The following is a 72,089-nucleotide window of genomic DNA, read 5'->3' as shown; positions in this document are numbered from 1 at the left end:
TGACAAGGTAAACCACATCAAAACACTACTGAAATATTCCAACTCTTGCATTTCAACAAAATAAAACCAAAATGAACTTTGAAAAATTAAAAGAATGTAAGTCTGACAAGGTAAACCATGACAAAACTCTATTGAAATATTCCAACTCTTTCATTTCATCGAAAGAAATTCAAAATGAACTTTGAAAAATTAGGAGAATGTAGCTGTGACAAGGTAAACCACGACAAAACACTACTGAAATATTCCAACTCTTGCATTTCAATGAAAGAAATTCAAAATTAACTTTAAAAAATCAAGAGAATGTAACTGTGACAAGGTAAACCACAACAAAACACTACTGAAATATACCAACTCTTGCATTTCAACGAAAGAAATTGAAAACGAACTTTGAAAAATAACGAGAATGTAACTGTGACATGGTAAACCATTACAAAACACTATTGAAATTTTACAACTCTTGCATTTCAATGAAAGAAATTCAAAATGGACTTTGAAAAATCAAGAAAATGTAACTGTTACAAGATAAACCACAACAAAACACTACTGAAATATTCCAGCTCTTACATTTCAATTATAGAAATTCAAAATGAACTTTTAAAAATTAAGAGAATGTAACTGTGACAGGGTAAATCATTTAAAAAAACTTCTGAAATACTCCAACCCTGGCATTTCAATTAAAGAAATCGACACTGAACTTTGAAAAATCAAGAGAATGTAACTGTGACAAGGTAAACCACGACAAAACACAACTGAAATAATCCAACTCTTGCATTTCAATGAACGAAATTCAAAATGAACTTTGAAAAATCAAGAGAATGTAACTGCGACAAGGTAAACTACAACAAAACACTATTGAAATATTCCAACTCTTGCATTTCAATGAAAAAAATCAAAATGAACTTTGAAAAATTAAGAGAATGTAACTGTGACAAGGTAAACCACAACAAAACACTATTGAAATATTCCAACTCTTTTATTTCAACGAGAGAAATTCAAAATGAACTTTGAAAAATTAAGAGAATGTAAGTCTGACAACGTAAACCATGACAAAACACTATTGAAATATTCCAACTCTTTCATTTCAATGAAAAAAATCAAAATGAACTTTGAAAAATCAAGAGAATGTAGCTGTGACACGATAAACCACGATAAAACACTACTGAAATAATCCAACTCTTGCATTTCAATGAAAAAATCATAATTAACTTTTAAAAATCAAGAGAATGTAACTTTGACACGATAAGCCACAACAAAACGCTATTGAAATATTCTAACTCTTGCATTTCAATGAAAAAATCAGAATGAACTTTGAAAAATAAATAAAATGTAACTGTGACAAGTTAAACCACAACAAAACACTACTGAAATATTTCAACTCATGAATTTCAACGAAAGAAATTCAAAATGAACTTTGAAAAATTAAGAGAATGTAACTGTGACAAGGTAAACCACTAAAAAACAATACTGAAATATTCCAACTCTTGCATTTCAATGAAAAAAATCAAAATGAACTTTGAAAAATTAAGAGAATGTAACTGTGACAAGGTAAACCACGACAAAACACAACTGAAAAATTCCAACTCTTGCATTTCAACGAATAAAATTCAAAATGAACTTTGAAAAATCAAGAAAATGTAACTGCGACAGGGTAAACTACAACAAAACACTACTGAAATATTCCAACTCTTGCATTTCAACGAAAGAAATCGGCAATGAACGTTGAAAATCAAAAGAATGTAACTGTGACATGGTAAACCATGACAAAACACTACTTAAATAATCCAACTCTTGCAGTTAAATGAAAGAAATCCACAGTGAACTTTTAAAATCAAGATAATTTAACTTTGACAAGGTAAAGCGTGACAAAACACCAAAGTTGTGAAGGAGAGTCAAAAGTTGAGGGGGGGGGACCCTTTTGTGTCCAAAAATGCAAAAATTAAAAAAAAAAAAATGGGGACGGTTTGGTCCTTTGGGGTGCCGGGGGCTTCCTTCGGGTTTGGGGTAGGGGATCGGAGCCCTTTGGGGTTGGGCTAGGGGATCGGAGCCCTTTGGGATTGACGACACTGTTCAAATGGAACTTGTGTATTATAACGACCACACTCAAAACCTCTTCTAAAACTTCTTCTAAAATCATCTTTTAAAATGTCTCTACCTGTTTCGCCGAAATAATTCCCTAAAATGTTTAAAACGGTTTCGCCCAAATAATCCCCTAAACGTAATTTCTGCGAGTTCCTATTGTTTTGGCATCCCTGCGCTGTCACATTTGAAATTTCTAGGAAAGCCTTTCCCACGTTAATCTCTTCATCTCATAAATGTTCCTAGCTACACTATTAAGATTTCGTTAGAATATCAATTTATCTCTCCGACTTAAAGATCAGTGAAGCCGTATTTAAAAATAGAATTTTTTATCTCTTTAGACTCCCGCATAATTCCAAGATAACAAGTGATGTCATTTCTAATTCCTGACACTAAAGATCAATGAAGCCCTATTTAAAAATAGAATATTAATTTTTCTCTCTGACCTAAAGGGCGTTTATCCCTCAGATCTAAGATCAAAGAAGCCATACTTGTTTCTTTATTCCCCCTTTTTCGTAAATCAATTATTCCCCTAGCGATTACGTAAATCAAGTTCTCAGGTTAAGTTAGCCTAAAGATCAAAGAAGCCATGTTTGTTTCTTAATTCCCCTTTCGTGAATCAATAAGTCCCGCCGATTATGTGAATCAATTTCTCAGGTTAGGTTAGCCAAACAACGAAGAAGCCATGTTTGTTTCTTAATTAGCCTTTGGTGAATCAATAATTCCCCCACCTATTATGTAAATCAAATTCTCAGGTTAGGTTAGCCAAACAACAAAGAAGCAATGTTTGTTTCTTAATTCCCCTTTCGTGAATCAATACATTCCCCTAGCGATTATGTAAATCAATTTCTCAGGTTAGGTTAGCCTAAAGATCAAAGAAGCCATGTTTGTTTCTTAATTCCCCTTTCGTGAATCAATAATTCCCCTCGATTATGTAATTCACCCCATTGTCATTACACCTGGACAAACAACAACAAATAAATCGACCTTGAAACATCCATAAAAGTGAGAAAATTCATGTTTTTTCATTCCCACTGACAAAAACCATAAAACATACATAAATTTATTTTGACATCCATCAATGTGAGAAAAATCCTGTTTTTTCATTCTCACTAACAAAAACCATAAAAAATCCATAAAGTGCTGTACTCGTCGCTGTTTTTTCCATTCTCACTAACAAAAAACATAAAAAAGTCATAAATTGATTTTGAAATACATTAAAAACATCAAATAAATTGACCAACACTCATAACCGTCCAAAAAAACATCCATCATAATGAAAAAAATTCCTGTTTTTTCATTCTCACTGACAAAAACCATAAAACATCCATAAATTGATGTTGACATCCATGAAAAACATCGAATAAATTGATCAACACACATAACCGTCCAAAAAAACATCCATCAAAGTGAGAAAAATCCTGTTTTTTCATTCTCACTGACAACGAACAGACATAAAAACATGCATAAATTATGTAAAAAAGTTGTAGGTGGCAGCAGGGATGAGTGTTCGGAGTAGCACCTCCCTCTCTACTAACATTGGGTAAAGTTCATAACTTTCAGCCCTCCCCCTGGGGGCTTCGAGGGATTAAGTCATCCTAAAAGACATAGTTATAATATTTTCGACCCTGCTGAACAAAATGGCTATCTCAAAATTTTGATCGGGTTACTTTGGGAAAAAAATGAGCGTGGGAGGGGGCCTAGTTGCCCTCCATTTTTTTTGGTCACTTAAAAAGGGCACTAAAACTTTTAATTTCCGTTCCATTGAGCCCTCGCAAGATATTCTAGGATCACTGGGTCGATACGATCACCCCTGGGAAAAAGAAAAAAAAATAAATAAATAAACACGGATCCGTGATCTTTCTTCTGGCAAACAATGGAAAATTCCAGATTTTTGTATATAGGAGCTTGAAACCACTACAGGAGGGTTCTCTGATACGCTGAATATGATGGTGTAATTTTCATTAAGGTTCTATAACTTTTAGGGGGTCTTTCCCCATTTTTTCAAAAATCAGCCAAATTTTCCCAGGCGCGTAACTTTTGATAGATAAGATTAAACTTGATGAAACTTATATATTTGAAATCAAAATTAAAATCTGATTCTTTTGATGTATCTATTGGTATCAAAATTCTGTTTTTTAGAGTTTTGGTTGCCATTGAGAGTAGAGAGGGGTCAGGAGGTCCCACGAGAACACCATATAAGGGCATAGAGTCATTAGGGAGAAAGATTACGTAATGGGGTCAATGACCTCTTTTTTCCAAGGTCAATTTATTTGATGTTTCTATGTGTAATAGCTCCGGGGCGAAGGTTGCACATGCGCATTGAATTCTAACGGGGAACAATGTTATTGATCTAGGACTCGAGGGGGAAGTGCATTTCCGAGAAATTGATTGCGTAATCAAAGTGTGTCAACAACAACAACATCGACCTTGACATTCACCGAGAGCGTGCACTTACAACACTGGTACGAACCACGTGGTTTATGGTCCATATATGGGCATAGAATACTGACGGGGCTCCAAATAAGGGCATGGACTCATTAGGGAGAATACGTGGTTAATGGGGTCAATGACCTAAATTTCACAACAACAACATCGACATTGACATTCGCTGAGAGCGTGCACTTACAACAACAAAAACCCGGAATTTGGAACACCTGTGCTGTCGACCTCAATTCACCTATCGTGAATCAATAATTCCCCTTAGAAACAACAAATTAATTTCCCTTTCTTGACAGATCAATCAATCAATGACATCATCTATCAGACTTTAAAAATTTTCGCCTAGAAACGATTCTCCAGGAATAGATCCAAGTCATTAATGTCTTTGCCTCGGAAACAACTCTTTTGGTCGAACTCCAAAGGATATTAATAACCAAAGGCCATGGAAACAATTAGGCAAGAAGCATCTTAGCGATGAATTGTTTTAGCGCGCGAAAAGGTTTCATATTAATTTGAAATGCGTTAGCGCAGAGATGCCAATAACAAAGGAACACGCTGAATTTACGTTTAGGGATTATTTGGGTGAAACCGTTTTAGACAGGTTATGGAACTATTTCGGCGAAACGGTTAGACATTTAAAAGATGATTTTAGGAAAGATTTTAGAAGAGAATTTAATGGTGAAACTCTGTGGTCGTTATAATACACAAGTTTCATTTGAACAGTGTTGTGAGGTCCTCTAACCCAACCCCAAAGGGTTCCAATCCTCCTACCCCAACCCCGAAGGAAGCCCCCGGTCCTCAAAAGCCCCACAAGCTCCCAAAGGCCCACCACCGGTCCCCAAATGTCCCCCAGGCCCCCAACTGTCCCCCCGGACCCTCAAAGGCCCCCCAAGCTCCCAAAGGGCCACCGGCGCTCCCAAAGGCCCACCCAGCCCCCCAAAGACCATCCCCGGGCCCCCCAAAGGCCCATCGAGCTCCCAAAGGACCAACGGGGTCCCAAAGGCCCTCCACCGGCCCCCAACTGCCCTCCCATGGTCCTCAAAGGTCCCCCGAGCTCCCAAAGGGCCACCGGCGCCCCAAAGGTCCTCCACTGGTCCCCAAATGTCCCCCAGGCACCCAAATGCCCACCCAGACCCCCAAAGGCCATCCCCGGACCCCAAAGCCCATCCCCCGGTCCCCAAAGGTCCCCCCGAGCTCCCAAAGGCCCTCCACCGGTCCCCAATTGCCCCCCAGGCCCCCAACTGTCCCCCCGGACCCTCAAAGGCCCCCCCAAGCTCCCAAAGGGCCACCGGCGCCCCCAAAGGCCCACCCAGACCCCCAAAGGCCATCCCCGGGCCCCCCAAAGGCCCATCGAGCTCCCAAAGGACCAACGGGGTCCCAAAGGCCCTCCACCGGCCCCCAACTGCCCCAAATGCCCCCCCAAGCTCCCAAAGGGCCACCGGCGCCCCCAAAGGCCCACCCAGACCCCCAAAGGCCATCCCCGGGACCCCCAAAGGCCCATCGAGCTCCCAAAGGACCAACGGGGTCCCAATAATTTCTTAGACCACACTGCTTTTCCATTAAAAACAAAAAAAATTTTTTAAACACGAAAAACGGGTTTTAATTTTCTAAAAAGCAGTGAACTACAAAACAATTAATTATGCACAAAAGCTCCGAATATTTCGGCCCCACATCCGGGAGCCTTTCTCAACGGAAAAAAAAATAAATAAATAAAGCAAAAAAAAAAAACAACTTAAATAAAAATAAAATAAAAAAAAATAAAAAAAAAAATATAAAAAAAATACAAAAACAAATAAAAAAATAAAAAAATAATAACAAAACTCACATATTAATTAAAAAATTCCATGCACTGAATGTCTTTCAACTGGCCTCCTCTCAGTATATAAATGGAAATATATTAAATAAACACTTCCATGTACTGAATGTCTATATTGATTCTACTCGCCTCCTCCCAGTATATAAATTGAAATATATTAATTAAACACTTCCATGCACTGAATGTCTTTCAACTGGCCTCCTCTCAGTATATAAATGGAAATATATTAAATAAACACTTCCATGTACTACAGTGCATGGAAGTTTTTAATTAATTTGTGTGTTTTGTTCTTTTTTATTTTTATTTTTCTTTCTTTTTTCCTTTTTGTTCTATTTATGTGTTTTGTTTGTTTTATTTTAATGTAATTTAAGTTTTTTTTTTTTTTGCTTTATTTTTTTATTTTTTTTTTTACGTTGATAAATGAAACCGGTTTTTGGTGCGAAATATTATGTTCTTTTGTTAATAATTAATTTTTTTTTATTTAAATGCTTGTTATAAAAATAAAAACCGTTTTTCGTGTTTAAAAATTTTTTTTTGTTTTTAACGGGGTCCCAAAGGCCCTCCACCGGCCCCCAACTGCCCCAAATGCCCTCCCATGGTCCTCAAAGGTCCCCCGGGCTCCCAAAGGGCCACCGGTGCCCCAAAGGCCCTCCACCGGCCCCCTCCTCCTCCTCCTCCCACCTCCTCCCCCTCCTCCTCCTCCTCCTCCTCCTCCTCCTCCCTCTTCCCACCTCCTCCTCCTCCCACCTCCTCCTCCCCTCCCCTCCCCCTCCCATTCCCTCCCCATTTTTTATACTTTTTTTGTGCATTGAGACACAGAACGACCCCCTCCCCCCGGCCCCTCCCCCCTCCAAAGGTCTGATTTTTTCAAAGTTCATTTTGAATTTCTTTCATTGAAATGCAAGAGTTGGAATATTTCAGTAGTGTTTTGTTGTAGTTTACCTTGTCGCAGTTACATTCTCTTGATTTTCAAAGTTCATTGTGAATTTCTTTCATTGAAATGCAAGAGTTGGAATATTTCAGTAGTTTTTTTTTTGTTTACCCTGTCGCAGTTACATTTTCTTGATTTTTCAAAGTTCATTTTGAATTTTATTTGTTGAAATGCAGGAGTTGGAATATTTCAGTTGTGTTTTGTCGGGGTTTACCTTGTCACAGTGACATTCTCTTTTTTTTTCAAAGTTCATTTTGATTTTTTTTATTGAAATGAAAGAGTTGGAATAATTCAATAGTGTTTTGTTGTAGTTTACCTTGTCGCAGTTACATTATCTTGATTTTTCAAAGTTCATTTTGAATTTCTTTCATTGAAATGCAAGAGTTGGATTATTTCAGTTGTGTTTTGTCAGTTGGATTATTTCAGGTTAGGTTAGATTAAGTTAGGTTAGGTTAAGTTAGGTTAGGATAGGTTAGATTAAGTTAGGTTAGGCTAAGTTAGGTTAGGCTAGGTTAGCCTACGTACGCGCGCGTACGTAGGCTAACCTAGCCTAACCTAACTTAGCCTAACCTAACTTAATCTAACCTATCCTAACCTAACTTAACCTAACCTAACTTAATCTAACCTAACCTAACTTAACCTAGCCTAACTTAATCCAACCTAATCTAACCTAACCTATATGCGCGCGTACGTAGGCTAGCCTAACCTAATCTAACTTAACCTAACCTAACAATATTTTTTTCTGATTTTGTGTGTTTTCGCAAGAAAATAGCTTGTCTTTAGCAAACTTAGCCATAGCTAGTTGAAACTCTGCATAAATATCTTCATTTCAGCCTAATTGTGAGGGTACTAAAGGAACATTGAACATTTTTTTTCTGATTTTGTGTGTTTTCGCAGGAAATGTAACTGTGACAAGGTAAACCACAACCAAGCACTACTGAAATATTCCAACTCTTGCATTTCAACGAAAGAAATTCAAAATGAACTTTGAAAAACCAAGAAAATGTAACTGTGACACGGTAAACCACAACCAAACACTACTGAAATATTCCAACTCTTGCATTTCAACGAAATAAATTCAAAATCAACTTTTAAAAATCAAGAAAATGTAACTGTGACAAGTTAAACCACTAAATAACACTACTGAAATATTCCAACTCCTTCATTAATAGGAAATAAATTCTAATTTTAAATTTAAAAATAAAGAAATTGTAAATTTGACAATGTATACCACAACCAAACACTACTGAAATATTCCAACTCTTGCATTTCAACGAAAGAAATTCAAAATGAACTTTGAAAAATCAGGAAAATGTAACTGTGATAAGGTAAACCAGAACCAAACACTACTGAAATATTCCAACTCTTGCATTTCAACGAAAGAAATTCAGAATGAACTTTGAAAAATCAGGAAAATGTAACTGTGATAAGGTAAACCACAACCAAACACTACTGAAATATTCCAACTCTTGCATTTCAACGAGAGAAATTCTAAATGAACTTTGAAAAATCAATAAAATGTAACTGTGACAAGGTAAACCACACCCAAACACTGCTGAAATATTCCAACTCTTGCATTTCAACGAAAGAAATTCAAAATGAACTTTGAAAAATCAAGAAAATGTAACTGTGACAAGTTAAACCACAACCAAACAATACTGAAATTTTCCAACTCTTGCATTTCAACGAAAGAAATTCAAAATGAACTTTGAAAAATCAGGAAACTGTAACTGTGATGAGGTAAACCACAATCAAACACTGCTGAAATATTCCAACTCTTGCATTTCAGCAAAAGAAATTCAAAATGAACTTTGAAAAATCAAGAAAATGTAACTGTGACTAGGTAAACCACAACCAAACACTACTGAAATATTCCAACTCTTGCATTTCAACGAAAGAAATTCTAAATGAACTTTGAAAAATCAAGAAAATGTAACTCTGACAAGGTAAATCACAACCAAACACTACTGAAATATTCCAACTCATGCATTTCAACGAAAGAAATTCAAGATGAACTTTGAAAAATCAAGAAAATGTAACTGTGACAAGGTAAACCACAACCAAACACTACTGAAATATTCCAACTCTTGCATTTCAACGAAAGAAATTCAAAATGAACTTTGAAAAATCAAGAAAATGTAACTGTGAGAAGGTAAACCACAACCAAACACTACTGAAATATTCCAACTCTTGCATTTCAGCGAAAGAAATTCAAAATGAACTTTGAAAAATCAAGAAAATGTATCTGTGACAAGGTAAACCACAATCAGACACTACTTAAAGATTCCAACTATAGGAAATCAACGAACTAAATTCAAAATTACCTTTGAAAAATCAACAAAACGTATCTTTTACACGGTAAACCACATCCAAACACTACTGAAATATTCCAACTCTTGAATTGCAATGAAGGAAATTCAAAATTAACTCTGAAAAATCAAGAAAATGTAACTGTGACAGGGTAAATCATAACCAAACACTACTGAAATATTCCAACTCTTGCATTTCAACAAAAGAAATTCAAAATGAACTTTGAAAAATCAAGAAAATGTAACTGTGACAAGGTAAACCACAACCAAACTCTGCTGAAATATTCAAACTCTTGCATTTCAACGAAAGAAATTCAAAATGAACTTTGAAAAATCAAGAAAATGTAACTGTGACAAGGTAAACCACAACCAAACACTACTGAAATATTCCAACTCTTGCATTTCAACGAAAGAAATTCAAAATGAACTTTGAAAAATCAAGAAAATGTAACTGTGACACGGTAAACCACAAACAAACACTTCTGAAATATTCCAACTCTTGCATTTCAACGAAAGGAATTTAAAATGAACTTTGAAGAATCATGAAAATGTAACTGAGACAAGGTAAACCACAACCAAACACTACTGAAATAATCCAACTCTTGCATTTCATCGAAAGAAATTCAAAATGAACTTTGAAAAATCATGAGAATGTAACTGTGATAAGGTAAACCACAACAAAACACTACTGAAATATTCCAACTCTTGCATTTCAATGAAAAAAATTCAAAATGAACTTTGAAAAATCAAGAAAATGTAACTGTGACAAGGTAAACCACAACCAAACACTACTGAAATATTCCAACTCTTGCATTTCAGCGAAAGAAATCCAAAATGAACTTTTAAAAATCAAGAAAATGTAACTGTGACAAGGTAAACCACAACCAAACACTACTGAAATATTCCAACTCTTACATTTCAACGAAAGAATTTCTAAATGAACTTTGAAAAATCAAGAAAATGTAACTGCGACAAGGTAAACCATAACCAAACACTACTGAAATATTCCAACTAATGCATTTCAACGTAAGAAATTCAAAAAATGAACTTTGAAAAATCAAGAAAATGTAATTGAGACAAGGTAAACTACAACCAAACACTACTGAAATATTCCAGCTCTTGCATTTCAACGAAAGAAATTCAAAATGAACTTTGAAAAATCAAGAAAATGTAACTGTGACAAGGTAAACCACAACCAAACACTACTGAAATACTCCAACTCTTGCATTTCAACCAAAGAAATTCAAAATGAACTTTGAAAAATCAAGAAAATGTAACTGTGACAAGGTAAACCACAACCAAACACTACTGAAATATTCCAACTCTTGCATTTCAACGAAAGAAATTCAAAATGAACTTTGAAAAATCAACAAAATGTAACCGTGACAAGGTAAACCACATCCAAACACTACTGAAATATTCCAACTCTTGCATTTCAACTAAAGAAATTCAAAATGAACTTTGAAAAATCAAGAAAATGGATCTGTGAAAAGTTACACCACAACCAAACACTACTGAAATATTCCAACTCTTGCATTTCAACGAAAGAAATTCAAAATGAACTTTGAAAAATCAAGAAAATGTAACTGTGACAAGGTAAACCACAACCAAACACTACTGAAATATTCCAACTCTTGCATTTCAACGAAAGAAATTCAAAATGAACTTTGAAAAATCAAGAAAATGTAACTGTGACAAGGTAAACCACAACCAAACACTACTGAAATATTCCAACTCTTGCATTTCAACGAAAGAAATTCAAAATGAACTTTGAAAAATCAAGAAAATGTAACTGTGACAAGGTAAACCACAACCAAACACTACTGAAATATTCCAACTCTTGCATTTCAACGAAAGAAATTCAAAATGAACTTTGAAAAATCAAGAAAATGTAACTGTGACAAGGTAAACCACAACCAAACACTACTGAAATATTCCAACTCTTGCATTTCAACGAAAGAAATTCAAAATGAACTTTGAAAAATCAAGAAAATGTAACTGTGACAAGGTAAACCACAACCAAACACTACTGAAATATTCCAACTCTTGCATTTCAACGAAAGAAATTCAAAATGAACTTTGAAAAATCAAGAAAATGTAACTGTGACAAGGTAAACCACAACCAAACACTACTGAAATATTCCAACTCTTGCATTTCAACGAAAGAAATTCAAAATGAACTTTGAAAAATCAAGAAAATGTAACTGTGACAAGGTAAACCACAACCAAACACTACTGAAATATTCCAACTCTTGCATTTCAACGAAAGAAATTCAAAATGAACTTTGAAAAATCAAGAAAATGTAACTGTGACAAGGTAAACCACAACCAAACACTACTGAAATATTCCAACTCTTGCATTTCAACGAAAGAAATTCAAAATGAACTTTGAAAAATCAAGAAAATGTAACTGTGACAAGGTAAACCACAACCAAACACTACTGAAATATTCCAACTCTTGCATTTCAACGAAAGAAATTCAAAATGAACTTTGAAAAATCAAGAAAATGTAACTGTGACAAGGTAAACCAAGACCAAACACTACTGAAATATTCCAACTCTTGCATTTCAACGAAAGAAATTCAAAATGAACTTTGAAAAATCAAGAAAATGTAACTGTGACAAGGTAAACCACAACCAAACACTACTGAAATATTCCAACTCTTGCATTTCAACGAAAGAAATTCAAAATGAACTTTGAAAAATCAAGAAAATGTAACTGTGACAAGGTAAACCACAACCAAACACTACTGAAATATTCCAACTCTTGCATTTCAACGAAAGAAATTCAAAATGAACTTTGAAAAATCAAGAAAATGTAACTGTGACAAGGTAAACCACAACCAAACACTACTGAAATATTCCAACTCTTGCATTTCAACGAAAGAAATTCAAAATGAACTTTGAAAAATCAAGAAAATGTAACTGTGACAAGGTAAACCACAACCATACACTACTGAAATATTCCAACTCTTGCATTTCAATGAAATAAATTCAAATGAAGTTTGTAAAATCAAGAAGATGCAGTTTTGGCAAGGTAAACAACAACCAAACACTAGTGACATATTCCATCTCTTACATTTCAAGAAAATACATTAAAAATTAAATTTGAAAAATCAAGAAATGTAAGTGTGACCAGGTAAACCACAACCAAACACTACTGAAATATTCCAACTCTTGCATTTCAACGAAAGAAATTCAAAATGAACTTTGAAAAATCAAGAAAATGTAACTGTGACAAGGTAAACCACGAACCAAACACTACTGAAATATTCCAACTCTTGCATTTCAACGAAAGAAATTCAAAATGAACTTTGAAAAATCAAGAAAATGTAACTGTGACAAGGTAAACCACAACCAAACACTACTGAAATATTCCAACTCTTGCATTTCAACGAAAGAAATTCAAAATGAACTTTGAAAAATCAAGAAAATGTAACTGTGACAAGGTAAACCACAACCAAACACTACTGAAATATTCCAACTCTTGCATTTCAACGAAAGAAATTCAAAATGAACTTTAAAAAATCAAGTAGTTGTAACTGTGATAATGTAAACCACAACCAAACACTAGTGTAATATTCCAACTCTTGCATTTCAACGAAAGAAATTCAAATGAACTTTGAAAAACCATGAGAATGTATCTCTGACATGGTAAACCGCGATAAAACGCGACTGAAATATACCAAATTTTGCATATCAAAGAAAGAAATTCACAATGAACTTTGAAAAATCAAGAAAATATAACTGTGACAAGGTAAACCATAACCAAACACTACTGAAATACTCCAACTCTTACATTTCAACCAAAGAAATTCAAAATCAACTTTGAAAAATCAAGAAAATATAGCTGTGACAAGGTAAATCGCAATTAAACACTACTGAAATTTTCCAACTCTTGCATTTCAACGAAAGAAATTCAAAATGAAGTTTGAAAAATCAGGAAAATGTAACTGTGACATGGTAAACGACAACCAAACACTACTGAAATATTCCAACTATTGCTTTTCAACGAAAGAAATTCAAAATGAACTTTTAAAAATCAAGAAAATGTAACTGTGACAAGGTAAACGACAACCAAACACTACTGAAATATTCCAACTCTTGCATTTCAACGAACGAAATTCAAAATGAACTTTGAAAAATAATTAGAATGTAACTGTGACAAGGTAAACCAGGACCAAACATTACTGAATTATTCCAACTTTTGCGTTTCAACGAAAGAAATTCAAAATTAACTTTGAAAAATCAAGGAAATGTAACTGTGACAAGTTAAACCACAACTAAACGCTCCTGAAATATTCCAACTCTTCCATTTCAACGAAAGAAATTCAAAATGAACTTTGAAAAATCAAGAAAATGTAACTGTGACAAGGTAAACCACGACCAAACAATACTTAAATTTTACAAATAATTAATTTATTATAAATAAATTAAAATTTAACTTTGAAATATTAAGAAAATTAAACTGTGACAAGGTAAACAACAACAAAACACTGCTGATATATTTCAACTCTTGCATTTAAAAGAAAGAAATTCAAAATTAACTTTTGAAAATCATGAAAATGTAGCTGTGACAAGGTAAACCACACCCATACACTTGGGAAATATTACAAATCTTGCATTTCAACAAATGAAATTCAAAATGAACTTTGAAAAATCAAGATAATGTAACTGTGACAAGGTAAACCACAACCAAACACTACTGAAATATTCCAACTCTTGCATTTCAACGAAAGAAAATCAAAATGAACTTTGAAAAATCAAGAAAATGTAACTGTGACAAGGTAAACCACAACCAAACACTACTGAAATATTCCAACTCTTGCATTTCAACGAAAGAAATTCAAAATGAACATTGAAAAATCAAGAAAATGTAACTGTGACAAGGTATACCATAACCATACACTATTGAAATATTCCAACTCTTGCATTTCAATGAAAGAAATTCAAAATGAACATTGAAAAATCAAGAAAATGTAATTGCGACATGGTATACCACAACCAAACACTACTGAAATATTCCAACTCTTGCATTTCAATGAAAGAAATTCAGAATGAACTTTGAAAAATCAAGAAAATGTAACTGTGACAAGGTAAACCACAACCAAACACTTCTGAAATATTCCAACTCTTGCACTACACCGACAGAAATTCAAAATGAACTTTGAAAAATCATGAAAATGTAACTGTGACAAGGTAAACCACAACCAAACACTACTGAAATATTCCAACTATTGCATTTCAACTAAAGAAATTAAAATCAACATTTAAAAATCAAGAAAATGTAACTGTGACAAGGTAAACCAAGATCAAACACTACTGAAATATTCCAACTCTTGCTTTTCAACGAAAGAAATTCAAAATGAGATTTGAAAAATCAAGAAAATGTAACTGTGATAAGGTAAACCACAACCAAACACTACTGAAATAGTCCAACTCTTGCATTTCAATGAAAAAAATTCAAAATTAACTTTGAAAAATCACGAAAAATGTAACTGTGACAAGGTAAACTATGACCAAACACTACTGAAATATTCCAACTCTTGCATTTCAACGAAAGAAATTCAAAATTAACTTTGAAAAATAAATAAAATTGAACTGTGATAAGGTAAACCACAACCAACCACTTCTGAAATATTCCAACTCCTGCATTTCAACTAATGAAATTCAAAATGAACTTTGAACAATCAAGAAAATGTAACTGTGACAAGGTAAACCACAGCCAAACACTACTGAAATATTCCAACTCTTGCATTTCAACAAAAGAAATTCAAAATGAACTTTGAAAAATCATGAAAATGTAACTGTGACAATGTAAACCACAACCAAACTTTACTGAAATATTACAACTCTTGCATTTCAACGAAAGAAATTCAAAATGAACATTGAAAAATCAAGAAAATGTAACTGTGACAAGGTATACCATAACCATACACTACTGAAATATTCCAACTCTTGCATTTCAACGAAAGAAATTCAATATGAACTTTGAAAAATCAAGAAAATGTAACTGTGACAAGGTAAACCACAACCACACACTAGTGAAATATTCCAACTTTTGCTTTTCAACGAAAGAAATTCAAAATGAACTTTGAAAAATCAAGAAAATGTAACTGTGACAAGGTAAACCACAACCAAACACTACTGATATATTCCAACACTTGCATTTCAACGAAAGAAATTCAAAATTAACATTGAAACAACAAGAAAATGTAACTTTGACAAGGTAAACCAGAAACATACACTACTGAAATATTCCAACTCTTGCATTTCAACGAAAGAAATTCAAAATAAACTTTGAAAAATCAAGAAAATGTAACTGTGACAAGTTAAACCACAACCGAACGCTACTGAAATATTCCAACTCTTGCATTTCAACGAAAGAAATTCAAAATGAACTTTGAAAAATCATGAAAATGTAACTGTGACAAGCTAAACCACGACCAAACACTACTGAAATATTCAAACTCTTGCATTTCAACGAAAGAAATTCAAAATGAACTGTGAAAAATCAAGAAAATGTAACTGTGAAAAGGTAAACCACAACCAAACACTGGTGAAATATTCCAACTCTTGCATTTCAATGAAAGAAATTCAAAATGAACTTTAAAAATCATGAAAATGTAACTGTGACAAGGTAAACCACAACCAAACACTACTGATATATTCCAACTCTTGCATTTCAACGACTGAAATTCAAAATGAACTTTGAAAAATCAAGAAAATGTAACTGTGACAAGGTAAACCATAACCAAACACTACTGAAATATTCCAACTCTTGCATTTCAACCAAAGAAATTTAAAATGAACTTTGAAAAATCAAGAAAATGTAACTGTGACAAGGTAAACCACAATTAAACACTACTGAAATATTCCAACTCTTGCACTTCAACGAAAGAAATTCAAAATGAACTTTGAAAAATCAGGAAAATGTAACTGTGACAAGGTAAACGACAACCAAACACTACTGAAATATTTCAACTTTTGCATTTCAACGATAGAAATTCAAAATGAATTTGAAAAATCAATAAAATTTAACTGTGATAAGATAAACCATAACCAAACACTACTGAAATATTCCAACTCTTGCATTTCAACGAAAGAAATTCAAAATGAACTTTGAAAAATCAAGAAAATGTAACAGTGACAAGGTAAACATCAATCAAACCCTGCTGAAATATTCAAACTCTTGCATTTCAACGAAAGAAATTCAAATTAAAATTTTAAAATACTTAACAAGCACCTGTTTAAAGGTAAGAAAAAAGCAAACAAAAAATAAATATTCCAACTCTTGCATTTCAACGAAAGAAATTCAAAATGAGATTTGAAAAATCATGAAAATGTAACTGTGACAATGTAAACCACAACCAAACACTACTGAAATAGTCCAACTCTTGCATTTCAACGAATGAAATTCAAAATGAACTTTGAAAAATCAAGAAAATGTAACTGTGACAAGGTAAACCACGACCAAACACTACTGAAATATTCCAACTATTGCATTTCAACGAAAGAAATTCAAAATGAACTTTGAAAAATCAAGAAAATGTAACTGTGACAATGTAAACCACAACCAAACACTTATAAAATATTCCAACTCTTGCATTTCAACGAAAAAAATTCAAAATGAACTTTGAAAAATCAAGAAAATTTAAATGTTACAATTTAAACAAAAACAAGAAAATAATTATATATTCAAAATATTACATTAAAACTAATTATTTAAAAATTATATATTAAAAAACCATAAAATGTAAATTTGACAATGTAAACCACAACCAAACGCTACTGAAATATTCTAACTCTTGAATTTCAACGAAAGAAATTCAAAATAAACTCTGAAAAATCAATAAAATGTAACTTTGACAAGGTAAACCACAACCAAACACTATTGAAATGTTCCAACTCTAGCATATCAAAGAAAGAAATTCAAAATGAACTTTGAAAAATCAATATAATGTAACTTAGACAAGGTAAACCACAACCAAACGCTACTGAAATATTCCAACTCTTGCATTTCAACGAAAGAAATTCAAAATAAACTTTGAAAAATAAAGAAAATGTAACTGTGACAAGTTAAACCACAACCGGACGCTACTGAAATATTCCAACTCTTGCATTTCAACGAAAGAAATTCAAAATGAACTTTGAAAAATCAAGAAAATGTAACTGTGACAAGGTAAACCACGACCAAACACTACTGAAATATTCCAACTCTTGCATTTCAACGAAAGAAATTCAAAATGAACTTTGAAAAATCAAGAAAATGTAACTGTGACAAGGTAAACCACAACCAAACACTACTGAAATATTCCAACTCTTGCATTTCAGCGAAAGAAATTCAAAATGAACTTTGAAAAATCAAGTAAATGTAACTGTGACACGGTAAACCACAACCAAACACTACTGAAATATTGCAACTCTTGCATTTCAACGAAAGAAATTCAAAATGAACTTTGAAAAATCAAGAAAATGTAACTGTGACAAGTTAGGTGAGAGACATGCGAAAAGTTAGGTGTATGATTAGGTTAGGTTAGGTTAGATTAGGTTAGGTTACGTTAGGTTAGGCTAGGTTAGCCTACGTATGCGCGCGTACGTAGGCTAACCTAGCCTAACCTAACTTAACCTAACCTAACTTAATCTAACCTAACCTAACCTAGTCATACACCTAACTTTTCGCATGTCTCTCACCTAACCTAAGCTAACCTAAGTGAAGCGTACGTAGGCTAACCTAACCTAACCTGATCTAACCTCACTTAATCTAGTCTAACATAACCATACTCACTGGAAAAGGTTAGGTTAACTTATCATGAGCACTCATGATAAGCATATGTGTGTACATGTGTATACATGTGTGTAAATGTGACAAGGTAAACCACAACCAAACACTACTGAAATATTCCAACTCTTGCATTTCAACGAAAGAAATTCAAAATGAACTTTGAAAAATCAAAAAAATGTAACTGTGACAAGGTAAACCACAACCAAACACTACTGAAATATTCCAACTCTTGCATTTCAACGAAAGAAATTCAAAATGAAGTTTGAAAAATCAGGAAAATGTAATTGTGACATGGTAAACGACAACCAAACACTACTGAAATATTTCAACTTTTGCATTTCAATGATAGAAATTCAAAATGAATTTGAAAAATCAATAAAATTTAACTGTGATAAGGTAAACCATAACCAAACACTACTGAAATATTCCAACTCTTGCATTTCAACAAAAGAAATCCAAAATGAACTTTGAAAAATCATGAAAATTTAACTTTGAGAAGGTAAACCACAAGCAAACACTGCTGAAATGTTCCAACTCTTGCATTTCAACGAAAGAAATTCAATTGAACTTTGAAAAATCATGAAAATTTAACTGTGACAAGGTAAAACATAAGCAAACACTACAGTAATATTAACACTCTTGAATTTCAACTAAATAAATTAAAAATTATCTTTTAACAATCAAGGTAATTTAACTATGACAAGGTAAAACACAAACAAATACTACTGAAATAGTCCAACTCTTGCATTTCAACGAATGAAATTCAAAATGAACTTTGAAAAATCAAGAAAATGTAACTGTGACAAGGCAAACCACAACCAAGCACTACTGAAATATTCCAACTATTGCATTTCAACGAAAGAAATTCAAAATGAACTTTGAAAAATCAAGAAAATGTAACTGTGACAAGGTAAACCACAACCAAACACTTCTGAAATATTCCAACTCTTGCATTTCAACGAAAAAAATTCAAAATGAACTTTGAAAAATCAAGACAATGTAACTGTGACAATGTAAACCATAACCAGACTCTACTGAAATATTCAAACTCTTACATTTCAACTAAATAAACTCAAATGAACTTTTAAAAATCAAGAAAATGTAACTGTGACAAGGTAAACCACAAGTAAACACTACTGAAATATTCCAACTCTTGCTTTTCAACGAAAGAAATTCAAAATGAACTTTGAAAAATCAAGAAAATGTAACTTTGACAAGGTAAACCACAACCAAACACTACTGAAATATTCCAACTCTTGCATTTCAATGAACCAAATTCAAAATGAACTTTGAAAAATCAAGAAAATGTAACTTTGACAAGGTAAACCACAGCCAAACACTACTGAATTATTGCAACTCTTGCATTTCAACGAAAGAAATTCAAAATAAACTTTGATAAATCAAGAAAATGTAACTGTGACAAGTTAAACCACAACCGAACGCTACTGAAATATTCCAACTCTTGCATTTCAATGAAAGAAATTCAAAATGAACTTTTAAAAATCACGAAAATGTAACTGTGACAATGGAAACCACTACCAAACACTCCTGAAATATTCCAACTCTTGCATTTCAACGAAAGAAATTCAAATGAACCTTGAAAAAAATCAAGAAAATGTAACTGTGACAATGTAAACCACACCCAAACACTACTGAAATAGTCCAACTCTTGCATTTCAACGAAAGAAATTCAAAGTGAACATTGAAAAATCAAGAAAATGTAACTGTGACAAGGTATACCATAACCATACACTACTGAAATATTCCAACTCTTGCATATCAACGAAAGAAATTCAAAATGAACTTTGAAAAATCAAGAAAATGTGATTGCGACAAGGTAAACCACAACCAAACACTACTGAAATATACCAACTCTTGCATTTCAATGAAAGAAATTCAGAATGAACTTTGAAAAATCAAGAAAATGTAACTGTGACAAGGTAAACAACAACCAAACACTTCTGAAATAGTCCAACTCTTGCATTTCAAAGAAAGAAATTCAAAATGAACTTTGAAAAATCATGATAATGTAACTGTGACACGGTAAACCACAACCAAACACTACTTAAATATTCAAACTCTTGCATTTAAACGAAATAAATTCAAATCAACTTTGAAAAATCAAGAAAATGTAAATGTGACAAGTTAAACCATAAGCAAACACTACTGAAATATTCCAACTCTAGCTTTTCAACAAAAGAAATTCAAAATGAGCTTTGAAAAATCAAGAAAATGTAACTGTGACAAGGTAAACCACAACCAAACACTACTGAAATAGTCCAACTCTTGCATTTCAACGAAAGAAATTCAAAATGAACTTTGAAAAATCACGAAAAATGTAACTGTGACAAGGTAAACCACGACCAAACACTACTGAAATATTCCAACTCTTGCATTTCAACGAAAGAAATTCAAAATGAATTTGAAAAATCAAGAAAATGTAACTGTGATAAGGTAAACCATAACCAAACACTACTGAAATATTCCAACTGTTGCACTTCAACGAATGAAATTCAAAATGAAATTTGAAAAATAAAGAAAATGTAACTTTGATAAGGTAAACTATAACCAAACAATACTGAAATATTCGAACTCTTGCATTTCAACGAAAGAAATTCAATAGAACTTTTGAAAAATCATGAAAATGTAACTGTGACAAGTTAAACCAAAACCAAAAACAACTGAAATATTCCAACTCATGCTTTTCAACGACAGAAATTCAAAATGATCTTTGAAAAATAAAGAAAATGTAAGTGTGACAAGGTAAACCACTATCAAACACTACTGAAATAGTCCAACTCTTTCATTTCAAAGAAATAAATTCAAAATTAAATTTTAAAATTCAAGAAAATGTAACTTTGACAAGGTCAACAACTACCAAACACTACTGAAATATTCCAACTATTGCATTTCAACGAAAGAAATTCAAAATTAACTTTAAAAAATCAAGAAAATGTAACTGTGACAAGGTAAACCACAACCAAACACTTCTGAAATATTCCAACTCGTGCATTTCAACTACAGAAATTCAAAATGATCTTTGAAAAATCAAGAGAATGTAACTGTGACAAGGTAAACCATAACCAGACTCTACTGAAATATTCCAACTCTTATATTTCAACGAAAGAAATTCAAATGAAATTTGAAAAATCAAGAAAATGTAACTGTGACAAGTTAAACCACAAGCAAACACTAATGAAATATTACAACTCTTGCTTTTCAACGAAAGAAATTCAAAATGAACTTTGAAAAATCAAAAGAATATAACTGTGACAAGTTAAACCACAACCAGAAAATACTGAAATATTCCAACTCGTGTATTTAAACGAAAGAAATTAAAAATGAAATTTGAAAAATAAAGAAAATTTAACTGTGACAAGTTAAAACAAAACCAAACACTACTGAAATATTACAACTCTTGCATTTCAATTATATAAATTCAAAATAAACTTTTAAAAATCAAGAAAATGTAACTGTGACAAGTTAAACCACAACTGAACTCTACTGAAATATTCCAACTCTTGCATTTCAACGAAAGAAATTCAAAATGAACTTTGAAAAATCAAGAAAATTTAACTGTGACAAGGTAAACCACAACCCAACACTACTGAAATAGTCCAACTCTTTCATTTCAACGAAAGAAATTCAAATTTAACTTTGAAAAATCAAGAAAATGTAACTGTGACAAGGTAAACCACAACCAAACACTGCTGAAATAGTTCAACTCTTGCTTTTCAACGACAGAAATTCAAAATGAACTTTGAAAAATCATGAAAATGTACCTGTGACAAGGTAAACCACAACCAAACACAAATGGAATATTCCAACTCTTGCATTTCAACGAATGAAATTCAAAATGAACTTTGAAAAATCAAGAAAATGTAACTCTGACAAGGTAAACCACAACCAAATACTACTGAAATATTCCAACTCTTGCATTTCAACGAAAGAAATTCAAAATGAACTTTGAAAAATCATGAAAATGTATCTGTGACAATGTAAATCATAGCCAAACAATACTGAAATATTCCAACTCTTGCATTTCAAAGAAATAAATTCAAAATGAACTTTGAAAAATCAAGAAAATGTAACTGTGACAAGGTAAACCATGATCAAACACTACTGAAATATTCCAACTCTTTCTTTTCAACGAATTAAATTCAAAATGAACTTTGAAAAATCAAGAAAATGTAACTATGACAAGGTAAACCACCACCAAACTCTACTGAAATAGTCCAACTCTTGCATTTCAATGAAAGAAATTCAAAATTAACTTTGAAAAATCACTAAAAATGTAACTGTGACAAGGTAAACCACGACCAAACACTACTGAAATATTCCAACTCTTGCTTTTCAACGAAAGAAATTCAAAATGAACTTTGAAAAATAAAGAAAATTTAACTGTTACAATGTAAACAATAACCAAACAATACTTAAATATTCCAAATCTATCATTTCAACGAAATAAATCCAATATTAAATTTGAAAAATCATGAAACTATAACTGTGATGAGGTAAATTTTAAGAAACCACTAGTGAAATATTCCATCTCTTGCATTTCAATGAACGAAATTCAAAAGAACTTTTGAAAAATAATGAAAATGGAATTGTGACAAGGTAAACCATAACCAAACACCACTGAAATATTACAACTCTTTCTTTTCAACGAAATAAATTCAAAATGATCTTTGAAAAATCATGAAAATGTAACTGTGACAAGGTAAACCACAACCAAACACTACTGAAATAGTCCAACTCTTGCATTTCAACGAAAGAAATTCAAAATGAACTTTTAAAAATCAAGAAAATGTAAATGTGAAAATGAAAAAAAAGACCAAACACTAATGAAATATAACAACTCTTGAATTTCAATGAAAGAAATTCAAAATGAAATTTGAAAAATCAAGAAAATGTAACTGTGACAAGGTAAACCACAACCAAACACTTATGAAATATTCCAACTCTTGCATTTCAACGAAAAAAATTCAAAATGAACTTTGAAAAATCAAGATAATGTAACTGTGACAAGGTAAACCATAACCAGACACTACTGAAATATTCAAACTCTTATATTTCAACGAAAGAAATTACAATGAACTTTGAAAAATCAAGAAAATGTAACTGTGACAAGGTAAACCACAATCAAACACTACTGAAATATTCCAACTCTTGCTTTTCAACGAAAGAAATTCAAAATGAACTTTGAAAAATCAAGAAAATGTAACTGTGACAAGTTAAACCACAACCAAACACTACTGAAATATTCCAACTCTTGCTTTTCAACGAAAGAAATTCAAAATGAACTTTGAAAAATCAAGAAAATGTAACTTTGACAAGGTAAACCACAACCAAACACTACTGAATTATTCCAACTCTGGCATTTCAACGAAAGAAATTCAAAATTAACTTTGAAAAATCAAGAAAATGTAACTGTGACAAGTTAAACCACAACTGAACGCTACTGAAATATTCCAACTCTTGCATTTCAACGAAAGAAATTCAAAATGAACTTTGTAAAATCAAGAAAATGTAACTGTGACAAGGTAAACCACGACCAAACACTACTGAAATATTCCAACTCTTGCATTTCAACGAAAGAAACTCAAAATGAACTTTGAAAAATCAAAAAAATGTAACTGTGACAAGGTAAACCACAACCAAACACTACTGAAATATTCCAACTCTTGCATTTCAACGAAAGAAATTCAAAATGAACTTTGAAAAATCCTGAAAATGTAACTGTGACAAGGTCTACCACAACCAAACACTACTGAAATATTCCAACTCTTGCATTTCAAAGAATGAAATTCAAAATGAACTTTGAAAAATCAAGAAAATGTAACTGTGACAAGGTAAACCACAACCAAACACTACTGAAATATTCCAACTCTTGCATTTCAACGAAAGAAATTCAAAATGAACTTTGAAAAATCAAGAAAATGTAACTGTGACAAGGTAAACCACAACCAGACACTACTGAAATATTCCAACTCTTGCTTTTCAATGAAAGAAATTCAATATGAACTTTGAAAAATCATGAAAATGTAACTGTGACAAGGTATACCAGACCCAAACACTAATGAACTATTCCAACTCTTGCATTTCAAAGAAAGAAATTAAAAATGAACTTTGAAAAATCAAGAAAATGTAAATGTGACATGGTAAACCACAACCAAACACTACTGAAATATACCAACTCTTGCATTTCAATGAAAGAAATTCAGAATGAACTTTGAAAAATCTATAAAATGTAACTATGCCAAGGTAAACAACAATAAAACACTCCTTAAATATACCAACTCTTGTATTTAAACTAAATAAATTCAAATGAACTTTTAAAAATCAAGAAAATGTAACTGTGACAAGGTAAACCACAATCAAACACTACTGAAATATTCAAACTTTTGAATTTCAACTAAAGAAATTCAAATCAACTTTGAAAAATCAAGAACATGTAACTGTGACAAGGTAAACCAAAAGCAAACACTACTGAAATATTCCAACTCTTGCTTTTCAACGATATAAATTCAAAATGAGCTTTGAAAAATCAAGAAAATGTAACTGAGACAAGGTAAACCACAACCAAACACTACTGAAATAGTCCAACTCTTGCATTTCAACGAAAGAAATTCAAAATGAACTTTGAAAAATCACGAAAAATGTAACTGTGACAACGTAAACCACGACCAAACACTACTGAAATATTCCAACTCTTGCATTTCAACGAAAGAAATTCAAAATGAACTTTGAAAAATCACGAAAATGTAACTGTGACAAGGTAAACCACAACCAAACACTTCTTAAATATTCCAACTCTTGCATTTCAACGAATGAAATTCAAAATGAACTTTGAAAAATCAAGAAAATGTAACTGTGACAAGGTAAACCACAACCAAACACTACTGAAATATTCCAACTCTTGCATTTCAACGAAAGAAATTCAAAATTAACTTTGAAAAATCAAGAAAATGTAACTGTGACAAGGTAAACCACAACCAACCACTATTGAAATATTCCAACTCTTGCATTTCAACGAAAGAAATTCAAAATGAACATTGAAAAATCAAGAAAATGTAACTGTGACAAGGTATACAATAACCATACACTAATGAAATATTCCAACTCTTGCATTTCAACGAAAGAAATTCAATATGAACTTTGAAAAATCAAGAAAATTTAACTGTGAAAAGGTAAACCACAACGAAACACTACTGAAATATTCCAACTCTTGCATTTCAACGAAAGAAATTCAAAATGAACTTTGAAAAATAAAGAAAATGTAACTTTGACAAGGTAAACCACAACCAAACACTACTGAAATATTCCAACTCTTGCATTTCAATGAAAGAAATTCAAAATAAACTTTGAAAAATCAGGAAAATGTAACTGTGACAAGGTAAACCACAACCAAACACTACTGAAATATACCAACTCTTGCATTTCAACGAAAGAAATTCAAAATGAACTTTGAAAAATCAAGAAAATGTAACTGTGACATGGTTTAAGAAAATGTAACTGTGACAAGTTAAACCACAACCAAACAATACTGAAATATTCCAACTCTTGCATTTCAACGAAAGAAATTTAAAATGAACTTTGAAAAATCAAGAAAATGTAACTGTGACATGGTTTAAGAAAATGTAACTGTGACAATGTAAACCACAACCAAACACTACTGAAATATTCCAACTCTTGCATTTCAAGTAAAGAAATTCAAAATGAACTTTGAAAAATCAAGAAAATGTAACTATGACAAGGTAAACCACACCCAAACACTACAGAAATATTCCAACTCTCGCATTTTAACGAAAGAAATTCAAAATGAACATTGAAAAATCAAGAAAATGTAACTGTGACAAGGTATACCATAACCATACACTACTGAAATATTCCAACTCTTGCATTTCAACAAAAGAAATTCAAAATGAACTTTGAAAAATCAAGAAAATGTAACTGTGACAAGGTAAACCACAACCAAACACTACTGAAATATTCAAACTCTTGAATTTAAATGAAAGAAATTCAAAATGAACTTTGAAAAATCAAGAAAATGTAACTGTGACAAGGTAAACCACAACCAAACACTACTGAAATAATCCAACTCTTGCATTTCAGTGAAAGAAATTCAAAATAAACTTTGAAAAATCAGAAAAATGTAACTGTGACAAGGTAAACCACAACCAAACACTACTGTAATATTCCATCTCTTGCATTTCAACGAAAGAAATTCAAAATGAACTTTGAAAAATCAAGAAAATGTAACTGTGACATGGTAAACCACAACCAAACACTACTGAAATATTCCAACTCTTGCATTTCAACGATAGAAATTCAAAATGAATTTTGAAAAATCAAGAAAATTTAACTGTGACAAGGTAAAACACAAGCAAACAATACTGAAATATTACAACTATAGAATATAAACTAAAGAAATTCAAAATGAACTTTGAAAAATCAAGAAAATGTAACTGTGACAAGGTAAACCACAACCAAACACTACTGAAAGATTCCAACTCTTGCATTTCAACGAAAGAAATTCAAAATGAACTTTGAAAAATCAAGGAAATGTAACATTGACAAGGAGAACCACAACAGATCGCTACTGAAATATTCCAACTCGTCCTTTTCAGCGAAAGAAATTCAAAATGGACTATGAAAAAATCAATAAAATGTAACTGTGAAAAGATTATCCATGACCAAACACTACAGAAATATTTAAACTCTGTAATATAAATGAATGAAATTAAAAATGAACTTTGAAAAATCTAGAAAATGAAACTCTGACAAGGTAAACCACAACCACACACTGCTGAAATATTCCAACTATTGCATTTCAGCGAAAGAAATTCAAAATGAACTTTGAAAAATCACGAAAATGTATCTGTGACAAGGAAAACCACAACCAAACACTACTGAAATATTCCAACTCTTGCATTTCAACGAATGAAATTCAAAATGAACTTTGAAAAATCAAGAAAATGTAACTGTGACAAGGTAAACCACAACCAAACACTACTGAAATATTCCAACTCTTGCATTTCAACGAAAGAAATTCAAAATGAACTTTGAAAAATCAAGAAAATGTAACTGTGACAAGGTAAACCACAACCAAACACTACTGAAATATTCCAACTCTTGCATTTCAACGAAAGAAATTCACAATGAACATTGAAAAATCAAGAAAATGTAACTGTGACAAGGTATACCATAACCATACACTACTGAAATATTCCAACTCTTGCATTTCAACGAAAGAAATTCAAAATTAACTGTTAAAAATCAAGAAAATGTAACTGTGAAAATTTAAAACAAAAAAAAAATGTTATCAAATATTCCAACTCTTTCATTTAAAATAAATAAATTCAGACTTAACTTTTAAAAATCAAGAAAATGTAACTGTGACAAGGTAAACCACAGCCAAACACTACTGAAATATTCCAACTCTTGCACTTCAACGACAGAAATTCAAAAGGAAATTTGAAAAATCAAGAAAATGTAACTGTGACAAGGTAAACCACAACCAAACACTACTGAAATATTCCAACTCTTGCATTTCAACGAAAGAAATTCAAATCAACTTTGAAAAATCAAGAAAATGTAACTGTGAAAAGGTAAACCAAAATCAAACACTACTGATATATTAAAACTATTTAATTTAAAATAATTAAATTCAAAATGATCTTTGAAAAATAAAGAAAATTTAACTGTGACAAGGTAAACCACAACCAAACACTACTGAAATAGTCCAACTCTTTCATTTCAACGAAAGAAATTCAAAATTAACTTTGAAAAATCACTAAAAATGTAACTGTGACAAGGTAAACTATGACCAAACACTACTGAAATATTCCAACTCTTGCATTTCAACGAAATAAATTCAAAATGAACTTTGAAAAATCAAGAAAATGTAACTGTGACAAGTTAAACCACAACCACACACAACTGAAATATTCCAACTCTTGCTTTTCAAGGAATTAAATTCAAAATGAACTTTGAAAAATCAAGAAAATGTAACTGTGACAAGGTAAACCACAGCCAAACGCTACTGAACTATTCCAACTCTTTAATTTCAACGAAAGAAATTCAAAATGAACTTTGAAAAATCAAGAAAATGTAACTTTGACACGGTAAACCACAACCAAACACTAATGAAATATTCCAACTATTGCATTTCAAAGAAAGAAATTCAAAATAAAATTTTAAAAAAAAATAAAATTAAAAATTTAAAAGTACTAAAATACCAAAAAAATAAAGAAATATTCAAAATATTGAATTTAAACTAAAGAAATTCAATATTAACTTTGAAAAATCAAGAAAATGTAACTGTGACAAGGTAAACCACAACTAAACACTAGTGAAATATTCCAACTGTTGCATTTCAATGAAAGAAATTCAAAATGAACTTTGAAAAATCATGAATATGTAACTTTAACATGGTAAACAACACCCAAACACTACTTAAATATACCAACTCTTGCATTTCAATGAAAAAAATTAAAAATTAACTTTAAAAAATCAAGAAAATGTAACTGTGATATGGATTAAGAAAATGTAGCTTTAAAATTATGAACCAAAATCAAACACTCATGAAATAGACCAACTCTTGCATTTCAACGAAAGAAATTCAAAATGAACTTTAAAAAATCCAGAAAAAATAAATGTGACAAGGTATATCAAAATGTAACTTTAACATGGTAAACCACAACCAAACACTACTGAAATATTCAAAATCTTGCATCTTAACGAAAGAAATTCAAAATGAACTTTTAAAAATCAAGAAAATGTAACTGTGACAAGGTAAACCACACCCAAACACTATAGAAATATTCCAACTCTTGCATTTCAACGAAAGAAATTCGAAATGAACTTTGAAAAATAAAGAAAATGTAACTGTGACATGGTATACCATAACCAAACACTACTGAAATATTCCAACTCTTGCATTTCAACGAAAGAAATTCAAAATGAACTTTGAAAAATCAAGAAAATGTAACTGTGACAAGGTAAACCACAACCAAACACTACTGAAATATTCCAACTCTTGCATTTCAATGAAAGAAATTCGAAATGAACTTTGAAAAATCAAGAAAATGTAACTGTGACAAGGTAAACCACAACCAAACACTACTGAAATATTCCAACTCTTGCATTTCAATTAAATAAATACAAAATAAAATTTTAAAAATCCGAAATATGTAAATGTGACAAATTAATCAAAATCAAAACACTTATCGAATATTCCAACTCTTGAATTTCAACGAATGAAAATAGACCTTTACTTTTAAAAAAATATAGAATGTAAATATTACAAGGTAAACCAAAACCAAACACTAGTGAAATATTCAAACTCTTGCATTTCAACGATAGAAATTCAAAATGAATTTTGAAAAATCAAGAAAATTTAACTGTGACAAGGTAAACCACAACCAAACACTACTGAAATATTCCAACTCTTGCATTTCAACGAAAAAAATTCAAAATGAACTTTGAAAAATCAAGAAAATGTAACTGTGACAAGGTAAACCACAACCGAACACTACTGAAATATTCCAACTCTTGCATTTCAAAGAAAGAAATTCAACATGAAGTTTGAAAAATCAAGAAAATGTAACTGTGCCATGGTAAACGACAACCAAACACTACTGAAATATTCCAACTCTTGTATTTCAACGATAGAAATTCAAAATGAAATTGTAAAATCAAGAAAATATAACTGTTACAAGGTAAACCACAACCAAACACTACTGAAATAGTCCAACTCTTGCATTTCAACGAAAAAAATTCAAAATGAACTATGAAAAATAAAGAAAATTTAAATGTGAAAAGTTAAAAAAAAACCAAACAAGAAATAAAAATAAAAAATATTTCAATTCAACTAAAGAAATTCAAATTGAAGTTTGAAAAATCAAGAAAATGTAACTGTGATATGGTAAACCACAACCAAACACTACTGAAATATTCCAACTCTTGCATTTCAACGAAATAAATTAAAAATGAACTTTGAAATATCATGAAAATGTAACTGTGACAAGTAAATCAAACAACAAACAATACAGAAATATAACAAGTAATGTAATTAAAATTATTAAATTCAAATTGAAATTTGAAAAATCAAGAAAATGTAACTGTGACAAGGTAAACCACAACCAAACGCTACTGAAATATTCCAACTCTTGCATTTCAACGAAAGAAATTCAAAATGAGCATTGAAAAATCAAGAAAATGTAACTGTGACAATGGAAACCACAACCAAACACTAGTGAAATATTCCAACTCTTGCATTTCAACGAAAGAAATTCAAATGAACTTTGAAAAATAAAGAAAATGTAACTGTGACACGGTAACCCACACCCAAACACTACTTACATATTCCAAATCGTGTATTTCAATTAAAGAAATTCTATATGAACTTTGAAAAATCAAGAAAGTGTAACTGTGACAAGGTAATCCACAACCAAACACTGCTGAAATATTCCAACTCTTGCATTTCAACGAAAGAAATTCAAAATGAACTTTGAAAAATAAAGAAAATGTAACTATGACAAGGTAAACCACACCCAAACACTACAGAAATATTCCAACTCTCGCATTTTAACGAAAGAAATTCAAAATGAACATTGAAAAATCAAGAAAATGTAACTGTGACAAGGTATACCATAACCATACACTACTTAAATATTCCAATTCTTGCTTTTCAACAAAAGAAATTCAAAATGAACTTTGAAAAATCAAGAAAATGTAACTGTGACAAGGTAAACCACAACCAAACCCTACTGAAATATTCCAACACTTGCATTTCAATGAAAGAAATACAAAATGAACTTTGAAAAATCAAGAAAATGTAACTGTGACAAGGTAAACCACAACCAAACACTACTGAAATAATCCAACTCTTGCATTTCAGTGAAAGAAATTCAAAATAAACTTTGAAAAATCAGAAAAATTTAACTTTGACAAGGTAAACCACATCCAAACACTCCTGTAATATTCCAACTCTTGCATTTCAACTAAAGAAATTCAAAATGAACTTTGAAAAATCAAAAAAATCTAACTGTGACATGTTAAACCACAACCAAACACTAGTGAAATATTCAAACTCTTGCATTTCAACGATAGAAATTCAAAATGAATTTTGAAAAATCAAGAAAATTTAACTGTGACAATGTAACCCACAACCAAACACTACTGAAATCTTCCAACTATTGCTTTTCAAAGAAAGAAATTCAAATTTAACTTTGAAAAATCAAGAAAATGTAACTTTGACAAGGTAAACCACAACCAAACACTACTGAAATATTCCAACTCTTACTTTTCGACGAAAGAAATTCAAAATAAACTTTGAAAAATCAAGAAAATGTAACTGTGACAAGGTAAACCACAACCGAACGCTACTGAAATATTCCAACTCTTGCATTTCAACGAAAGAAATTCAAAATTAACTTTGAAAAATCATGAAAATTTAACTGTTAAATTTTAAAAAACAACAAAAAAATAATGAAATTATAATTATAGATAAAAAATACTTTTGAATAACAAATTTTAATTTGAAAAATCAATTTATTTTATAAGTGACTGTTTTAAACACATAAAAACACAACTGAAACAGCCCATCACGTGCATTTCCGTGAAAGAAATTCAAAATGAAAATTGAAAAATCAAGAGAATCTATCTATGAAATGGGAAACCGTAGTCAAGCGCATCTGAAATTGTACAACTCCTGCATTTCAACGAATGAAATTCAAAATGAACTTTGAAAAATCAAGAAAATGTAACTATGACAAGGTCAACCACAACCAAACACTACTGAAATATTCCAACTCTTGCATTTCAACGAAAGAAATTCAAAATGAACTTTGAAAAATCAAGAAAATGTAACTGTGACAAGGTAAACCACAACCAAACACTACTGAAATATTCCAACTCTTTCATTTCAACGAAAGAAATTCAAAATGAACATTGAAAAATCAAGAAAATGTAACTGTGACAAGGTATACCATAACCATACACTACTGAAATATTCCAACTCTTGCATTTCAATGAAAGAAATTCACAATGAACTTTGAAAAATCAAGAAAATGTAACTGTGACAAGGTAAAACAAAAACAAACACTACTTAAATATTACAACTCTTTATTTTAAATGAAATAAATTCAAAATGAACTTTTAAAAATCAAGAAAATTTAAATGTGACAAGGTAAACCACAACCAAACACTACTTAAATATTCCAACTCTTGCATTTCAACGACAGAAATTAAAAATGAGCTTTGAAAAATCATGAAAATGTAACTGTGACAAGGTAAACCACAACCAAACACTACTGAAATAGTCAAACTTTTGCATTTCAATGAAAGAAATTCAAATGAACTTTGAAAAATCAAGAAAATGTAAATGTGACAAGGTAAACCAAGAGCAAACACTACTGAAATATTCCAACTATTTAATTTAAACGAAATAAATTCAAAATGATCTTTGAAAAATCAAGAAAATGTAACTGTGACAAGGTAAACCACAACCAAACACTACTGAAATAGTCCAACTCTTGCATTTCAACGAAAGAAATTCAAAATTAACTTTGAAAAATCACGAAAAATGTAACTGTGACAAGGTAAACTATGACCAAACACTACTGAAATATTCCAACTCTTGCATTTCAACGAAAGAAATTCAAAATTAACTTTGAAAAATAAAGAAAATAGAACTGTGACAATGTAAACCACAACCAAACACTACTGAAATATTCCAACTCTTGAATTTCAACGAAAGATATTAAAAATGAACTTTGAAAAATCATTAAAATGTAACTGTGACAAGGTAAACCACAACCAAACACTACAGAAATATTCCAACTCTTGCATTTAAACGAAAGAAATTCAAAATGAAATTTGAAAAATAAATAAAATGTAAATGTGAAAAGGTAAACCACAACAAAACACTACTGAAATATTCCAACTCTTGCATTTCAAAGAAATAAATTCAAAATGATCTATGAAATAAAAATAAAATTAAAATTTGAAAATTTCTACAATACAAATACAAAACTTAAATATACAAACTCTTTCATTTAAATGAAATAAATTCAAAATGAACTTTGAAAAATCAAGAAAATGTAACTGTGACAAGGTAAACCACAACCAAACACTAATGAAATATTCCAACTGTTGCATTTCAATGAAATAAAATCTACATTAAATTTGAATATTCATTAATATGTAACTGTGACAATGTAAACCACAACCAAACACTAGTGAAATATTCCAACTCTTTCATTTCAAAGAAAGAAATTCGAAATGAACTTTGAAAAATCAAGAAAATGTAACTGTGACATGGTTTAAGAAAATGTAACTGTGCCAAGGTAAACCACAACCAAACACTACTGAAATATTCCAACTCTTGCATTTCAACGAAAGAAATTTAAAATGAACTTTGAAAAATCAAGAAAATGTAACTGTGACATGGTTTAAGAAAATGTAACTGTGACAAGGTAAACCACAACCAAACACTACTGAAATATTCCAACTCTTGCATCTCAACGAAAGAAATTCAAAATGAACTTTTAAAAATCAAGAAAATGTAACTGTGACAAGGTAAACCACACCCAAACACTACAGAAATATTCCAACTCTTGCATTTCAAAGAAAGAAATTAGAAATTAACATTGAAAAATCAATAAAATGTAACTGTGACATGGTATACCATAAACATACACTACTGAAATATTCCAACTCTTGCATTTCAACGAGAGAAATTCAAAATGAACTTTGAAAAATCAATAGAATGTAACTGTGACAATGTATACAAAAAACATACACTACTTAAATATTCCAACTCTTGCATTTAAATGAATGAAATTCAAAATGAACTTTGAAAAATCAAGAAAATGTAACTGTGACAAGGTAAACCACAACCAAACACTACTGAAATAATCCAACTCTTGCATTTCAGTGAAAGAAATTCAAAATAAACTTTGAAAAATCAGGAAAATGTAACTGTGACAAGGTAAACCACAACCAAACACTACTGTAATATTCCAACTCTTGCATTTCAACGAAAGAAATTCAAAATGAACTTTGAAAAATCAAGAAAATGTAACTGTGACACGGTAAACCACAACCAAACACTACTGAAATATTCCAACTCTTGCATTTCAACGAAGGAAATTCAAAATGATTTTTGAAAAATCAAGAAAATTTAACTGTGACAAGGTAAACCACAACCAAACACTACTGAAATATTCCAACTCTTGCATTTCAACGAAAAAAATTCAAAGAGAACATAGAAAAATCAAGAAAATGTAACTGTGACAAGGTAAACCACAACCGAACACTACTGAAATATTCCAACTCTTGCATTTCAACTATAGAAATTCAAAAGTAACTTTGAAAAATCAATAAAATGTAACAGTGCTATGGTAAACGACAACCAAACACTACTGAAATATTCCAAATCTGGAATTAAAACTAAAGTAATTAAAAATAATTTTGAAAAATCAAGAAAATGTAACTGTGACAAGGTAAACCATAACCAAACACTACTGAAATGGTTTATCTGTTGATCTTCTATGAATAAAATTCAAATTAAGCTTTGAAAAATCAAGAAAATGTAACTGTGACAAGGTAAACCACAACCAAACACTACTGAAATATTCCAACTCTTGCATTTCAACGAAAGAAATTCAAAATGAACTTTGAAAAATCAAGAAAATGTAATTTTGACAAGCTAAAACACAAACAAACAATACTTAATTAGTAAATCTCTTGAATTAATAAGAAATATATTAATATTTAACTTTGATAAATCAATATATTGTAAGTGTGACATGGTAAACCACAACCAAACACTCCTGAAATATTCCAACTCTTGCATTTCAAAGAAAGAAATTCAAAATGAACTTTGAAAAATCAAGAAAATGTAACTGTGACAATGGAGACAACAACCAAACACTAGTGAAATATTCCAACTCTTGCATTTCAACGAAAGAAATTCAAATGAACTTTGAAAAATAAAGAAAATGTAACTGTGACAAGTTAAACCACACCCAAACACTACTTAAATATTCCAACTCTTTCATGTATATGTAACTAATTCAAAATGAACTTTGAAAAATCAAGAAAATGTAACTGTGACAAGGTAAACCACAACCAAACACTACTGAAATATTCCAACTCTTGCATTTCAACGAAAGAAATTCAAAATGAACTTTGAAAAATCAGGCCTTTGGGGTGTCGGGGGACCTTTTTGGGGGGAGGGGCCGGGGGGAAGGGTCGTTCTGTGTCTCAATGCACAAAAAAAATATTAAAAAATGGGGAAGGGGAGGGGAGGGGAGGAGGGGAGGAGGGGAGGGGGAGGAGGGGAGGGGGAGGAGGGGGAGTGGATGGGTAGGAGGGGAGGGGGAGGGGATGGGGAGGGGATGTGAAGGAGGGGGGGAGATGAAGGGAGAGGGAGGGGGCCCTTTGGGAACCAAAGGGGGGGGGGTGGAGGGGCTCTTTGGGGTCCGGTGAGTCTGGGGGACCCTTGAGGGCTGGGCGGCCCTTTGGGAGCCCAGTGGACCTTTGAGGACCGGTGGCTTCCTTCGGGGTTGGAGTGGGGGGATTAGAACCCTTTGGGGTTGGGGTAGGGGGATCGGGACCCTTTGGGAGCTTGGGGGACCTTTGGGGACCGTGGCTTCCTTCGGGGTTGGGGTAGAGGGATTGGAACCCTTTGGATCAGGGTAGGGGGATCGGAACCCTTTGGGTTGTGGTAGAGGACCTCACAACACTGTTCAAATGGAACTTGTGTATTATAACGACCACAGAGTTTTACCCTCAAATTCTCTTCTAAAATCATCCTTTAAATCACCTTTTAAAATGTCTCTAACTGTTTCGCCGAAATAATTCCATAAGCTGTCTAAAACCGTTTCGACCAAATAATCTCCTAAAATTAATTTCTGTTTGTTCCTTTTGTTTTTTGGCATCTCTGTGCTTTCACATTTCAAATTTCTAGGAAACCCTTTCCTACGTTAATCTCTTCATCTCATAAATTTTCCTAGCTAAACTATTAAGGTTTCGTTAGAATATCAATTTATCTCTCTGACTTAAAGCTCAGTGAAACCGTATTTAAAAATAGAATTTCTATCTCTTTAGACTCCCGCATAATTCCAAGATAACAAGTGATGTCATTTATAATTCCTGACACTAAAGATCAATGAAGCCCTATTTAAAAATAGAATATTAATTTTTCTCCCTGACCTAAAGAACGTTTATCCCTCAGACCTAAGATTAAAGAAGCCATAAAGTTTCTTAATTCCCCCTTCGTGAATCAATACATTTCCCCGCCGATTATGTAAATCAAGTTCTCAGGTTAGGTTCGCCTCAAGATTAAAGAAACCATAATGTTTCTTAATTCTCCCTTCGTGAATCAATAATTTCCCCAGCGATTATGTAAATCAAGTTCTCATGTTAGGTTCACCTAAAGATCAAAGAAACCATAATGTTTCTTAATTCCCCCTTCGTGAATCAATAATTTCCCCCACCGATTATGTAAATCAAGTTCACAGGTAATGTTAGCCAAACAATCTCATAACATTCGCGTCGAGCATGTTCATTCTCACTGACAACGAACAGACATAAAACAGGAACGTAAATTGCTGTTGACATCCATAAATGTGACAAAGTTCCTGTTTTTCCATTCTCACTGACAAAAATCATAAAACAGACATAAATGTGAGAAAGTTCCTGTTTTTTCATTCTCACTGACAAAAACCATAAAACAGACATGAATTGCAGTTGACATCAATGAAAAACATCAAATAACTCGACCAACACACATAACCATCCATGAAAACAGACATAAATGTGACAAAATTCCTGTTTTTCCAAGTGAGAAAAATTCTGTTTTTTCATTCTCACTGACAAAACCATAAACCACATGGTCCTGTTCGGATCAATAGGGGCCATTCTACTTATGGAATAGTAGTTTTATTTCAAGTTTTAGAAAGGTCCAAATTTTACAAAATAAAATAGTTCGTATTTTAGGTAATTATATTCAGTTTGAAAATAGAACGTTGAATTGCTTTACAAGTTTGAAAAATTTAAATATTTATCAGTTACGGGATTACCAGCAATTTTTATTTATCAATGTTTGAATAAGTGTTCACCGGAGGTATTTTGGGAAATTTTTAAAGCTAATTCATCTTATCACTGTTATGAGACTAGAAATGCGAATGACCTTGCATCAGAGCTCCGGAATACTCAACGTGCTGCGTTTCTGCCTCGTTTTGCGGGACCGGGGGTGTGGAATTCCCTCCCGGATGCTATTAGACAAGTTGATAATGTAAGCCAGCTCAAGAGTAGATTGAAGCGTTGCCTTTTGGGTTATAATCTGAATGATTAGATTTTTGAATTTGATTAATGTTTGGTATGAAAATTGTTTGGACAGATAATGGTCGCATTTTCGTGAAATTACCCAGCCAAAGCGCACAGAGTCGGCTCTATAGCCTAGCTGATACTTATTGATTTTGACATAGTTGATTTAGTTAGATGTATCTTTTTTTTTCTTTTTTTTTTTTTTTTTTTTTTTCCTTTCTTTTTAGTGGATGTCCTAAGGATGATGTGTGATATTTCTCAATTTAGATTTCTAGAGTGTAATCCTTTTAGAGCAGGGGATGTTCTTTATCTTGATTTAGTTCAAGTGCTGATTTTCACCCATAAAGAGATAGTTTTTATGTGGATGTAGAGCTTTATAATAATGGATTTGCAGCCATTGTAAACAAACCTTCGGGTTTTTGTAGATGGCCGCTGTAAATTTGTTTGTATTTTTTATGCTAAATAAATTAATTTGAATTTGAAATCTATCATCCTGCATCACTTACATTCAGGCTCAATCGAAATGAAGTGAAACTTAAGATTAACTTACTCCTCCCCCTTATCTTCTTCTATATTGACGAACATGCCCAAGGAAAGTTATACAATTTCGATATAAAATGCAATTTTTCAGGCATCAGGCACCCTTCACCACCTTCGCAATGACCAGCTAACTCTCCTTCGTATTAGCTGATGCAAAATAATGCATCACTATAAATAACTAAAAAAAACAAGTTTTTTCAGCTGAAAGTAAGGAGCAACATTAAAACTCAATCAAACACAAATTATGTGCCCCCCATCTCCTAAAGTTTGTTCTTCACACTAAAGTTTTTAGCACTTATAAAATAGCTTCCTATTCTAATTAAACGGCCCTTGTGTTTCAGGAATCGTTCTTGAAAAATTGGGATAAACAGTCAAACTTTAGTGTAAAGAGCAAGGTAAAAAGGAGGGGAGCCGCCCCTTCATATACGGATTAATTTTTATCCGTTTTGTGTTTTATTGTTGCTCCTTACTTTCAGTTGAAAAAACTTGTTTTTTTATTTAATTTCTGGTCATTTTTCCAATTATTTCGGTAAATCTGGCTCACCCTCCATGAAAAATTCCCTACTCTTAAGGAAAACTTCTCCGTAGAGAGTTCCTCTCACGTAAAATATACCCCACCGCCGTCAAATTCCTTCTAGACAATCCCATCCTCGCTGAGAATCCCCCCTCAGCCCGAAAAATTCTCCTTGGAATACTTTCATTTGAAGAATCCTTTAATTTTTAATCATTTTTGCATTCACTCCGGAAATCCTCCCTTCCATAGAAAGAGCAAGGTATTGGGGAGGGGAGCCATCCCTTCATATGCGGAATAATTTTTATTCGTTTTGTGTTTTAATGTTGCTCCTTACTTGAGTTGAAAAAACTTGTTTTTCGTTTAATTTCTGATCGTTTTCAAATTATGCCGGTAAATTTGGCTCACCCCTCATGAAAAAATCCCTACTCTCATGGGAAAATCCTCCGTGGAAAGTTCCTCCCACGTAAAATACACCCCACCACCATTAAATTCCTTCTAGACAATTCTATCCTTGCTGAAAATCCCCCCTCAGCCTGAAAATTCTCCTTGGCATACTTTCATTTGAAAACCATTTAATTTCTAATCATTTTTGCGTTCACTCCGGAAATCCCCCCTTCCGTGGAATTTTTTCTCGGAAATCCAAATTCCCTGAAAATGTACATCTCCACATGCAAAAAATGAGTTGGCAAAGAGAAAGTAAGACGAATAGAAATAATTTTGAACAGGAATTCCATCAAATTCCCTTTGTGCAAAATTTCCCCGGAAAAGCTCACCCCAGGAAATTTTCCTCTCCACGGAAAATTCTCCCCATGGAAACTTACTCCAAGCAAAAAAAATATCCATCCCCTAAAAAATGTCCGTATACTTCCTAATAACAAATACTGTCCGCAAACAATGGGCAAATTTAGCCTTTCCCCATGGGCTTTAGGGGGGTTACGTTACCCCTAAATGCATAGTCATAGGATTTTTCAATTATACAACCTCAAAATTGCTGAACAAAATGTCTATCTCAAAATTTTGGTCAGATGACTTTGGGGAAAAAGAGGCATGGGAGGGGGGCTAGTTGCTCTCCGATCCTTATGGTCATTTAAAAAGGGCACTACGTCTTTTAATTTACGTTCGAATGCACCCTCTCCCAGTCTTCTAAGACCATTAGTTCGATACTATCACCCCTGAAAAAAAAATAAACACGCATCCGTGTTTATTTCCTTCTTCACGGGAAGCTTCATGGAAAATTTCCTCCTCCACGGGAAACTCTACCTTGGAAAGCTACTTCCACGTAAAATCCCCCCCAGAAATTTTCTCTGGATAATTTCATCCTCTCTGACAATCCCCCCTCCTCCGTAAAATCTCTTGCGTACGATTAAGCCTGAAAAAATTGTCTTTAGCATAGTTTGACTTGAAAAACACTTTCATTTCTAATCATTTTTCCGATCTCTCCAGAACTCCCCCCTTCCGTGAAATTTTTTTTTACCGGAAATCCAAACCAGCTGAAATTTTCCCCCGGAGCATCTCCACATGCCAAATTAAGTTTGCAAAGAGAAAGTAAACAAATAAAAAGAATTTCGTATAAAAATTCTGTCAAATCCCCCCCAGCATAAATTTCCCCAAGAAAGTTCAACCCCGGAAATTTCCCTCCCCAAGGAAACCTTCTTCAAGCAAAAAATCCACCCCCCCCCCTACCGAAAGTGTCTATATACTTCCCAATACAAACCAAATTTTACACGCAAGCAATGGGCCAATTTCATAACTTACAGCCCATTCTCCACAGGCTGTAGGGGGTCAGGTTACCCCTAAGAGGATAGTTATAGGATTTTTCAATTATGCTACCTCAAAATTTGGATCGGAGGACTTTTATAAAAAAAAGGGCGTGGGAGGGGGGGCTAGTTGCCGCCCAATCTTTTTGTCACTTAAAAGTTACTTAAATTCCACATTTTGTAAATGGGAGCTTGAAACTTCTACAGCAGGAATCTCTAATGCGGTAAATCTGATGGAGTGATTTTCTTTAAGGTTCCTTGACTTTCAGGGGGTATTTTCCCACTTTTTCAAAAATCAGGCAAATTTTCTCAGGCTCGTTACTTTTGGTGAATAACACCAGACTTGATAGATCTTATATATTTTGGAATCAGTATGATAATTCGAATCTTTGATGTGTCTTGACATCAAATTCCGGTTTTTAGAGTTTCAGATACTATTGAGCTGAGTCGCTCCTTATTCGTTACCACGAACTGTTTGCTGGGATGCCAAATGGACACTTTTAGTGCCTTTTGGACACTTTTTCACTCTGAAGGACACCGGGACATTATTAGATCAAAAAAGGAAGCTTTTTGAAATAAAGGACACTTTTTGGACATTTTTCCAAATCAAAAATCAAATGTCTTTATTTTCTTCTTTTTTTTTTACTTTTTTTAATTTGTACTTTACTTTTAAGCTTTGGTAACGGCTTGGGGATTTTTCTTAAATGTTTTTGTGCCCTGCGCAAGCACCATTTATCAACCAAATAGGACCTAAAGTCTTAAATAATTTCTTAGACCACACTGTTTTTCCATTTACAAAAAATTAAACAAGAAAAACAGGTTTTAATTTCTATAAAGCAGTGAAGACATAAAATTCTATAAAGCAGTGTCTATAAAGCATGTATTCACTGCTTTATAGAAATTAAAATCCATTTTTCTTGTTTAATTTTTTGTAGACCTAAAGTCTTAACCAATGTGGTATGCTAGAACTATCAAATCCATCTTTTTCTTCTATCCTACGGCTGACGTTTGTCTTCAAGTCGGTCAACTTCAAGGACCTACCTACTGCTGGTGGGAAAGTCACCAAGGCCACTGAGAAGGCTGGAAAGAAGAAGTGAATCGCCATTCCCTGCTGGCACGTTCCGCGTAAATCCCTTTGGCGTGTAGCCGTGTGCATATGGCTGATATTATAAGCCTTCTGAAGCCTATTACTGATTCTAAGTGGGAGCAAAGGGGTAGCTAAGCCTGGAAATTTCCGCAGCGATGGTGGGCATTCAGGGAATTAGGCTTAGCTCTTCGTCCCAAGATTGTATAGGGAGTCTTCAAGCGCACCTAAAAGTGGTGAAGGGATGTAAACATCACCTAACTCAACACTGAGCATGGTGATGGCTAACGCGCTTTGGGTGACCACAAGACTGGGGACCTTGTGATGTACCTTATCCCCAAGAAACTCTCAATAATGATGACAAATATGATGATTAAAAGTTTGGCTACGGCATCCCCGGTATTATGCAATGCGACGAGAATGGCGTTGTCGTCGAAAAGCATGCTAGCTACCGTCCTATCAAGAAGACAAGACCTGAGTATCGGCTGCTGGAACCCGAGCTCGATTAAATGTTTACTAACACAATCTTTTGTAGCTCATGAATATTATTTTTATGACTTTGATCATCTGTGTGTTTCTGATACGAGACTAAATGGACATGACATCTTGGCCCTTGAATTCTTGGCTGGGAAAGCGATCTCTTTTTTAACTCGGGACCATTAGATGGATCTGGCCGGGCAGGAGTAGGTATCCTGTTGTCCCCCAAAGCAATCACTGGGCTCATCGAATATGAGCCTGTGTCTGAGAGAATCATACGGGCAAGAATTAAAGGTGACAAACGAAACTCAGAGAAGAGAGAAAGTAACAAAATGAAAAATAAAATCAAAAAGGGTGAAAAAACGAGGATTTTGTCAGCCAGCGAACATGGTTCGCTGGCTGACAAAATCCTCGTTTTTTCACCCTTTTTGATTTTATTTTTCATTTTGTTACTTTCTCTCTTCTCTGAGTTTCGTTTGTCATGTATAGCCAGTGTGGTCTAAGAATGTATTTGAGAATTAAAGGTCGCACGAACAATCTGACTATCCTTAGCGTTTATGCCCCAATAAGAGATGCCACTGAACAGCAAAATGATCAGTTTTTCAATAACCTGCAGTCAGTCATTGGTAATGTTTCCGGGAAAGATATCCTTCTAATTAGAAGCGACTTCAATTCTAGAATCAGCAGAAATCTGAATAGCTTGGAACGAGCAAATAGCAAGCACCGGCCTTGGAAACTATTGCAGAAATGGAAACAGGCTCTTGTTGTTCGCAATAAAGAACAATCTCGCAGTGGCTAACACCTGGTTTAGGCACAAGTCGTGTCATACGTATACACGAAAATCTCGTGATGGAAGAGTAAAGGCCCAAATAGATTAGCTCCTTGTATCCCGATGATGGAAATTCATGGTGTTGGACTCGAGAGTGCGCAGAGGTGCTGACACGGAATCAAAAAATGGATCTGACCCCTTCTTACTGAAGAAAAGGCTAAATTACAGACTTAGCTCAAGGAAGACTACTATACCGAACCAGAAAATAGACGTGTTGAAGCTGAAAGTAGATGAGTACCAAGGAGCATTTTCCTTGAACTCTCAAACCGTTTCGTTGTCCTTCAAGATGACACCGAGGAGGCAACCCCAACTGATCAGTGCCCCAACTGCCCCAAGATAAAGATTGAGAAGAAATGGAGCAAACTCAAGGACCGCATCAATGAAGCTGCCTGAAACATACTTGGGTTTGTCAAGCATAAAACCAAGAAATGGATCTCAGAAAGGACACTCAAACTCTGCCAAGAAAAAAGAAATGACCAACAAGAAATCCCCCACATACAAAGTGCTACGACAAGAATGTCACAAATCGGGAAGAGCTGACAAAAAAGCCTACTGGTCTAATGTTCCCATTGACATGGAAAGAGCCGCATAACGGAACAATACACGAAAACTCTATAAGATACTTGGAGAATGCACTGGGAAGAAGAAGCAAACTACCATCCTCTCGCTTAAGGTGAAGGATGGGAAATAACTCACAAGCAGCGAGGAGCATATCGAAAGATGACGTGCTCACTTCCAAGAGCTATCGAGACCAGAAGACAATAGTAATCGAAAGAAACCACTTACTGCACCGCAGAACCCCCACACAACCAGGCTTATGAAATGTATGTATCGACCCACCCTCCAGGGGTGAAGTAAATAAGGTGATCCAAGTTTTGAAAAACCATAAAAGCCCAGGAATAGCTGGGATTCCTGCCGAGCTACTGAAAGCTCTCCCTGGGGTGGTGATGGATAAACTTCATAGCGTGATAATTGAAGGCTGGGACAATGAATACATCCCAGATGACTGGAAGACCTCAATAATTGTCCCTATCTTCTAAAAAGGAGACCTAATGGACTGCAAAAACTACCAAGATATATCCCCTATCCCCATTGATGCCATGCTGTTCGCAGTCATACCTTTAAATAGATTCAGAGACACCCAAAACAGACGCACGGGACTCAACCAAGCAGGATTCAGGCCGGGCATGGGTTGCTGTGACCAGATTTTTAGCCTGTGACAACTCCTTGAACACCGGTTTAAACCACAGCAGGAAACAATCCAGATCTTCATAGACTTCATTACCGCGTATGATTCGCTCCATCGTGATGCAATATGGGAAGCAATGAGAGAGGACGGTGTGCCTGAGAAGATCATCAATCTGCTCAAGGCATACTATGCTGGAACAAAGGCCCGGGTAAGATTCGATGGCCATCTTTCCGATCCGGTCCTGATCGAGGAAGGGGTATGTCAACGCTGTGTCCTTTCACCAACTTTATTCAAACTTGTCATTGATTGGATGCTCTGGGTCCTAGGCAGGTTTAAAGGCGTTGCAGTGAGCCCATCCTTCTCTATCACAGATCTTGACTATGCTCGCAATGTGGACATACTTGCTGAATCTGCTGCAGAAGCCCAGGCTATGATAAATGACATGGCAGTCAAGAAACTCTCGACTGGTTTCCAAATAAGCCTACCAAATACAAAATCCATGCGAACAGATGGGATGGATGAAGCCCCTGTTGCCCTAACTGGTAATCAGATAGAGGACGTCCAGTCGTTCAAATACCTCGGATTGATGGCAAACCTTGCCGGAAAATCTTCAGAAGGAATCCAGAGCCACATATCGTCAGACTGGTGTGTCTTCCTTCAACTACGGAAGCATGGAAGCAGAGCGAAATATCGCCACGCACAAAGTTCCAAGTGTATGAAGCTTTGGTTCTCTCTGTCCTCCTCTATGGATGTGAATCATGGTCACTTAAAGTAGCCGAAGCGTTTAGCTTGAATATATTCAACCACAAATGCCTGCGCTATGTCCTGGGTATCCGTCTCTCAGATAGAATCTCGAATGAAGAAGTAAGGAGGAGATGTGGGGATCCCCCACTTGTCTCTGACATTGTTAAGGACAGGAGACTGAGATGGTTTGGCCACACAATGCGCAGACCAGATAACCATATAAGCAAAATATGTCTCAAAAGTCTACCACTACCGGCATGGAAGAAAAGGGCAGGAGGCTTAAAGAAGACGTGGCTAGCAATAGTTAAGTCTGATCTGGAGCCAATCGGAGGATTCCGAAAATACGGCCGTCGCTGGGATCGCCAGTGGCATGAAATGGTGGAGCCTGCCACTCTCGAGCGAAACCTTTGGAAGGAGAAATGTCGTCATCTGCTGGGCGCCACGATGAGTCTGGATACGGCTTGAACGTGCAACAAGTACAAGTAAGCACAAGGTTTTTATTATACTGCTGTCATAGAAAGAAAGGAGTTTCGCAGAAAATCTGTGTAGCGGCTCAATTTTATTTATAGCCGCTAGCGAATGTTTCCGTTTTAAATTCTATACTTACAGCTTTGATTTTTTGTCTAACACTTGTCGCCAGTTTCTATCGAGTATAACTAAAGCGAATTTATTTCAATCAGCCTTGTCTTCTCACTTTTTTAGTTCTCGAAAACGTCATTTTTTTTTATCCTGGCTACTTCTAAATGTTCAGAAAACGACAAGATAGAGTTGTTAATTGATTATAACCCCTTGACCAACCAGTTGACTGAGTGGTTAAGGAGGTTGACGTATTTTGTTGAACTTTAAAACGATGTAGGTCAAAATAGACATTTTGTTGCTACAGCCGTTTGGACCTTATCACACCCAAAGATCCTTAATAGCTACCGAAGATCAACGACTCGCATCTTTTTCGCATAACTTATGAAAATGCCGAAGTGAAAATGAATCTCTATGATTGGTTCTTTACTTTTCGAATAAGATAGGTAGCGGCATGGATAATCGATATAAAATTTCGCTCTGTTGACATTCTAATGACGATTTTTTTATGCCATATCTTCAAATTGAACTAGTATTATTGGTAGCGTTAGTGACAAAGATGGAAATACTTGCAGAACTCAAGCAGGTAACAGACCGTGGAGTAGCGGAACAAAGAAGGACAAATTTCACAGATTTTTGGCACTTTTTTCACAGGCTTTGAAAATTCATAGTGGCAACCCTGTATATTGACTAGTTTTCTAGAGGGACACTAAAAGTGTCTATTTTTGCCTGATTTGGACACTTTTGTCCTTAAACGTTTTGGTAACCCTGACTGTTTGATTAGCAAATATCAGGTGAATCAACAAAGTTAGATGAAGTTTCATAGAAGCGTGTATATTAACAGTTTATTTTATATGGATTTGTGACTCTTTATTAATAAATGCACCCCCGTGCGGTATTGCTCCCTTCAAAACTGGAAAGTTCAATGTGCAGTTTTCAGTAATTTCAAATCGCATGGCCACCTCGGAATTTTTCATAGATAAAAACTCTGCCCTCTTTAGATCAAAATTGTAATCCGATGCCACGAAACGGCAGAAAACGCCATTTTGCTGTGGCAGAATCTAATTGGCTACTAAAAAAGGCTCTAAAGCTTTCAGTATATGTTCGAATAAGTTAAGTCACGATTTCCTGGGGCTATATTAGCTCGAAACTATAAACAAATAAAAGAAAACAAATAAATAAACATAAACATAACAAAACTAAATAAACATAAACATAAACAAAACTATAAACATAAACATAAACAAAACTATAAACAAAACAAAGAAAATAAATAAATAAACACGTATCGACGACCTTCCTTCTAAAACAAAAATCCACATTTTTGTAGATGTGAGATGGAAACCTTTACAATAGTGTTCTCTAATATGCTAAATTTGACGGTGTAATTTTCATTAATATCGCTGCACCCTTGGAGGTATTTTTTCCCTTTTTCAAAAATCAGGCAAATTTCCCGAGGCTCGTAGTTTTGATCGTTAACTTAAACTTGATTAAAGTTTACCCTTTGATCCTTTTCTTTAGAGTTTCGGTTACTGCTATCCCATGCCACTGCTTACTTACCGTTTTTTTGTGAAGTTTTGAAATTGCTTACTGCTTACTGCTTACTTACCGAAGTTTTTGAAATTGAAACACCAAATTCTAAGAAACAAAGCATTGCACAAAAAAACCGTCACATTTTTAGCTTTTATCTACCACAGAAAAATACAAAAAAACAAATTTGAGGCCAAACTCAACAACTTTAGTAGTGATTCTTGATAATTACAAATCTAATATAGGAGCTCCTTGAAAAACTATTGAACAAGTTGAATGTGAAAGAACGGGGGGGGGTGTCCCCTTTTTCTGTTACGGTTGCATAGTTCTTGTCAGAAGGCTACAAATTTTCTTCCTGTCTATACCTTAACATCAAACATCAAACATCAAGGAAAATTATAATACATAGTCGTGCAGAACTCTTAATGCAAAAATTTGTCCATACTTGCAGGCTTTTAATTAAGAATAATGTTCTAAATATCTAAAGCAAGTCGGATAGCACGAATTAGAAAATCAAAAACATGAAACAGCGATTTTCGCTGAAGCATACTAAATCTACAAAAATGCTGGATTTGCTATATTTTTTCTATATTTTCGGAGACGTTCAGATTTTGTTTTAGTTTAATTATGACTCTTGGGAAGTTTATTTACCTATCTTTTATCTTGCTGAATATCCATGGCTCCTTAAGCTGTGGCCCAAAAATGGCTCCTTCTAAAGGAGCCATTGGCTTTAGAAGGAGGCCTTTTTGGGCCACAGCTGAAGGAATAAACTGAAATCTTTCAGCAGATTACTTGTGTCGGTGAGTCAAATTTCCAAAGAGGTTGGAAGGATGTTTGAAGTTTTCTAAAGATGGACAAAGGTATATATTTGACTACGTATTTCCCTCTCAGTTAACTCTCAATCGCTAGAATTGGCTTACTGCGGAAATAATATTGCTCTTTAGCATGTATACGCTAACATTACAAAAAAAAAAAACCACCTTGCTCTTCATCTGTGTAGTGAGGCGTATGGACAATCATGAAGGCGCTTTTGCCTCTTAGGGGTGGTCCAGCTATTGAGGCTGGTATGGGAATTCCTGCGACTCTCTTATCCTTTAAGATGTTAATAATATGTTTAAAAATCATTAATTATGTTTGTTGAGGAAAATGGTGCTTAAAAGAAATCTAAAAGGTTCTTAGATTTTTGATACCCAGGAATGTTCTATTTAAATCCTGCAATTGCCTTCAGAAGATAAACACTCAAACAGGATGTGCTGAATATTTTAATCAGACCAATGGGAATGTCGGCAGGAAGAGAGTGATGCCCCCAACTAAAAATAACATCATTTTAAAGAAGATACCCAGCTTTCAGTATGTAGTGAATTACTGACAAGTGCCTAAGCTCGAACATGGCTTTTATAAGAAAAACGAAAACAAAAATTAAACATATACCTTTAATTAAATTCTGAATTTGAATGACAAAAATTATGCTGCTTTGAATTTTCAAGCTCTATTAGATAGCACTGCACACTCAGTTGCAATAATAGTTTTTAATTCCTATTTTCCCTATTTTGCAGAGAGGAAATTAGTTCCCAATTCATTTCCTTATTAATTAATTTCCCAATTAATTAATTTTTTCTCAATTAATTTTCCAATCACTTTCCTCGCGGTCATGGATTTCCTGTCATATTAGCAAAGCAGCCCCAGCAAATTATAAACATACAATTTATAGAATTACAACTGGTAAAATTATATAAGTAACCCCTAAAGTGACTTTGCGATCTTTTTAAAGACTTGAAATCATGTATATAAGTAATTATATAAGTAACTCCCCTCAGGCATGACACTTAACTTGAATTTATGGACAACAAAAAGATAGCAGCTAAAATCATAAAGCCTAAAAAGAATAGGGGTGACAACTAAGAGTAAAAAAAAGTTAAAAAAAAACAGGGTAAAATAGGTGTAAAAATTAAACATATATATATATATATATATATATATATATATATATATATATATATATATATATATATATATATATATATATATATATATATATATATATATATATATATATATATATATATATACATATATATATCATATATATATATATATATATATATATATATATATATATATATATATATATATATATATATATATATCACACTTCTTTTTTTTGAACAAGAAATTATACCAAATAATCATGAACAACTGATAATATTTTTTTATATCTTGAAATGCATAAAATATTACAGATTGTAAAGAACAAGGTGAAAAACTACTCCATATGATACAATTGTTCCATCTTGCAGATTCTATGATTTTCCTTCTCTTTTTTGCTTATCGATTTTTGCTTTTTTGCGATTTTTTGCTACTCCATGACTTTTTTTCTCTCTTTTGCTTATCGATATCGACCTCCGGGCTTCAACCGCCATCCCGACTAATCTGTTTCTTAAAGATAAATACTGTCATCTTGGGCTCGCCATGTATATCGGTTCGTAGGAAGAAGATGAAGAAATTTTTCTTGAAACAAAAATTCTACTTGAATTTTTGAAAATGAAAATTTTATTTCAAGTCATTCACGCGGGTTTTTCGCTAGCAACTCACTCCCCACTATCACACTATAACTACGCTAAGACATCCTTCTGCCAATCAACCCTTCTCCCCCAAAACACTTTTCAGCCATTTCTCGTTAAAAATTTTATTTTCAAGTCATCCACTCGGGTTTTTCGCTAGAAATTCGGCCCACAGTACAGCACTATAAGTACTCTAAGACACCCCACTCCCATCACCCCATCCCTCCAAAAATATTTTATTCAGAGATTTCTTGTTAAAAATTTTTATTTCAAGTCATCCACACAGGGTTTTTCGCAAGCAGCTCGCTCCCCCATATCACCCTATAACTACGCTAAGACATCCTTCTACCACTCAACCCATCTCCCCCAAAACACTTTTCAGCCATTTCTCGTTAAAAATTTTATTTTCAAGTCATCCACTCGGGTTTTTCGCTAGGAATTCGGCCCACAGTACAGCACTATAAGTACTCTAAGACACTCCGCTCCCATCACCCCATCCCTCCAAAAATATTTTATTCAGAGATTTATTGTTGAAAAATTTTATTGCAAGTCATCCAAGAGGGTTTTTCGCTAGCAACTCGCTCCCCACTATCACACTATAACTACGCTAAGACATCCTTCTGCCAATCAACCCATCTCCCCCAAAACACTTTTCAGGCATTTCTCGTTAAATATTTTATTTTCAAGTCATCCACTCGGGTTTTTCGCTAGGAATTTGGCCCACAGTACAGCACTATAAAAGACACTCCGCTGCCATCACCTCACCACTTGTGTATTATACAGAACACATCGAAGACGTAAAGCTATCCGTTATTAAAATTCTTTTCTTGCCATCTACATCTCTCTTAGTATCAACTTTTTTAGTATACTATAACGTTAAACTCTATTTTAAATTGACAACACTGTTCAACGCCACTTGTGTATTATACAAAACACATCGAAGAAGTAAAGCTAGGTAAACTCATAAGACCATTTTATCGTTAACCATTTCCAAAGATTGATATTGTTCCAAATTTATAAGCTATGAGTTAACAACCCCGAGGGGTTACCTTAACTGATAATCACCAATTCGCAAATGCTATACCCTTTTTTTCTCCACCTTCATACGATCCAATTCGCAAATGCTATACCCTTTTTTTTCTCCACCTTCATACGATCCAATTCGCAAATGCTAAACCCTTTTTTTCCCTATTATTCAATTAATATCGTTCGTATAATCCAATTCGCAAATGCTAAACCCTTTTTTATCCACCTTCATACGATCCAATTCGCAAATGCTAAACCATTTTTTTAGAGCTATGATCGCAATGAATGGTACTTGTCATCAGAAAAAAATGTCAATTGCCAAAAAAAAACAAAAAAATAAAACACATCTAGTTGAAAACGTGGAGTTGAAGCAAACTTGTGTAACAAGCTAGTCTTCAGGAACCAGTGGGGAATCCCCGCTCTTACTGGTCGCTTTTTAAAATGTCCACGTGAAACTGTACTGTATATTCATGTGCAATTCCATGTGCATTTTAATGTATTTTTTCAAACCTTTGCACTGTATATTCTTGTAGGCGTGAATGTAGGCGTGATATCAGCACCTAGGTTACTACTATTATGTTCTGGCCGCCGGTCAGAAATCGGCGGCGCGCCGTCAAAAAAATTTACTAAATCACACATTCGCCGCTGTCATGTCGGCGTGGTGCGGCTTCGGGGACTATTTTTAATGCTCTTTTTATGCTCTTTAAGAATATAGTAATCATTTTTGTTGGAAATGAATTTTAGCCCCCATCCCTATATATACCAATGCAGGGTATATATTTGCATATTAGGGGGGTGGGGGTAATTTTATTTCTGATGTAAATGAGAGGTAAGTTTCAACTTTCCCCCCACCCCCCTAATGTTCAAATATATACCCTGAATTGGTATATATAGGGGTGGGGGCTAAAATTCATTTCCAACAAAAATGGGTAAATATATACCAAATCATATTATTGAGTTGGAAATAAAGTTAATACACAATTCGGTGCCTTTTTTCTATGCTTATTACTAATATAATAATTTTTTCTATCTGAAATTAATTTCAGCCCCCCCCCCTATATATGCCAAGTCAGGGTATATATTTCTACATAAGGGGGGGGGCAAATTTCATTTCTGATGTAAATCAGAGGTAAGTTTAAACATAAGTTTAAGATAAATATTCAGATTGGAATTATTGAGAAAAGTGATTTTCCTTTTAATTCAATGAGAACCGGTGCGGATCAGGGATTTTTTTTTTGGGGGGGGGCAAAATAGGTGGATCCAATAAAAAAATTTAGGGGGCGCAAAATAGGTTGATCCGATAAACTTGCGTCAGTGAGAAAGTTTAATTAACGCAAACATGAGTTAATTAAGTAAATTACACTACTTTAGAATACGCTAGGGGGGGGGGGCGTGCGCCCCTTCGCCCTTCAGTAGTAACCGTACAATTACTTGAAAATATACATTCAGATATACGCCTTAGGCATGGGTATGTGTGTATATTTTAAACGAATTGGGGTTACCAGGGTCATTTGCAAAGAGGTACCGTTTCTATAGATGGTATAGTAATTTGAAATATCATATGGAATTTGATTGAAGGTATATACTTTGCGTACGCGCCCGTACCAAACAGGTTGGTTATTATCCTTTATGCTTAAATTTTTTTCGTGAAAAATTAAATTTTTTTCTTTTTAATTTTAAAAAAGTTTTTTTTGTTTTTTTTAGGTTGCATCCGTGTCGGAAAAACCGGTGTATCTTTTTTGTTTTATTTAAATTAAATATTAGTAAGAGAATTTAATTCAAATAGACTATTTTTTTTTTTAAATGATATTTGTAGAGGAAAAAAATGAGGAGTGTATTTACATTATTGGAGATTAATGATGGAGCTAACAACAGTGAGGTAATTACTTCTTTAGTTTACGATATTTGCGAATTTTTTGCGAAGAGGTATTAGCGTAAAGGTATTGCAAAGGTTAAGAATGTAAGGTATGAAATTTGCCCATTGTTAGCATTGGAAAGTATAGCCTACGGATTTTTGTTTTTGTTGCGGGCGGGAGATTTTCCGCAGGGGCGATATTTCACAGGAAGGACTTACCGTAGGGAGGGAAGTTCCCGGGGGTAAACATTCCAGAGGACATTTTACACAGGGGATTTTGCCAGATTTCCTTGTACTTTCCAGGATTTGTCGAACTTTCTCTTTGGCGACTCAATTTTACACGGGGAGATCTCCCAGCTGACTTGTAAGGGGGACAGCTTCCGCAGGGTTGAACTCGTCGGGGGGTTGTGTCTGTGGGAGAGGGGGTAGTGTCGGCATACGACCGTCGCCGCGGGGGAATTTTTTCAGGGTATAATCGTTCGGTGGGCCGGGGGAGTGTACCAGGAAAAAAAGTCCAGGGAGGGGGGATTTCGCCAATGATTTGAAAAACAATCACATACTAATATAAAAAACAAACCTTTCTCAAGTGAAAGTAGGCTTAGGAGAATATCCCAGGCCTAATTTAGAGCCTGAAATTTTCCTGGGGAAATTGTAAGTGAAAATATATTTTTTTATGGGGAATTTCCGGGGGTGGGGAATGTCAAAGGGGGGGGGGGGGAACTTTCCAGGGAGGTATTTTTCGGGGGAGTATTTTTCATGGAAGAGGGGGGGGGATTTCACGACATTATCTGAAAAACTATCTGAAATCTAATAAAAAGTTTTTTCAACTGGTAGTAAAGAGAAAGATTAAAGCCTGATACTAACATAAATCATTCCGTATATGTGGGGCTACCCCCTCCTCAATACCTAGCTTTTTACGCTAAAGTGTGACACCCCAATTCATTAAGAACGACTCGCCTGAAACACAAGGCCCATGAAATTAGATTAACAAGCATTTTCGAACTACGAATGTTTCTCCTTAATTTTAGTTGAAAAAATAGCTCTATATTTAATAGATTAACGGTTAACAAAAAGATTCTAATTATGATGAAACTTAAAAATTGTGTTCCTTTCAGTTTTGCCCAAAACTTTTGCATTTTTTCTGTTGACAAAATGGAAAAGGAGGACAAAATCCGTCGTCAAAATAATACCAAGAGAGCGTACATACATACATAGAGTTCGATGGGACTTTAGGTTTTAATTGACAATAGCTGAATTAATGTCGACCTAGTGTTTTACCCTCGGCAGCAGGGTTGAATAAAATTTTGCACCCTCCTATTACCGCATAGATTAATCCCACTTGTTTATGGAATATCAACACGGGTTTTGACAAAGAGAGAAATTGAATTCTATTCTAATTAGACGAAAGATATTATATTTTCATATGTATGCAGTTATTATTAGATTTTTACGATGATAAAAAAAAAAAGATTGCGGCGCTGGGAACGTACGGGGGAGGGAGGGGGCAATTCTTGGGTCAGACTAATTTTTCTTCTGTAAAAAAGGGGGGTTTCAAGGGGGTGACGTTTTCCGAGCGACATTTTACCAGTTTTTTTTCCAAAAGCGTGAGTTAACTTTTAAATTAAATTTTAGGTCCTTTGTCTTAGGGATGTGCTCCTCAAATTTTAAATTGAAAAATGATTATGCTGTTCTATTATTAAAGACAATCATTCATGCTTTTATCATCAAAAATGTGGAATTTTGTAGTTTTGACAGAGTAGAAGGATTTTGTACGGGAATTAATTTTAAATGGGGAGGAGGGTTTCCAAATTTTTTTTTCCGGAAAAGTGAGCTAACTTTTAAATTAAATTTTAGGTCTTTTGTCTTAGGGATTTGCTCCTCAAATTTTTAAATTGAAAAATGAGTGTGCTGTTCTATTAGTAAAGAGAATCTTTCATGCGTTTATCATCAAAAATCGGGAATTTTGTAGTTTTGACAGAGTAGAAGGATTTTGTACGGGGATTAATTTTACATTAGGAGGGGGGTTTCCAAATTTTTTTTTTCGGAAACGTGAGCTAACTATTAAATTAAATTTAAGGTCTTTTGTCTTAGGGATTTGCTCCTCAAATTTTTAAATTGAAAAATGAGTGTGCTTTTCTATTAGTAAAGAGAATCTTTCAATCTTTTATAATCAAAAATGTGGAATTTTGCAGTTTTGACATAGTAGAATTATGTTGTCATGTAATTAATTGGGACTGATGAGGATTTAGTAAAATTTTTTTTTTTCCGGACACGTGATATAACTTTTAAAATAAATTTTATGTCCTATGTCGTAGGGATTTGCTCCTAAAATTTTTAAATTGAAAAATTAGTGTGCTGTTCTATTAGTAAAGAGAATATTTCATGCTCTTATCATCAAAAATATGGAATTTTGTAGTTTTGACAGAGTAGAAGGATTTTGTACGGGAATTAATTTTACATGGGGAGGAGGGTTTCCAAATTTTTTTTCCGGAAACGTGAGCTAACTTTTAAAATAAATTTTATGTGTTTTGTCCGAGTGATTTGCTCCTCAAATTTTTAAATTGAAAAATGAGTGTGCTGTTCTATTAGTAAAGAGAATCTTTCAAGCTTTTATCATCAAAAATGTGGAATTTTGCAGTTTTGACAGAGTAGAAGGATTTTGTACGGGGATTAATTTTACATGAGGAGGGGGTTTCCAGGGGTGAAATTTTCAGGGGGAAACTTTACAGATTTTTTTTTCCGTAATCGTGGGTTAAATTTTAAAATAAATTTTAGGTCTTTTGTCTTAGGGATTTGCTCCTCAAATTTTTAAATTGAAAAATGAGTGTGCTGTTCTATTAGTAAAGAGAATCTTTCAAGCTGCTATCATAAAAAATGTGGAATTTTGCAGTTTTGACAGAGTAGAAGGATTTTGTACGGGGATTAATTTTACATGAGGAGGGGGTTTCAGGGTGAAATTTTCAGGGGAAACTTTACAGATTTTTTTTTTCCGGAAACGTGAGCTAACTTTTAAATTAAATTTTAGGTCTTTCGTCTTAGGGATTTGCTCCTCAAATTTTTAAATTGAAAAATGAGTGTGCTGTTCTATTATTAAAGAGAATCTTTCATGCTTTTATCATCAAAAATGTGGAATTTTGTAGTTTTGACAGAGTAGAAGGATTTTGTACGGGAATTAATTTTACATGAGGAGGAGGGTTTCCAAATTTTTTTTTCCGTAAACGAGATCTAACTTTTAAATTAAATTTTAGGTCTTTCGTCTTAGGGATTTGCTCCTCAAATTTTTAAATTGAAAAATGAGTGTGCTGTTCTATTAGTAAAGAGAATCTTTCATGCTTTTAAAATAAATAATTTTGAATTTTGTAGTTTTGAAAGAGTAGAATGATTTTGTAAGGGAATTAATTTTACATGGGGAGGAGGGTTTCCAAATTTTTTTTCCGGAAACGTGAGCTAACTTTTAAATTAAATTTTAGGTCTTTTGTCTTAGGGATTTGCTCCTCAAATTTTTAAATTGAAAAATGAGTGTGCTGTTCTATTAGTAAAGATAATCTTTCATGATATAATAATCAAAAAAGTGTAATTTTGAAGTTTTGACAGAGTAGAAGGATTTTGTAGGTGAATTAATTTTGCATGAGGAGGAGGGTTTCCAATTTTTTTTCCGGAAACGTGAGCTAACTTTTAAATTAAATTTTAGGTCTTTTGTCTTAGGGATTTGCTCCTCAAATTTTTAAATTGAAAAATGAGTGTGCTGTTCTATTACTAAAGAGAATCTTTCATTCTCTTATCATCAAAAATGTGTAATTTTGAAGTTTTGACAGAGTATAAGGATTTTTTACGGTAATTATTTTTACAGGTGGCTGAGGGTTTCAAAATTTTTTTTTTAGTAACCGTGAGCTAAATTTTAAATTAAATTTTATGTCTTTTGTCTTAGGTATTTGCTCCTCAAATTTTTAAATTGAAAAATGAGTGTGCTGTTCTATTAGTAAAGAGAATCTTTCAAGCTTTTATCATCAAAAATGTGGAATTTTGCAGTTTTGACAGAGTAGAAGGATTTTGTACGGGGATTAATTTTACATGAGGAGGGGGTTTCCAGGGGTGAAAGTTTCAGGGCGAAACTTTACATATTATTTTGTCCGGAAACGTGAGCTAACTATTAAATTAAATTTTCGGTCTTTTGTCTTAGGGATATGCTCCTCAAATTTTTAAATCGAAAAATTAGTGTTCTGTTATCTTATTAAAGACAATCTTTAAAGATTTTATCATAAAAAATGTGGAATTTTGCAGTTTTGACAGAGTAGACGTTTTTTGGCCGGGGATTAATTTTACATGCGGCGGGGGGTGTCCAGGGGTGAAAATTTCAGGGGGAAACTTTACAGATTTTTTTTTTCCGGACAATTGAGCAATATTTTATTTTTTTGTGGATTAAGTTCTTCTGCTTTATGTGCACCTCATATTTTTAAATTGAAATTTGAGTGTGATGTTATATGAGTATAGATAATCATTCTTACTTTTATCATCAAAAATTTGGACTTGTGAAGTTTTGACAGAGTCGAAGGATTTTGTACTGGGTGTAATTTTACATGGGGAAGAGGGTTTCCAGGGTGAAATTTTCAGGGGGAAATTTTACCCAAATATTTCTAAAGCACTACATACAAATAACAGAATCAACTTTAGAGGGCAATTTATCTCTAAAAGAGGGGTTATTATTTCCTTACTAAATTTTTCTTCTTTTTTAAGGAGGAGGAGGAAGATTCATACAATTAGACATAAACTGCTTTTTATCTTCTTGGAAAATATTCACAGTCATAGTAAAATTTTTTCTATATAATACAATAAAATTTATACCAGTCCATTAAATGTTATTATCTCTATTGTGAATATTACATAATTAATGTTTATCTAGTGCTAGAAAGGTATATAAATTAATTATCTCTGTGAAACTTTTTATATCTTATACAAAAAAATTTGTATTAACTCTTTTAAATTTTTGAAAGTGGGTACAAGTATTACTTGCAGTTGAAAATTTTTATCTTATTTTGACACATATCCTTTAAAAATAACTAATTTCTTTTTTTATTGAGAAAACTCAGAAGAGAAGTTAAACTTTTCTTCACTTCCTTGAGAAAATTTAAAATTGAAGTACAACTTTGTCTTTCGGTAAAATATTCACACTGGAGTTTTTTATCTTAATTTAAAATATTCACGATCAAATTATAACTTTTTCTTTAAAAATAAAAAATACTTGTTACAAAACCAAAAGATTTCTAACAATATTAAAAATAGTTCTTACAGAATATAAAAGTTCAAACAAAATCCAAAGCAGTTCTTACAAAACAGAAATAATTCTTAAAAAATACAAAAAGTTTTAAGAAATCCAAAATAGTTCTTACAAAACAAAAATTATTCGTAATAAATACAAAAATACTTTACACAAATCCACAATAGCTCTAACAGAATATAAAATACTTGGTGCAAAATACCAAATACGTGCTTCAAGACACTAAATTTCTAACAACATCCCAAATAGTTATTATAGCATACAAAAAATTCAAACTTATTCCAAAAATAATTCTTAAAAAGCAGAAACAATTCTTTCAAAATACAAAAATTGTTAGAAAATCGAAAATATTTCTTAAACAACAAAACTATTCTTAAAAATAGAAAAAACCCTTTACACAAATCCAAAATATTTTTAACAGAATTAAAAATAGCTTATGCAAAATATGAAATACTTGTCACAAAGCACGGAAATTCTAAAAACACCGAAAGTGCTTCTTACAGAATAAGATAATTTCAAACAAATCCCAAAAATAGTTATTAAAAAACAAAAATCATTCTTACGAAATAAAAAAATATTTTAGAAAAATCCAACATAGTACTAACAGAATAAAAAATAGTTGTTGCAAAACTTGAAATACTTGTTACAAAACAAAAATATTTCTTAAAACATCAAAAATAGTTCTTACAGAACATAAAAAGTTAAAACAAAATCAAAATTGTTCTTACGAAACATAAATAATTCTTAAAAAATGTAAAAAGTTCTAAGAAATCCAAAATAGTTCTTACAAAAAAAAAATTATTCGTAGTAAATACAAAAATACTTTACACAAATCCACATTAGTTCTAACATAATAAAAAAAAATACTTGGTGCAAAATACCAAATACTTGCTTCAAGACACTAAATTTCTAACAACATCCCAAATAGTTATTATATCATACAAAAAATTCAAACATATTCCAAAAATAATTCTTACAAAGCAGAAACAATTCTTGCAATATACAAAAAGTTGTAAGAAAATCAAAAATAGTTCTTAAACAACAAAAACTATTCTTAAAAATAGAAAAAATCCTTTACACAAATCCAAAATAGTTCTAACAGAGTTAAGAATATCTTCATCAAAATATGAAATACATGTCACAAAGCACTGAAAATATAACAACACCGAAAGTAGTTCTTACAGGATACAAAAAGTTCAAACAAAATCCGAAAATATTTCATAAAAAACAAAAATTATTCTTAAGAAATACAAAAATATTTTAGACAAATCAAAAAGAGTACTAACATAATAAAAACTAGTTGTTGCAAAATTGGAAATACTTGTTACAAAACAAAAAGAGGTGTATGCCTTTCCTTGGCACCTTTCCAAACGAGCGGGGACTCCCCACTTGTTCCTACACAGTGCAGAAAAGTGATCAGTACTAAAACTCCACGTTTTCAACTAGACTAGTTTTTTTAGGGCCCAAGCGGGGGATATATGTACCGTTGACAGAGCTTTATTTCAATTTTTTAAGGTTCATTTCGACCCGGTTACGGGGGCGCACGGTCCCGGGTCTAAATGACCCTTAAAAAAATGAAATAAAGCTCTGTCGACTTTACATATCTCTCCCGATTGGTCCCTAAAAATCCAGTCTGGTTGAAAACGTGGAGTTTTCGTACTGCTCACTTTTTGCAATGTGTAGGAACCAGTGGGGAGTCCCCGCTCGTTTGGAAAGGTGCCAAGGAAAGGCATACAACTCTTTTTGTTTTGTAACAAGTATTTCGAATTTTGCAATAACTATTTTTTATTCTGTTAGTACTCTTTTGGTGTTGTCTAAAATATTTTTGTATTTCGTAAGAATTATTTTTGTTTTTTAAGACCTATTTTCGGATTTTGTTTGAACTTTTTGTATACTGTAATAACTACTTTCGGTGTTGTTAGAATTTTCGTGCTTTGTGACATGTATTTCATATTTTGCAGAAGATATTCTTAACTCTGTTAGAACTATTTTGGATTTGTGTAAAGGATTTTTTCTATTTTTAAGAATAGTTTTTGTTGTTTAAGAACTATTTTTGATTTTCTTACAACTTTTTGTATATTGCAAGAATTGTTTCTGCTTTGTAAGAATTATTTTGGGAATATGTTTGAATTTTTTGTATGCTATAATAACTATTTGGGATGTTGTTAGAAATTTAGTGTCTTGAAGCAAGTATTTGGTATTTTGCACCAAGTATTTTTTTTTATTATGTTAGAACTAATTTGGATTTGTGTAAAGTATTTTTGTATTTACTACGAATAATTTTTGTTTTGTAAGAACTATTTTGGATTTCTTAGAACTTTTTATATTTTTTAAGAATTATTTATTTTTCGTAAGAACAATTTTGATTTTGTTTGAACTTTTTATATTCTGTAAGAACTATTTTTGATGTTTTAAGAAATATTTTTGTTTTGTAACAAGTATTTCAAGTTTTGCAATAACTATTTTTTATTCTGTTAGTACTATTTTGGATTTGTCTAAAATATTTTTGTATTTCGTAAGAATGATTTTTGTTTTTTAAGAACTATTTTTGGAGTTTGTTTGAACTTCTCGTATTATGTAAGAAGTACTTTCTGTGTTGTTAGAATTTTCGTGCTTTGTGACAAGTATTTCATATTTTGCAGAAGCTATTTTTAATTCTGTTAAAACTATTTTGGATTTGTGTAAAGGGTTTTTTCTATTTTTAAGAATAGTTTTGTTGTTTAAGAACTATTTTCGATTTTCTTACAACTTTTTGTATTTTTCAAGAATTGTTTCTGCTTTGTAAGAATTATTTTTGGAATAAGTTTGAATTTTTTGTATGCTATAATAACTATTTGGGATGTTGTTAGAAATTTAGTGTCTTGAAGCAAGTATTTGGTATTTTGCACCAAGTATTTTATATTCTGTTAGAGCTATTGTGGATTTGTGTAAAGTATTTTTGTATTTATTACGAATAATTTTTGTTGTGTAAGAACTATTTTGGATTTATTAAAACTTTTTGGATTTTTTAATAATTATTTCTGTTTTGTAAGAACTGCTTTGTATTTTGTTTGAACTTTTATATTCTGTAAGAACTATTTTTAATGTTTTGAGAAATCTTTTGGTTTTGTAACTAGTATTTTATATTTCGCAAGAAAAAGTTCTACTTTGATTGTGAATAATTTCAATGAAGATAAAAAACTCAAGTGTGAATATTTTAACGAAAGACAAAGTTGTACTTCAATTTTAAATTTTCTCAAGGAAGTGAAGAAAATTTTAACTTCTCTTCTGAGTTTTCTCAATAAAAAAAAGAAATTAGTTATTGATCAATTATATTTTTCCAAATAATATAAAAAGGTTACACTTCAATTCAGATTTTTCCACAAAGACATAAATTTAAAGATTTCATCCAAATTTTTTGTAGAAGATATAAAAAGTTACACCTTGATCATGAATATTTCACTATGACGATAAGGAGCTCCACTTTAATTCTATAATTTTTCCGAAAGACATAAACAAATTTAAAGTAATGTTCTAAATTTTAGTGTAGAAGATAAGAAAAGTTATACTATGAATTTTAATATTTTCCAGGAATATAAAAAGCAGTTTGTTATTGTATGAATCTTCCTCCTCCTCCTTAAAAAAGAAGAAAAATTTAGTAAGGAAATAATAACCCCTCTTTTTGAGATAAATTGCCCTCTAAAGTTGATTCTGTTATTTGTAGTGCTTCCACTTTAATTCTGTAATTTTTCCGAAAGACATAAACAAATTTAAAGTAATGTTCTAAATTTTAGTGTAGAAGATACGAAAAGTTATACTATGAATGTGAATATTTTCCAGGCAGATAAAAAGCAGTTTGTTATTGTATGAATCTTCCTCCTCCTCCTCCTTAAAAAAGAAGAAAAATTTAGTAAGGAAATAATAACCCCTCTTTTAGAGATAAATTGCCCTCTAAAGTTGATTCTGTTATTTGTAGTGCTTTAGAAATATTTGGGTAAAATTTCCCCTGAAAATTTCACCCCCGGAAACCCTCTTCCTCATGTAAAATTAATCCCCTTACAAAATCCTTCTACTCTGTCAAAACTTCAAAAGTCTACATTTTTTATTATGAAATCAATAAAGATTCTATTTACTAAGAGACCAGAACAATCATTTTTCAATTTAAATAATTGATTATACACTAACTAAGAAAACCTTAATAAAAAATATAATAATTTATAGATAAAGTTTACGGAAAAAAAAAATCTGTCACTTTGCCGGATTAAATTGGAAAGTCTTGAAACCCCCCTCCTCATTGAACAGAAATAACCGGCAACACAACTTCGACTCGGTGCCTCATGACCCATGACACCTAGGTTGTGATCCAAGCTTGAAAGATTCTCTTTACTAATAGAACAGCACACTCATTTTTCAATTTAAAAATTTGAGGAGCACATCCCTCATCCACTAGACCTAAAATTTAATTTAATAGTTAACTCACGTTTCCGGAAAAAAAATCTGTAAAGTTTCCCCCTGAAAATTTCACCCCTGGAAACCCCCCTCCTCATGTAAAATTAATCCCCGTACAAAATCCTTCTACTCTGTCAAAACTGCAAAATTCCACATTTTTGATGATAAAAGCTTGAAAGATTCTCTTTACTAATAGAACAGCACACTCATTTTTCAATTTAAAAATTTGAGGATCAAATCCCTAAGACAAAAGACCTAAAATTTAATTTAAAAGTTAGCTCACGTTTCCTGAAAAAAAAATTTGTAAACCCTACTCCACATGTAAAATTAATTCCCGTACAAAATCCTTCTACTCTGACAAAACTACAAAAGTCCCCATATTTGATGATAAAAGCATGAAAGAGTCTCTGTACTAATAGAAAAGCACACTCATTTTTCAATTTAAAAATTTGAGGAGCAAATCCCTAAGACAAAAGACCTAAAATTTAATTTAAAAGTTAGCTCACGTTTCCGGAAAAAAAAATTTGGAAACCCTCCTCCTCATTTAAAATTAATTCCCGTACAAAATACTTCTACTCTGTCAAAACTACAAAATTCCACATGTTTGATGATAAAAGTTTGAAAGATTCTCTTTAATAATAGAACAGCACACTCATTTTTCAATTTAAAAATTTGAGGAGCAAATCACTAAGACGAAAGACCTAAAATTTATTTTAAAAGTTAGCTCACGTTTCCGGAAAAAAAATTTGGAAACCCTCCTCCGCATCTAAAATTAATTCCCGAACAAAATCCTTCTACTCTCTCAAAACTACAAAATTCCCCATTTTTGATGATAAAATCATGAAATAATATCTTTACTTATATAACAGCACACAATTTTTTAAATTTAAATATTTTATGAGAAAATACCTAATATAATATAAATAAAATTTTTATTAAAATTTATAAAACGGGTACGGAAAAAAAAAAATTGGAAACAATCCTCAACATGCACAATTAATTCCCGTACAAACTCATTCTACTCTGTCAAAACTACACAATTCCACATTTTTGATGATATCAGTATGAAAGATTCTCTTTACTAATAGAACAGCACACTCATTTTTCGATTTAAAAATTTGAGGAGCAAATCCCTAAGACAAAAGACCTAAAATTTAATTTAAAAGTTATCTCACGTTTCCGGAAAAAAAAATCTGTAAAGTTTCCCCTGAAAATTTCACCCCTGAAACCCCCTCCTCATGTAAAATTAATCCCCGTACAAAATCCTTCTACTCTGTCAAAACTGCAAAATTCCACATTTTTGATGATAAAAGCTTGAAAGATTCTCTTTACTAATAGAACAGCACTCTAATTTTTAGCATACAAAATTTGATTGGAACATACCTAAGAATAAACACAAAAAATATAATATAAAAGTTAGCCCTCTATTAATGGCAATATAATAGTTACAGGGTCCCCCTTTTAAGGTAAAATCTGGACAGCCCACGCCGCATGGACAATTCGTAACTGGCAACAATCCTGCTCTGCGGTCCCTTATGAACTAGTAAACAAATTTTAGGATAAAAGAATTAAATATTATCTTTAATAATAGAACAGCACACTCATTTTGCAATTTAAAAATTTGAGGAGCAAATCCCTAAGACAAAAGACCTAAAATTTAATTTAAAAGTTAGCTCACGTTTCCGAAAAAAAAAACTTGTAAACCCTCCTCCCCATGCAAAATTAATTCCCGTAAAAAATCCTTCTACTCTGTCAAAGCTACAAAATTACACATTTTTGATGATAAAAGCATGAAAGATTCTCTTTACTAATAGAAGAGCACACTCATTTTTCAATTTAAAAATTTGAGGAGCAAATCCCTAAGACAAAAGACCTAAAATTTAATTAAAAAGTTAGCTCACGTTTCCGGAAAAAAAAATTGGAAACCCTCCTCCTCATGCAAAATTAATTCCCGTACAAAATCCTTCTACTCTGTCAAAACTACAAAATTCCACATTTTTGATGATAAAAGCTTGAAAGATTCTCCTTACTAATAGACTAGCACACTCATTTTTCAATTTAAAAATTTTAGGATCAAATCCCTAAGACAAAAGACCTAAAATTAAATTTAAAATTTAACTCAAGTTTCCTGAAAAAAAACTTTGTAAACCCTCACCCCCAAGTACAATTAATGACCGTACAAAATCCTTCTACTCTGTCAAAACTACAAAATTCCCCATTTTTGATGATAAAAGCATGAAAGATTCTCTTTACTAATAGAACAGCACACTCATTTTTCAATTTAAAAATTTGAGGAGCAAATCCCTAAGACAAAAGACCTAAAATTTAATTTAAAAGTTAGCTCACGTTTACGGAAAAAAAAATTTGGAAAACCTCCTCCGCAGGTAAAATTAATTCCCGTACAAAATCCTTCTACTCTGTCAAAACTACAAAATTCCACATTTTTGATGATAAAAGCATGAAAGATTCTCTTTAATAATAGAACAGCACACTCATTTTTCAATTTAAAAATTTGAGGAGCAAATCCCTAAGACAAAGGACCTAAAATTTAATTTAAAAGTTAACTCACGCTTTCGGAAAAAAAACTGGTCAAATTTGGGCCGGTCATCCTCACCCCTGGACACCCCCCTTTTTTACAGAAGAAAAAATTAGTCTGCACAAAGAATTGCCCCCTCCCTCCCCCTTACTTTCCATGCGATGAAATAGTTTGTTTTTTAACAACGTAAAACTATCTTAATAACGGAATACATTTTAAAATAGAATATCTTTAGTCTAATTATACTAGAATGCAATTTCTCTCTTTGTCAAAACCCGTGTTGCTATTCCATAAACAAGTGGGATTAATCTATGCGGTAAGAGGAGGGTGCAAAATTTTATTCAACCCTGCTGCCGAGGGTAAAACACTAGGTCGACATTAATTCAGCTATTGTCAATTAAAACCTAAAGTCCCATCGACCTCTATGTATGTATGTACGCTCTCTTGGTATTATTTTGAAGACGGATTTTTTCCTCCTTTTCCATTTGGTTAACAGAAAAATGCAAAAGTTTTTTGCAAAAACTTAAAAGAAAACAATTTTTAATTATCATCATAATTAGAATATTTTGGTTAACCGTTAATCTATTAAATATAGAGCAATTTTTTCAACTAAAATTAAGGAGCAACATTCGTAGTTCGAAAATGCTTGTTAATCTAATTTCATGGGCCTTGTGTTTCAGGCGAGTCGTTCTTAATGAAATGGGGTGTCACACATTAGCGTAAAAAGCTAGGTATTTAGGAGGGAGTATCCCCTCAAATACGGAATGATTTCTGTTCGTATCAGGCTTTAATCTTGCTCTTTACTACCAGTTGAAAAAACTTTTTATTAGATTTCAGATAGTTTTTCAGATAATGCCGTGAAATACCCCCTCTTCCATGAAAAATACTCCCACGAAAAATACCTCCATGGAAAGTTCCCCCCCCCCTTTGAAAGTCCCCACCCCCGGAAATTCCCCTTAAAAAATTCTATTTTCACTTAAAATTTCCCCAGGAAAATTTCAGGCGCACAATTAGGCCTGGGATATTCTCCTAAGCCTACTTTCACTTGAGAAAGGTTTGTTTTTTATATTAGTATGTGATTGTTTTTCAAATCATTGGCGAAATCCCCCTCCATGGAAAATTTTTCCTGGAAATCTCCCCCTCCCAACAGAAATAGTCTCCCCTGAAAAATTCCCCCGCGGAGAATTTCTTCTGCAGAAAATACCCCCTCTCCCACAGAAAAACCCTCAAGACGATTTCAACCCTGCGGACGATTTCCCTCGTACAAGTCCGCTGGGAGATCTACCCGTGTAAAATTGAGTCGCCAAAGAGAAAGTTCGACAAATCCTGGACAGTACAATGAAATCTGGCAAACTCCCCTGTGTAAAAGGTCCCCTGGAAGGTTTACCCCCGGGAACGTCCCTCCCTACGGTAGGTCCTTCCTGTGAAATATCGCCCCCTGCGGAAAATCTCCCGCCCCGCAACAAAAACAAAAATCAGTAGGCTATACTTTCCAATGCTAACAATGGGCAAATTTCATACCTTACATTCTTAACCATTGCAATACCTTTACGCTAATACCTCTTCGCAAAAAATTCGCAAATCTCGTAAACTAAAGAAGTAATTACGTCACTGTTGTTAGCTCCATCATTAATCTCCAATAATGTAAATGCACCCCTCATCTTTTTCCTCTACTAATATCCTTGCAAATAAAAACTATTCTCTTTGAATTCAATTCTCTTACTAATATGTAATGTAAATAAAACTAAAAAGATACACCTGTTTTTCCGACACGGATGCAACCTAAAAAAAAAAAAAAACTTGTTTATAATGAAATAGAAATTAAGTTAATTGTGCCAGAAAAAAATTGAAGCAGAACAGATTATAACCAACCTGTTTGGTACGAGCCCGTATGCAAAGTATATACCTTCAAGCAAATTCCATATGATATTTCAAATTACTATACCTTCTATAGAAACGGTACCTCTTTGCAAATGACCCTGGTAACCCCAATTCGTTTAAAATATACACACATACCCATGCCTAAGGCGTATATCTGAATGTATATTTTCAAGTAATTGTACGGTTACTACTCCCTTCCCCGCTGGATCTGCCACTGAATGAGGGGAACTGGTATTCCCCTGTACAATGTTTTCAACTATGCAATATTCCAATGGTACACTTTTCATATTGATCTGACACTATTTTTGATGTGTTTTAGGCTTTTTTTTAAAAATCACTATAAACTTCTTCTTGGAATAAATTTTTACTTTGAAAACAAACCAAAATAATAGTTACCGTTCCTAAATCACTATCACATAGCAATGTTATCGCAATAGTAATTTTTTTTCAAAGTGTTTTTAACTTTTGGTTACTATGGGCTGTTGTTTGTTCTTTATTAGGTTACACCTACCTCTGCAACCATGACAGTGATGGATCCAGAGGGGGGGAGGGGGTTCACCCCCTAGTCAATACCTCGCTCTTTAAGCCAAAGATTTTTTAGTACTTTCATAAGAGCTATTTATTCTAAATAACGGCCTTTGTGATTAAGGTGTCATTTTTAAAGAACTGGAACAAAACTCAAACTTTAGCTTATAGAGCGAGGTATTGACTAGTAGGCGAGCCCCCTAATATACATATTAAAAATATATGAATGTAGAAGTTCGTTAAGTAAGTTAATTCGTAAGTTACGTATCTTTATTACTAATGACAACGTTAGTAAATAAAATTAAATAGGTTTAGAGAAAGCCATTTAACCAAATTAAAGTAAAATTAATATGCAAATTTTGTTTTAATTATTCATGTACGGTGACCCAAAATCAAAACCTGCATCAATTCAAAAACGTTAAAAAATTAAATAAAAAAAATTTTTAACTGAAAGTAAGGAACAACGTTAAAACTTAAACAGAAATTATTCCGTATATGAAAGGGGCTGTCCCCTCTTCAACGCCTCGTTCTTTACGCTAAAGTTTGACTTTCCCAAAACTCTTATTTTCGTTAAACAATAAAAAATTCGTTAATCCCCCTCCTCGTCAGCAGCTACACCAAAAATATGCTTATTTTGCTTTGTTTTTTTTTTTGCTTTGGCATTCTTCATGGCAAATATTGAGCTTTCCACCGAGAAAAGGCACCTTTTATTATTTCTTCGCTTTCAATCTTGTGTATACGTGACTGAAATATAGACCCTTATAGAAAAGAATACTCCGTAATCCTTCGTCCTGATGACTTAATTTAGCTTAAATTCATTTCTGTTACCGGAATTCAATCGAAATTAAGTACACATGCCCCATCAATATTGGTCAAACATGTCACTTCAATACATGACATGTCTCACATCAGACTTTCTAGTCATAAAATGAGCAATTAGTATTCTAATATTAATACCTTCCCAGCCTAAACAAGACTTAGCAGCTTCCTTATTCATCATGAGCCCTACTCCCTGTCTATATACCCCATCCTTCCTGCCTGAGTAAACAAATTCTACATCACCTAATTTCATGCTTCCTACCCCTGGGATTGAGTTTCTGAAACTCCTAATAAATCCAGTTCGAATCGTCTGAATTCGTTAGTCAAAATGTCGATACGATAGTCATTTTTTAACGTAGTTCCAACGTCATTCCAAGTTACAATTTTCTTGTTCTTTAAGTTATTGAAATTATTTTTGCCTCGTGAAAAACAATAATACCAGTGTAGGACGGGGATCACATATCTTCGCAAGTCTACAACGAAATACTTAAGATGGCCTAGAACCGGACAGCAAGAAGTCTTTGGGACCTCCATGAATGGAGGCTTTGTGCAATCCTGGGCCCATCTTGGTCACAACATGGTTTTCAGCACTTGGCGATGCTCTTCTATCAACAAGAGTCGAAATCCTGCACACACATTCTCAAGCCTATTACCTCTGACTCATTATATATTCATGCCTACAAATGTTATGCTGCTATAGGGAAGCAGACCATATAAGATAAATCCGCTAGTAAGAGATTATTCAGCCCGAAGACTCCTGTCAAAACAACTAAGCCCAGAAAAATTGTCCATTATTCAGAATCCCGTGTAAATGCTGTGTTGTTTACTAGGCTATAATTTCCTCGAGGGGTACCACTCCTCAAGTGGGAATAGAGTTGACCACAAGGTCCCCAGTTTTGCGGGTACCTCGACAAGGTCGAGGCAACCCTTTGCAGAGGCCGTTGTCCATAGGTCTGGATCTTACGCCCTGCCGCAGTTTTCCTCCTATAGAGGATCCTCCCACGATGGTGTTCTGCATCACCATGCAATTTAACCCATTACTGGGAGAAGATTTGCAACTCATGGGACTTATGGACAAACCAGTGGGTCCTTTTGAGTTTACATTTGAGGGGCCTTCTTTCTCCTCCGCCTGTATTTATGACCCCGGGCGAGGGTGTTCCAGGTTCTATTATGGACCCCCAGGGACAAGGTCCCCCCTTGGTCCGTGCCTCCTATGGAGGTACCCAAACACGCAAACTACTTATAAATATATATAACTCACTGAATATATAAGTTATATACAGAAATATAGAACTCACTGAAATATTTAACCTACTACTTATAAATATATATAAATCACTGAATATATAAGTTATATACAGAAATATAGAACTCACTGACATATTTAACCTACTACTTATCAATATATATAACTCACTGACTATATAAGTTATATACAGGAATATATAACTTACTGACATATTTAACCTACTACTTAGAAATATATACAACTCACTGACTATATAAGCTGTATACAGAAATATATAACTTACTGACATATTTGACCTACTACTTATAAATATATATAACTCACTGAATTATAAGTTATATACAGAAATATATAACTCACTGACATATTTAACCTACTACTTATTAATATATATAACTCACTGACTATATAAGTTATATACAGGAATATATAACTTACTGACATATTTAACCTACTACTTAGAAATATATACAACTCACTGACTATATAAGTTATATACAGAAATATATAACTTACTCACATATTTGACCTACTACTTATAAATATATATAACTCACTGACTATATAAGTTATATACATAAATATATAACTTACTGACATATTTAACCTACTACTTATAAATATATATAACTCACTGACTATATAAGTTATCTACAGAAATATATAACTTACTGACATATTTAACCTACTACGTATAAATACATATAACTCACTGAATATATAAGTTATATAAAGAAATATATAACTTACTGACATATTTAATCTACTACTTATAAATATATATAACTCACTAACTATATAAGTTATACACAGAAATATATAACTTACTGATATATTTAACCTACTACTTATTAATATAAATAACTCACTGACTATATAAGTTATATACAGAAATATATATCTTACTGACATATTTAACCTAATACTTATAAATATATACAACTCACTGACTATATAAGTTATATAAAGAAATATATAACTTACTGACATATTTAACCTACTACTTATAAATATATATAACCCACTGACTATATAAGTTATATACAGAAATATATAACTTACTGACATATTTAACCTACTACTTATAAATATATATAACTCACTGACTATATAAGTTATATACAGAAATATACAACTTACTGACATATTTGACCTACTACCCCATAAAGGTAAGGAAATATAAGGATAGCTCAGATCATAACTTTAAAACAATATTTTACTGATTTTAATATTTAATTGAGGCGTAAAAATCTGTTCTGGTTGGATTGCAAATGACAAGCTTCCGATCCCCTTAGTAGAGTAGTAGGTACTATTTCAAGGAGCCCACGATCCCCCCACGCCACCCCAGGAGTCCACGTTCCCTCCCATGCCACCCCAAGGCACCATGCTCCCCCGGCACCCCCCCCCCCCCAAGTATGGCCCCACGGACTCCACGGCACCATGCTCCCTCCCACGCCACTCCACGGCATCATGCTCCCTGGCCCCCCCTCCAGAGCACGGCCCCACGGACTCCACGGTACTATGCTCCTTCCCACGCCACTCCACGGCACCACGTTCCCCCATGCTACCCCATGGCACCACGCTCCCCGGCACCCCTCCAGAGCATGGCCCCACACCCACCGAAACGAACCCCACATGGAAACCCACACCCGAGACACCACAGTCCCACGTGCACACTGCAAAAAGCGACCAAACCTTCCGTATCCACAAAGCATTAATTTATTAATGCTGAAACTTATTTATAATTTATGATTTTTGGTGATTTACTTATTAATAAATATTTCATAGGTATGATAGAACTTGCTGGCAATGTAAGGTTTTCTGAACTGCCAATATTACTTCAGTCCCCCACCCTTCATCACAGAATCGGCGGCCCCCCCCCCCCTAGAGAAGAAGCTACGTACGCCCATGAATATCAGCATATGTATATTAAACTTTCAATACAGATTTTTTTCAGTAAATTCTTTTGAATTTCTTTCAGTAAAGTACAGATTATATTCTGCCTCTTAGAAAGCTTGGGTCTAGAACCCTACTCATATTAACCTCTACTCGTCTTGAGTTGTACTCCTATTTTCTTTAATTTTCGTTTGTTTTGGGCTTCATTTATTTACTGATAATGACTTGTGGTAGTTGTATTCTTGGTAGATTATTTGATTCCATTTTTGTTCATTTTGGTTTCATGGAGTTCCTTACTTCATTGGTTTGCTTTTACTGTACCAAAACTCCTATATTATTTTGCGTTTTCAGTAAAGCGCTAGTTTTGTATAATCCTAAAAGTATAGGGAAACATAATTATTTGGCTTATTTGTACTAGTTTTATTGATATATGTTAGATAATCTGTGAAGCACTAATTTTTGTTCGTTTTAAGTTTCAACTTCGCTCTTTACTTCCCTCGAAAAAACTTCGTTTTTTTTACATTAATCAGGGAAAACAGCATGTCCATTTTGAACTCCAATGCCACTTCTGATCCCAAACTGATTGTCGCTGCGGGAAGAGAACCCTTTCAAGAAGTTTACTAATTATCGAACAAATGAAGATGTTGAAAGATGTATAATTACTTGCGCTCCTTTCCAAAAGAAAGTAGTGGTATCAACTCACGAAAATGTAGGTCAAAGTCACGAAAACTTTTAATAAAAATACCAAGAAAATACTATTCTCATTGAAAATGCCAAATTAAGAATTTTTCAAAGTCTGCGCGGGGAGAGCGGAGGCAAAAAATATTAGAAGGGGGAATGCTTGGGGGGGAAATATTTTTAAAATCTAGGGGCACAATAGTTTTTTTTTAGTTTTCTTGATGAAAATCTCAAGAAAAAAGCATTTCGAAATGAAAGTATTAAAAAGGATGTTTTTCCAAACATAGGAGGGGGGCAAAAACACTTAACGAAGCAAAGAACTCTGCTCCCAAATTGATGGCACTGAACATAGAATATACAAGTATTATTTTTTCTGGTCCTTTTATATCTTCAAAATTCTTATAAAACAAAAAATCGCGA

This window comes from Artemia sp. Qi Xiang Cuo, chromosome 17, assembly GCF_049724085.1.
Source record: "Artemia sp. Qi Xiang Cuo chromosome 17, ASM4972408v1, whole genome shotgun sequence".
NCBI classification, from domain to species: Eukaryota; Metazoa; Arthropoda; class Branchiopoda; order Anostraca; family Artemiidae; genus Artemia; species Artemia sp. Qi Xiang Cuo.
Note: the sequence above shows the minus strand (reverse complement) of the source record.